At 41.8% G+C, this 71,196-nt stretch overlaps 3 protein-coding genes across 8 annotated transcripts in view; 1 reads left to right on the top strand and 2 right to left on the bottom strand.

Moving 5' to 3' along the window:
* CAPN9 (calpain 9) overlaps positions 1 to 10,167 on the bottom strand; it is a 25,736-nt gene extending 15,569 nt beyond the window's left edge. For all 4 annotated transcript variants that reach the window (XR_010358951.1, XM_064413886.1, XM_064413887.1 and 1 more), the window contains exons 1-8: positions 9,763 to 10,167; positions 4,521 to 4,590; positions 3,986 to 4,104; positions 3,265 to 3,398; positions 2,743 to 2,911; positions 2,165 to 2,248; positions 1,847 to 1,932; positions 4 to 81 (exon numbers count right to left, since the gene is read on the bottom strand). Coding sequence is in view for 3 of the 4 variants with exons in the window: in XM_064413886.1 (XP_064269956.1) it covers positions 4 to 81; positions 1,847 to 1,932; positions 2,165 to 2,248; positions 2,743 to 2,911; positions 3,265 to 3,398; positions 3,986 to 4,104; positions 4,521 to 4,590; positions 9,763 to 9,975 (953 nt within the window). In the remaining variant the exon portion in view is untranslated. The remainder of the gene's footprint in view (positions 1 to 3; positions 82 to 1,846; positions 1,933 to 2,164; positions 2,249 to 2,742; positions 2,912 to 3,264; positions 3,399 to 3,985; positions 4,105 to 4,520; positions 4,591 to 9,762) is intronic.
* Positions 10,168 to 21,275: 11,108 nt separating this feature from the next.
* On the top strand, positions 21,276 to 31,878 carry AGT (angiotensinogen). Of its 2 annotated transcripts, none has more exons than XM_064413884.1 (5): positions 21,276 to 21,375; positions 26,912 to 27,725; positions 29,953 to 30,199; positions 30,624 to 30,768; positions 31,232 to 31,878. In XM_064413884.1, exons 2-5 carry the CDS (start codon positions 26,939 to 26,941, stop codon positions 31,421 to 31,423), a joined length of 1,371 nt encoding a protein of 456 aa, XP_064269954.1. In that variant the 5' UTR covers positions 21,276 to 21,375; positions 26,912 to 26,938; the 3' UTR covers positions 31,424 to 31,878. The 2 variants fall into 2 exon arrangements, with proteins under 2 accessions (XP_064269954.1, XP_064269955.1); XM_064413885.1 differs by having other exon boundaries at positions 21,317 to 21,375; positions 26,915 to 27,725.
* A 5,023-nt stretch (positions 31,879 to 36,901) lies between these two features.
* COG2 (component of oligomeric golgi complex 2) lies at positions 36,902 to 64,012 on the bottom strand. 2 transcript variants are annotated; one of them, XM_064413881.1, is made up of 18 exons: positions 63,881 to 64,012; positions 63,180 to 63,341; positions 62,407 to 62,472; positions 61,392 to 61,472; positions 60,676 to 60,779; positions 59,341 to 59,449; positions 57,442 to 57,621; positions 56,317 to 56,441; positions 54,897 to 55,023; positions 50,940 to 51,079; positions 47,907 to 47,968; positions 46,513 to 46,664; positions 44,997 to 45,197; positions 44,123 to 44,195; positions 42,869 to 43,011; positions 42,217 to 42,356; positions 38,945 to 39,125; positions 36,902 to 37,333 (listed from the first exon to the last, which is right to left on the bottom strand). In XM_064413881.1, the coding sequence occupies exons 1-18, from the start codon at positions 63,947 to 63,949 to the stop codon at positions 37,232 to 37,234; spliced, it is 2,217 nt and encodes a 738-aa protein (XP_064269951.1). In that variant the 5' UTR covers positions 63,950 to 64,012; the 3' UTR covers positions 36,902 to 37,231. The 2 variants fall into 2 exon arrangements, with proteins under 2 accessions (XP_064269951.1, XP_064269953.1); XM_064413883.1 differs by lacking the exons at positions 36,902 to 37,333; positions 38,945 to 39,125 and having other exon boundaries at positions 42,217 to 42,321.
* Positions 64,013 to 71,196: the final 7,184 nt, after the last annotated feature.

Genomic DNA, 71,196 nt, shown 5'->3' with positions numbered 1-71,196 from the left:
TACCAGAACTCTCCATCATCCCGTGCTGCCTGAGACAGGCGTCTCTGCTCCGATGGGCTGACTGAGCGCCACTCTGCAGAGCTGCAGGAGAACAAACCCAAGCTTTACTACAGGCATGTGGCAATCAATTTTCCCTGGCTCAGAATGACTGGCAGGACATAACAGCAGGCTGTTCTTCTCTCACATGTGTTTTATTTGTGCAGCTTACACAAAACCAGTTGCATTTAAGAGGCTTCCTGATCCCACTGGCACTTACTTATGGTCACAGAGACCCAATCAATGCAGTCATAAGCAGCACCAGGCCAAAAATCCCAAAGCTGCTCCAGAGTGGTGAGTTATTGACATTGGGACTGCTCTCAGGTATTTGTGTTACAGATAATAGGGTTATTGGTAAACCTCAAGGCGTTGGTAAGTAAACACTCTCCTTAAATCTGTATTCCATGTGTAGCACCATGATCTTTTTCACTCTTGTTGCTAATTTAGGACCAGATGTTTGTTTTAAAATTGAGTAATGGGAACTGAATAGGTTCCTTCCCCTGCACAGAGAGATTCAGTGAAGTAACTGGGGCCCCAGATTACATCTTTGCTTCTTTTTCATGCACCCCTTTGACTCCAGCTGTGGCATATCAAAACCAAACAAAACAAAAATGTGATAAAGCTTTCCAGGAAACTGGAAGTGCACTACTTTTCCAATTTGACATAATAAACTTAGGGAGTAGAAGGCACCTTGTGTTGTGGTTTTTAATTCCAGCAACCACTGCAAAATGTTAATGTAAGCTCCTGTACTGACCTGCAAGCCCCCTTCATCCTTAGTTCCAGAAAGCTTCCCAAGTGCAGAGTCAGAGTTCTGCTTTGCAGAAACAGCCCTTTTGATGAACAGCATAAATTGCCAGATGCCTGTCCTGATCATAACCTCTCCATGTTTTTCAGATTTAGGAACTCATTATTCACATCAATTATCCATGTTTTTCGTCAAGATAAAGGATTTGAGCTGATGTGGACATATTTAATTTACTTGTGAGCCATAATAAGGACAGGGAAATTTGAAGTAGTCCTACAAATGGTTACATGTCTCAGCAATATTAAAGGGCCAGGCAGATTATGTTTCCTCTCCTCTATGTCTATGTGAATTAGAAAAAAAACCTCAGTAGAAGAAGTGAAACAAAAATGAAACAATGCATTATGTGCAAAATATACTGAAAAGTGTGTGTTGGAGAAGAATGTAGTATTGATTTTTTACCCTGTATTTTTTTTATTTTGTATTGTTTGCACTTTGTTTTAGTGTTAGTAGTAAAACCTGACTGGTTCTCAGGCTAATGCTGTTGTGGTTTGGGGTCCTTCCACAAGTTGGCATGGAGAGGGTCTCATTTAATGGCCATTTATTTTTATTAAGGTATTACTCCTGATGTGTTTAAGAAAACCCAAACAATAAACAGAGAGATGCAAGCTATTCAGAGGGGGTAATACATTATCAATTTCAGCTTATCTGTAGTAGGACAAAGTATGGATGTTGTGTCACAAGTACTACAGCAACAGGCTTGTATATATTTAACCAAAAATATCACTCCAAATGTGTAACTTTTACAATTGGGAGTGTATTAATATTAACTTATCTCATTTGTATTCATGCATGATTTCTGCTGATGCTAGGTTTTGGGGGCTAAACAACTTTGACAGTGTCCCTGGATTGCGCTGCTTTGAATATGCTGAGGGGGAGATGCTGTAGGACAGAAATGCTATTAGGCACATGCAAACTCTTGGTTTAACTTCTCGTGGAGCAGTTGGGGCTGCAGGAAGCCAGCTATGGAGCAGAAACTGGGATTTGTGTAAGGGATGATGCACTCACTTGTCACTCCAAGGGCCGTTCCACTCCACCTGTCCCCATGGGTTCCTTATCCTTATGAGCTGCACTTGCTGGCCCCTATAGCTCACCTGGGGAAGAAGAAAACACAGCAAATATCAAGTGCCAGGATACAGGGAGCAAGGCTTCTCCAGTGTGCAGAGGCAGGTGTTAACGGCTGAGCAAAAGGTGCAGAGTGCCACCGGAGATGTGGGAGGGAAAATTGGATTGGAATTTGGATAACTTCCCCCATCACCTGAGGCTGAGAGAATACACCCTTATCTTTTCCCCAGGTGTCTCCTTGCCCTCTGCTGCTGGACATACCTCCTCAATGCCAGTCACAGAGTACGCATGGCCTTTCACGAGGCCAAACGGGGTTCGGGCTTCTGACTCGGCAGCACTGCTGGTCTGGAATAGGGGAAGAAAAATGGGAATTAACCTCTCTCTTCAGAGTGAGATCACAAGTGGTGCCACCTGGTCCCTTCCAAGCACCAGGCTAACCAGTGGCTAACCCATACTACAAACAGGGAACTCGGCTTTCTGCTCAACCATGGTGCAGTGGTCCCCTTTGGGGAAAAAATATGGAAGATTTTAAACATTGTTTAAAATGAGGTGGTTCCAGGGTGGAATTCCTCCTCTGCCCCTTTGATTGTGTTTCAGTACCATCTACATTTTCTGACTGACATCAGGTGTTCACATGGTCTCATTTCTTGTAAAAAGGCTTTGATGGAAAGTGATGGTGGTGAAGGGTCCCATCAGCCAGCTAAGCATCACACTACCTAGTTCAATAAAATTTTAACTAGTCTTTGCAAGCAAACTTCGTCAGCAGGAAAAGTGAAACTCAAACCAGAAAACACTGAACCCCAAAGTTGTAGGCACCAAGAAATTGATTTCTAACTTACATCAATAGAACAGCCCACCATTGAGCATCTTTTCAGGGCTTTTCCTAGGATTTCATAGAAATTGTCAGGAGCCTCCTTAACATCATACGTTTCTCCTATACCCCCAGTGAAATCTTCCATGGCCTCTATTGTACTGCCACCCTTCAGAGACTCGTAGCTGCCATTCAACCTGGAAAACACACACTGACTGTGAGAGCTGCTTTCACAATATCCATGTTTGAGAGCTTTCTTTCACATCTGTAGAACTGCAGCAATAGCACTGAAATCAAAACAAGTACCCCACAGTGTACCCAAGCAGTAGTATTGGGGTCATTCTGCTTCCCTTTTTAGTTGCATTCTTAATTCATCCATTTCTCCGTTCCTTTAAAGACCAAGGGTGCTCTTTCTTTAGTGCCAGTTGTCAGGCTGGCAAGGGCAGCAGCAAATGCTAGAAGCTGCTCACTAGAATTGTGAATACCATATGAACAAACTGTGAACAATGTATGTACAAGTAGCAAATTATGTACGTGCAGTGGGACTTACTTGGCATAGGCTTTCTCTAGTAAGGCACTCCAAAATTCATTCAGTTCAGCTGAGTGCAGGAAAACCAGCCGGCCCTTGAAGGTGGGCAATCGGTCATCAATCACGACATCCAGCCACTCGTTGTGCTGCCAAAACTGAAAGGATGGTGGATGAGTTTGCTGACAGCACAGCATTTCCTGAGAGCAGGATTCTGGTGACACAGCATTTCTAATTGTAAGGCTTGATTAGAAGACATGTAAATAATCTGCTCCTGCTCTGCCCTGCAAGGCTGCTCTCTAGGAAGGGTGGTCTGTCTTAAGAAAAGACCAACACAAAATGTGTAGATCTGCAATGTAGCTCCTTGCCTGGATTATGTCAATCACATAGCTACACCAGTGTTCACCACATAATTCAAAACTCCTTTAGGACACACTGTGTGTTACAGATACCAGTTCAACTACTTTAAGGATTTATATCCTAAGTGAGGTGTGTGTGCCCAGGAAAATGTGAAATTATTTCTAAAGCCATGTATCTGTTCACATAACAGGAGTGGCTGTGTTTGTGCCTATATGAGGCTGACGTAGCCCTCTAGTTTGTTTCTCAAACCATGTACAACACTGTAAACTCAGAAACCCTACTTTTTTCAGTGTCTCCTCTGCAGTACCTGCCAGCCTCATTGCAAAATAGACCATGAAATGTAATGACAGAGATGGGTTCATTCTGTGACAGATGTTCACCTTACCTGGAAGTGAAATATTCCAGCATAATCTGGCCCAAAATTTTGATCCAGTGGCACCACTCGTGCTAGTGTTTTTTCATTCAGTGTGAGAGAAGCTATGGCTGCTAAAAGCCAGCAGTCACCTGTGGATTGAGAAGGGGGAAAGAGGAGGAAAAAGGGGCCAGAGGAGATGTCATGACAGTTAGCTGCAACTTGCCCTGCAAACCAAAAGACACCCTGCATGTCGCCAGAGAGGATGTCTCTGCCTGGCCAGGGCAACTTCAGTCTGGAGAAGCTGGTAGATAAAAGACTCCCTTGGGCCCACAGTACCCCGAGTGAAGATCCTTCCCTGATCCTGAATCCCACTGCACCAAGATGGCTCCTGGCATGGATGGGCAGGAGCTGTCCAAGAAGCAGCTGTGGGCCAGGCTAGCCTAGGCAGGACCTCCAGCTCCACTGCTCCCACCAGGAGGGACAACATCACCCCCCTGTGAGGACACTGCTGCTGCTCCTCATGGTGCGTACACACAAAGACACCCACCCAGGGGGAGTCACTCACCAAGATCCCCTTGACAAATGTCAGTTCTGGTGGCTCCTCCAAGGATAAACTTGGGGTCCTTGACAATGTCCTGCAACAGTGACACATAAATCACTTAGAATTTCTAAGGAAAAATAGGAGAATATCACCATCACTCTGAACCAGACTTGCAGCGGTGCTAACGAACCCTGTGTGCCACACAAGCTGTATAATCCTGCAGCAGTGTTGCCACCACAAAGAACAAGATGGGGAATCCTTGCTAATTAATTACAGTGTAGAGCAATTAAAGAATCAACTATCCCCATTTTTTCATAATTAGTTGGCTGCTAATGAAAGGCTGGCATTCTTTATTCATCTGTAGGCAATTGTTAAAATATCATAGCACAAACTCATCCAGAAGATTGATGTCAGGCTGCAGCCCTGGTTAACAAGGCTTTTTGTTAGCTTGCTTTCCTCCAATGGTTGGAAAAAATAAAATTGGCAATTTACTTTTAACTGAACTAGTAAGCCTTCTATTTACTTGCATGTAATACCTGGAACATACAGTGTCTGACAACCATGAGACAATTTACTTCTCAAAAAAGCAAACAACAAAGCTTCAGTCCTGCTAATTTTTAGGAGGAGCTAACACTACCCACCCTGTGTGGTCAGAGGTCAGAGGAATGGTGCTCATGGTGGCATTACAGCAGTTCTCAATCATTCATTAGACTGGTTTAATTCAATTGCTAGTACCATGGCTGGATAGAAAAATTATAGTGATGAACCAATAAATGTGGCAGGAATTCTTCTTCCTCCATTTTCCCATGAACTATATACTAAATGTGATTGATTGAACTGAATGGAAAGGGGAGAGGAGAATATCTAATATATTACTGGAGGAATAGGCCTGTAGTTAATCAGCTTGCCCTAATATATTATTGCAGACCCTGTGGCATGAAGCAGATCCTTCTGCCTAAGTGGCAAATGAAACAAATTAATGGGGAGGGCGGAGGAAATAGAAGAGCACATTCAGTCATTTAATCCCTGCATTTGGCTGATTGAATTGAGTTGCTTTGCGTTCATATCACTGCATTTTCTCAGACCATAGGACAGAATATTGATAGTTTTGTTCAGCTTCCTGCACTTTTTGCTGAAGCACCCGCTGCTGGAGCCAGGGCACTCCCCTCAGTGAACCAGCACTGCTGCGGAGCTCCCCCTGCAGAGGCAGGATCCGGGAGGAAGCTGGTTTGCATATTTTTTGTTTGCCTTTGCTGGGGAGGAGGTGGTGGCCGGTTGTGCCTCAGGCACAGGTGCCCCGGGAGGAGGTACCACAGAACACCACATCCCTAGAGCGTGGAGCAAAGGGAAGCAAACAGCAGCTCCTCCTCACCTGGCCCGCCTGCTTGTTAAATACACTCAGTCTCGTTGGGACTGGCCATGAACAATAAAACCACAGCTCATTGCCTTGAGACATTGGTATAGCAATGGCTGATAAACTAGCTGATGTTCAACAACACACTTTGTTTTAGCTCTCAGGAGAAGTAATTCTCATTGCAACTAATGCATTTAGCTGTTACCAAGAAGCCCTGTATGTTAGCAAGGGACAAGATAAAAAACCTTTCCACTGACATGGGTTTGGTTCATGACTCATTGTTTATTACACATCTCTGTAACTCATACATGGGAAAATGTTTTCAACCTCCTACATCTAAAGCAATCAAAAATATTTTTTTTAAAAATCAATTAAAATGAATTGAAAGGGTGTTGACTGGAGTTGTGACACATTTTCTGCTGAACAAAAAAAACATGCTCTACAGTTTTTGAGTGGATGTTGCAAAAATAATATTAATTTTTAGATGGTAGAAAAATGTATCAGGACTTTCAGCATGTTAAAGGACAAAACCCAGCATTCACACACAGCATCCAGTAATTTAAGGATTCACCTGCACAAAGATATTGCCTGGAAGTAGGAACATACAGTCTTCAGAGAGATAAAACATAGTAACCCATGACTGTCCTGATGCTGCATTAAAACTGTGTTTCTTTAAACCCAAAAGAAAACAAATTGCATCCCAGTGCCTGTCTTGCAGTGTAGAGGGGGTGCATAGAGACCTAAAACACAGTGGGAGTGAGATTGTTTGTGATTTCTGTGATTACATTTCTCTGCCTGGTCCCAACCTGTCATACTGGCTGTATGACCGTGGCTGTTCATACTAGGAATATTTATTTCTTACTTCCTCCTGTAGACCACAGACTCATTTGAAATTGGTAAAACCTGTTTGTCTTTCCTTTTTTGGGTTGGGTTCGGTTCTTTTCATTCTTCAATTTATGTGTCTACCTTTCCCAGACACTGAGCTGTTGAATTACGGAAAGGAAATATAATTAGAAAAGAGTCCTATGTTCTTCAGATTGCTCTAAATTTTTGATAAAGGACAGTTTGAATTTGTAATTAAAAATTATTTAAAAGCATTGCTAAACAAAATCACTAAATGTCTGAATCTTGGAGCACTTCACTTATGTAGAAAGTCAGATATTCATCTGATGCAGATCCAGGTAGCTCACTGATTGCAGTGGGAGATTGACAGATTAGTGCTAGTTGAAGGTCTTGCTCATGCTACTACAAATATGCATATATGCAGATATATGCATGTCAAAGTAGTGAGAAAGCCTTCTCTATTCTCATTACTAAAGATTAAACTCTAACAGATTGTAAATCAGAAGATTTAGATTACTTGTCCCTGCAATTACCCTCATGTACTGTGCCACACTTCAACCAAGCTACTGTAAAATACTGGTGGGAGAGGCAGTAAAAACCAGCCACCATGAAAAGAAGTTGGAATATAGATACCCTGCACAGAGGCCATGCTTTTGTGCTCAGCCTCTCCAGCTGTGGCAACTCACCTGGCACATGCTCCAGGCCAATGTTCCCTTTGCAAAGCAAAATGTGTTAAATTGAAATTGTTACACCAGCTCTATTTTGCTGCTGCTCCTGGTGGATAATAGAGATGAAAACGACTTAGCTTAAATGCCGAGGAGCCAGAGCAGAGCATAACTAATACCCTGTCCTTACACATCCTCTCAGCCTCCCTGAGTTTTATTTCCCGCTGTGCAGCTCACAAAAGTGCGTGGGGGGAATTGGAGTGTAAAGGCAGATGCCATTTGAGGTAACTTACTCATCCTGGTGTAATAAATAGGTGTGATTCGTGCTGATAAAATTGAAACAGTAATCAATATTGATACAGTAATTAATATTTGGAAATAATAAAACAGTTAAAGGTGTAATGCCAAGAAAGAAAGGGAGAGGAGGGGCTTCCTCCCCCCACTTTCTCCTGCAGATGTTCAGAACAGGAAGAAGCAAGAGATAACTATTACTAAATTTAGTTGGAAGAGAGGAAAATTTGGTTGGACATCCAGGAAAATGCTAATTATACGAGATTTATTGCTTTGATGCTAGAACATAATATTGGCTTATAGTGTATTAGCTTTGGCTTACATTATACCAGCTTGGTGCGCATGTGTAATCCAAAAGGTGAACTAAAGGACACCGAGGAAGAGGAGAGGCCTTCATCAGAGACAACCCCCCAAGAGTGGTGTGACCACCTAAAAAATGGTGGAGCATGCGTGGTAAAGGTGATGATGAGGGTGGAGATACAAAGTGTGATAAATTGAAAATGGGAGGAGATGACATACAGCATAAAAAGGGGAATTTTGGGCTTGGCAGTTTGTATGTGAGGTGACAGGGTCAAGCCCTGCCCTCCATACCCCGCGTGGTTATTTTTGCTTATGCACGATTATCAGAACCAAAATTATCCCTTATTTTAACCAAATTATATTGTCAATATTTTGAGTGTATTTAATTTTAGATATTTTCAGCTATTTAATTAAAATTGCTGCTACATTTAATTTTGTTTGTTTGTTTTTATGATGGGATAATTGGGCAAATATAACACTGGAAATGTTTTCAGTTCAGCATACAAAGATCCTGAAGAAAACAGATGATTCTCCACTGCCCCTGTGTACCATACACAAGGGCACACAACCTCTCAACCAGTCCTGGTCACATTTTACACCAAATTTTAAATATTCCAAGCCCAAAAAAGACAAACTAGCTCTTTAAGATTTAGTGTCACAGCCATGTGCATTTTTGGTGCCTCTCAGCACTCTAGAGTGATCATACCCAAAGCATCTGAGCCTCACAGCCTCTCCTGTGCTGGGAGGGCAGCCCCACAGGCCACCTGGCTTTCTGGAGCACAGAGAGGCAGCAGTGACTGTGGGGGCTGCACTTAGCATGTGCTGGGATCTCCAATTTCTTTTCACAACTGAAACTTGTCCAGGAGTAACAGCTTTAATTCTGCTCTGTATCAGTACTATGTTAACTACCAGATGCTGAGGCACTGAATGCTTATCACTGGGATTTAAGATAATTCAAACCCTTCTTTAAGCTTACTTGGTTTTTCTCTCCCTTGGTATCACTATCACCAACAAAAGGTTTTTTATAAAGGAAGAAGCTTCCAGACTATGAAGAAAACCCAGGATAAACATCAGTCCTTAGCAAAGAAATGAAAGGTTCCCACATTTTTTTCAGTGGTTAGTAGTTCCAGAGTGAAGTGGGAAGAAGGAACCTGGAGTAATGCTGGGTTTGTGATCTGAGAGCATGTGACTGGTGCAGCTTCGGGCTCCCCGTGTGTTATTAATGACTGTTATGCAAGATGCATTAAGAGATACTCACTGAGCCCTTGGCTACTGCTGAATGGCTCAGTAACCACAGCATGCAATTGTAAGCTCTCAGTGTTCCCTGATGGAAGTGAGCAGGTAAGTGTAAGACTCTAGTACTCTAAAAGTTAAAAGGTCTGAATTTTTGAAGTTGATCTTAATTATGAATTTCCTAATTAACAACACTCAATTTTACACAGTTAGAACATTATCATAATGTATTTTACCTTTAATTCCTTGTGTGCCCTCTTATTTTCATCTTTTGTCTGGCAATAACATAAGAGAGAAGCTGATTATGAGTTCTTTATGCCTGCACATAAATACATGTGCATAAGTGTCTGCACAACGAGCTACACCTGAAACATGGGGTGAAGCCTTCCAGCCCTTTCATCCTGCAGCTTGAGCTCTTTGCGGGGAGCATCCCAGTCCGGAGCCACTATTCCTGAGGTGGGAAGGGTTTCCCCGCACACTTCATCTCCACATCTCCCTGAACGTGTACTTGGTGCAACCCGCAAGCACAGCTGCCGGACTTTGGGCAGGACGGGAGGCACGAACACAACGGCGTACTCACCCCAGGCCGCTTCCAGACGAAGGGAATGGGTGGGTTCTCACTGAAGAAGAGAGACGAATTGCAGGCGGGGAAGTCGGGGTCCTCAAAGAGGACGCCCGTGCGCAGGCACTCCTGCCTCAGCTGCTCGTAGCCCTTTCCCGAGCTGTGCGTGCCGCGGGCGGCCCCGGGATGCGCAGCCGGCCGCGGCTTCGAGCCCTGGAGCAGGCACGGCATGTCTGCCGCCACCGGCCCGGAGAGCCGGCGAGGCAAGGCTTGGCTGGTGGTGGGGACAGAACGGGTGGGGAAGGAGAAGGGAGCAAGGATACGGAGTGCCTCACGTGCCTTGTGAAGGACAAGGGGGTGCAAAGGACTCGGTGGTGGGGGAGCCGGCAGTGTGCTCCAGCCTTCCTCCGTGTCACCTCCCTGAGCTGCTGCTGAGTGAGTCTGACCTCCCGGCTGCTCTGCGCAGCACCCGAGAAGAACACCCTGAAAGCAAACAGGGAGGGAAGGCGGCCGGTCCCGGCCAGCCTGGGAGCGGCCCGGGGCTGTCCTGTCCTTCCCTGCAGGGCTGCGCACCGCTCCCCGCCGGCCCGGCCCGGCCTGGCTTCCAGCTATGGGCCACGGAGCTGAGCCTTGGCAAGGAAACCAGAGCCCAGGGCGGCTGCGGCCCCTCTGCGAGCTTGCCTGGCTCTCCCAGATGGGAGAGCAGCCTGGCCGGCCTGCGGCAGGGCTGCCTTGGCGGGCAGGGGTTGTCCCGGTTGGACATCATGCAGGAGGGACAGCAGGGCCGAGAGATGCCGTGGCCATGGCCGCTCTGCTGGCCGGGGCCTGGTGTGCACACGACGGGTGTGCAAAGCTAGTGGGGAGGACTTGGAGCAGGATACATCCTGGGCAAACACAGAAAGAGCATTAGAAAATGTTATCCTGGGGATGGTTTCTGATGGGTCACACACTGAAGGAGTTCTGCGTGCACTGTGTCATGTGATTTTAAAAACATATTCCTATTGTCACTGATTTCCAGGATTCATGACCTTGTTGGTCCGACCACTGGGAAGGGTTTGGAGTACAAGTGTTAGGAGGAGCAGCTGAGGCAGCTGGGTTTGCTTAGCCTGGACAAGAGGAAGCTGGGGGTGGGGGGTGTGTTATTGCTCTCTACAAGCACCTGAAAGGAGGGTGTAGCCACGTCAGGAGCTGGGCTCCTCTCCCAGTTAACAAGCAGTAGAGCAAAAGGAAATGGCCTCAAGCTGCACCAGGGGTGGTTCATATTATATAATTTGTACTGAGTAAAAATTTCTTCATGGAAAGCGTTGTCAAGCATTGAAACAGGCTGCCCATGGAAGTGGTGGTGTCACCATCCTCTGGGATATTTAAAAGATGTGCAGATGTGTGCTCAGGGATGTTATTTAGTGATGGACTTGGCAGTGCTTGGTTGGTGTTTGGACTCAATGATCTTATTTCAAACCTAAATGATTCTGTGATTTTTATGCTTACCAGCATTCACCTGCACCATTGTATCTTACATTGGGTAGTAAAACACTGGCTGGAGAGAATGCCAGACAATGCACCATGGATGCACTGAAGGAATAACACTTAGAGCCAGACATGGCTATTCTTCTCTGCTTGGAAAGGGAGGAGATGCCATCCTCTTGGAACAAATTACAGTTCCTGTAGTATAAAACACACCCCTGAGTACAAACAGCACTCAGCCTCCCTTTGCTTTAATTGGCCCTTTGGTGGACCAGTTTAGCCTGCTGCCAAGAGATGATTTATGGAGAGCAATTAGGCGAAACAGAATTAGTTCCTCTCTGTTCTGCTGTTTTTCACAGCAGTGCAGGGAGGAAAGCTTTCTTTTTCAGAGCATATATTCCCATGTTTATTCCCCATAATTACATCTATTGTTGATGTCTGCAGGCTCCCTGCTGAGACCAAGTTCCCATTGTGCAAATATATGGATACTGTCCAAATTTGTGAGAAGAGGCAGGCCTGGTGCTCCAAACGTGACTGTCATTTGACCAAACTTTAGGTTTGCAGAATGGAGTCCAAGTTACTCTTGTCAGCTTTTTCCACAGCCATTGAGAAGACCAAAACCTCCAGAAGGTGACTCACTGTGTACTCATCCTTAAGATGGCTGTGTCCTTCCTTTGCCTCCAGACAGACCCTCATGGACTAGCTTAGGGCAGATGCCCAGATTACACCCATGGAGTCAAGTGAGAGGAATACCAGACAAGGGGTTAAGGCAGGTAAAAGGCATTTTAGTGCCAACACAAGCCCAGGGATGTGAAATACCCAAAATCTCATATTCTACCATCAGCAAAACCAGGAACTTTATCCACAACACCTCTGTGTAGGCCAAGGCACATTCTCACACACCAGACTAACATGTTGACTGTGGAAGGAGACCTTCAGTGCCCTAGACATACAGACTGCACACCTCCTGTGTCCCAAGGAAAGTGACCATGTATCACTTCAGGAAATTTCTTCTTTTCAGAGTTCAGTTGCAGATGAAAATGTGTGGGCTGAGCTCTAGGGGTGCTTGTCCTGCTGGAGGGAAATGGATGCAGATTGTCTCCTGGGTGAACATTCTGGTGTGCAATAAGAAATTTTTTCATGCTGTAGTCTTTCTCCCAGAGAGCAGGGACAGCCTTTCCCTCTCCTCACCCTGCTGCTTCATGTCGTGGCACTGCAGGAAAATTCATGTCTCTGAGATTTCAGCCTTGGTGTCAAGGCACTGAAAGTGCACAGGAGAGATGGTGTCGGGGGAGTGCGGGTGGAAAAAAGAGGAACTAGCAGAAAACACTTCTAAAATGTCTCAAGTTTTTGAAAATACAATACCTTGCCTGACATAGGTTAAGAATCACGGGCTCATCTCTTGAAGGGAAGAAACACACAAATCTATGTATCACCTACATGCGTACCCCACTCCAGAGTTTTCCAAGAACTGAGCAGTTTTCTCTTTTACCCTTTGAAAGCAGTGAAAGAGCATTTTCCCCCATCTAAGGTTGTTATTCCTGCCACTTGATGCTCTCTACAGATATTCAGGGTGGGAAGAAAATGCAACATGTCCTGTGACAGTCTCTTATGGACAGACCCCAGCAACACAGTCCTACTTGCTCAGGAGAGTGGCAAGCAGGATTTGAGCCACTGACCTAGAACACCTTTTCTCCTTGGGTGTCCTGGCTCAGTGAGTAAAAGCAGGCTGCATTTTAACACTCCCTGGAACAGCAGGTGAGCACAGACGATGAGAGGCTGTGACACCAGCCTGTGTACATTTCCATTTGGCACGCTGTCGCAGCAGACATAATGTGACATTTAAGCAATACAAGACAGTACTAATATGAAAGTCTTGTCACACTGAGTAATAAAGTCCTTCCTCCAGGATTCCACTGCCTCAGGAACTGTGGGTCTGCAGCCCACCGGGCTCTCCCAGCAAGGGGGACAGAGCAGGTCTGTCCTTGGGCTGTGCAGGCAGTGAGTGAGTGCCTGCCAGCATGTGAAAGTGCTGCTGGCAGAGAGGGAGCTGTCAGATCAAATGCAATTAATTCCTAGTGGGACTGCTCTGGACACCATTAGGCTCCTGCAGACTGCAGAGATCTCTCTACAAGCCACATGACCAGGCAAGATTTCAAGGTAACAGCATGACAGCATCAGTGATGCACAGGCTGTCAACATATGTTAAAGCTGAACACCATTTTCTTCCAGGTACCATCATTAAATGCCTGTCCCAGTACCTTCAGCCGTGGGAGCAAAGCACTCAGGGAGTGTGAACACCAGTGCAATTGCAGCTGCCCACAGGCACTGCCCTCCTGCTAAGACACACTGCTCATCCCTTGACACCAAGAGAGGGGGCCAGATGGGCATTGTGCAGAAGAAGCAGTGGCTCTGGCACAGGGTCAGAATCCTCTGCCAAGAGCAGAGGCTCAGGCACACTTGCTGCTAACAGGAACAGAGTAATTTTTTTTTTCTAGAGCAATTTTTAACTTTAGAAGGGACCCTGATTCATTTTCCAGCATAATTAATGGGATAAAAGGTGACAAAAAGGCTTGATGTAGGAAACTGTGTTTTCCATTTCTTGGCCTCCTTGCTACAGCTACATGCTACAGCTCTGGATTTCATCCTCTGCTGTCCAACATTTGGCATGTGCTTTTTCTGAGTCACACTTATGTAATTCCTTCCCCATTAACATCAGGTAGTCTCTGGTCATTCAGGATATAAAGTTTGTTATTCAAATAACAGCTGCTTGACTAAGTCCTTCATAACCCTGTTGTCATTACACCTCCTGCCCTGTCAACAGGTTGACATTGGAGGGTTTATCCACAGCTTTTGGCCTGACTGACCCCATGTTCTCCAGTGCTTGTTGCCTGCTGGCTAAGCCTCTTCAGTGTCTTCTGACCTTCTCTAAGGGACTGGTTTAGGCTAGAAAATTTCATTTATGTACTCTTTCTCCAGGTGTTTGAGAGACATGACTGGTTTTGTCTAGGTCTCTTTATCGTTTTCCTTATATTTGCAAAGATTTAAGGGGAGATATATGGACTGAGGTACCACCTGTGAAACTCAGCAGCTCTCTGTCATTTCTCCTCCAGATCTGTATGAAGTTACATAAAACAGCTTTGTCCTGTCTCTGAGATTAGTCTCATTTTGTACTGCTTGGCACCCTCTGATCCTGGCCTTGATTTGAATCCAAATGCCACAGTCACAGTCACATGAAACCATGCTGTTTCTGATACTTTCCATTACTTTGGCTCAGTGTAGTGCATGGACTTTTGCCCAGTGGCTTACAGCCTGGCAGGCTTCGCACATGCCCTGCACACATCTTTGCTAACTGGGGACATCTTTTATTGCTCCAACAACAGCAGAGACCAGATAAAATTAAGCCCAGCTTGAGGCTGTTTTTTAAAGGAATTTTGTGTTGTCTTCTGGTAGTAGAGTAATACTTTCTCTGAAGAAGACATAATCAGAAGACATACAGAGGGGCTGGAGTATCTTCCTCTCCCTCATTTCCCGGCAGAAGTGAAGCAGAGGGAAGGAAGGTGAGAAAGGACAGCTTTACGGGTTCTGCAAGACAGCCTGAGGACTGGACAGCCCTACAAAATGTTGTCACTAGCCTAGTGAAACAGGCTAGAGACCAATGATAAAAAGAATACAGAAAATCAAAGGGATGGCTTTTAAGAAGTGCCCTTTAAAAATCTTGCCAATTAAGGAGAAACCTTAACCCAAACCTTGGAGGAATTGTAGGATATAAAAATCTCATTCAAGAGAGGATCCTAAAATAACAGTGAATGTAAGAAGTCTGGTTGCTTTCACTGTGCTGTGCAAAAGCAATAGGTTCTTCTCCTAAAGAGGCATCAGTCTCAGACGTGCTCTTAGGATTCATGTGTGCTCACACCAGCTGCAGCTTTGCCACTGTGCTGTGAAAAGCTGGTGTGGCCCAGCCACGCTGCCGGGCTGAGGGCAGGGGGTGCTGAGCTGTCACCAAGGGGTGGCTGCCCCACCACAGCCCACCTTGCCCAGCTTACCGTGATGCTGACAGCACTGCAGTGCCAGGAGGCAGCTTTGCTCTGCCTGTCCCCTTTTTGCTCGGCCTCTCTGAGGGGTTCCACCCCTTTTACACACCCAGAAATGTGAAACATCATTTTGTATGCTTGGGTAAGTAAGGACAACATTATCTGTGCTGGCTGCTGAAATATCATCATTAGACAGGCATCTAAGGGCTTTACCCAGCCAAACAGCACAGATTTCTGAGCTGCTGTTCCAGGCTTTTGTCAGAGCTAAGCACACAATGCTGCATTAATTCATCACTTCGGGGGAGTGGCAGCTTTACAAACAAAAGAGGGCTTTTAAGATTATTTTTATTCTTTTTCTTAAGACTGTGAAACACCAAGTGGCAGTATAGGAAAGGAAGCAAGTTGCAGTATGTCTTCAGCTCCCTGAGTCAGAGGCAGTCCCTAAGGGGGCTCAGCTTTTCCTAGGACTAACAGAATGGCTGCAAGAGCATTCACTTTTTTTTTTTTTTTTTTTTTTTTTTTTTTTTTTTTTTAATGACAGGAGTTATGGTTTTCAAAGGCTTTTACAAGGGTATGTTGCCAGAAGGCAATCTTAATCCTTTTTTCATCATGAATATTCTGGGCTCAATAATACTGTTCCTCTGATTTATCCCTCAAGCAGTAAGCTAAATTGTTATTTCATGGTTTTACAGTTAAAACAGAAAAGGTAGAAAAAGAAAGAAAAGTAAAAATAAAAATGAACCCAAAACTGCAGCATTTAAGCCTTTGCTTAAAAAACATCCAGCAAAAGCAAAAGAGCAGGAAGTTCTGATCTGCCTGGAGATTGACTTTTGCTGCTGTATTGAAACCCCAGAAACTTTAAGTTATGAGCTCTTTATTTCCTGCAGCAAAAAAAACCAAAACCAAAACAACAACAACAACAAAAACAAAAACCAAAAACCAAAACCTAAACAAAAAAACCAACCAAACAAAACAAAAAACCCACAAAAAACCAAAACCAACAACAAAAAACCAAACAAAAACCAACCAAACAAACACCAAACAAACAAAAAAACAACAACAAAACAACAACAAAAAAAAGGAAATAAATTTAACTTTCCCCTCCTTAAAGGGCAGTAACGTAATAACATCATGACATTGCCAAATGTTCCTGCGGCGCCGGGAGCAGCGATGCGGCGGAGCCTCCGCACGGCGGCAGCTTCGGCTAAGGAGACGAAGGGAAGGGAAGGGAAGGGAAGGGAAGGGAAGGGAAGGGAAGGGAAGGGAAGGGAAGGGAAGGGAAGGGAAGGGAAGGGAAGGGAAGGGAAGGGAAGGGAAGGGAAGGGAAGGGAAGGGAAGGGAAGGGAAGGGAAGGGAAGGGAAGGGAAGGGAAGGGAAGGGAAGGGAAGGGAAGGGAAGGGAAGGGAAGGGAAGGGAAGGGAAGGGAAGGGAAGGGAAGGGAAGGGAAGGGAAGGGAAGGGAAGGGAAGGGAAGGGAAGGGAAGGGAAGGGAAGGGAAGGGAAGGGAAGGGAAGGGAAGGGAAGGGAAGGGAAGGGAAGGGAAGGGAAGGGAAGGGAAGGGAAGGGAAGGGAAGGGAAGGGAAGGATGTGCCGCGAGATCCCCGCCGGGATCAGCGGCGGGATGCACACCGCTCTCCCTTCCCGGCAGACTCAGACCTGCCAGCACTTCCACACCGGAGAAGCTGGCTCCCACTTGTGCGTGGCAGGTCTGGAGCTGGTGCAGAAGGAGAGGGCGGGTGGGTTTAGCACCCCGAGATCCCGCAAACTGGGCAGCCCCACTGCTGCCCGGCTCGGTCTCTGCTTTCTAGCAGGATCCGAGGGCAGCAGGGAGTCCGGCGTAGCCAAACACTCGTTAATTGCCCACCCCTCAAATAAAGGCAAATCTGAGAGCCCCGCTATCATCTCAGGTCGCCAAAGGGTCTGTAGATTGTATTTGGAGCACGGGAAATTGCTGTCCCAAGAGAGCTGCAGTTTGCCCCTGTAGCTGGCTGAGTGGGAGCTGCTGCGGCTCCAGAAGACAGAAGAGTCCTGTAATGCCTGCAGGGAGGAAGGAGCCAGTCTATTTCTCACTAATGAACTACATGTCATTAAAAACACTCCTCGAGCGAGGCTGAAGACCACCACAGACAGTCTGCTCAGGGGAACACCACACAGTGCCCAAAACAGCGGAGTCCTGCTGGTCGCAGCCATTTGCCCATCCAGACACGGGAGCAGGAGGAGGGCTGGAGGTGTCTTGGGAAGGGCTTGGCAAAAGATAAAGGGGATCCCGAGTTTGTGCAGGCAGCACGGATATCCCATGTTCTAAAGGTCTTTCGGTGGCTGTGCTTTGAATTTCCAGGCTAGGAGACAACAACAATTGTGCATAGTGCCCTGTGGACAATTTGGCTGGGGTACAAAAATGACAGCCAGAGTTTCAAAACCTCAGTAGTGGCAGAAAAGATCAGCTAGCAGAGATATCACTTAGGAGATCCCCAGGGAGTAAATCACTGAGCTTATTGAAGCATCCTTGCAATACTGAGGGCAGCCAGATGTTTGGTGGTGGAAGCTTTTGGAGCTGAATATTGTGGCATTACCCAGACAGTGGTCACCTGGCTGCTTTCCTTGCTCAACCTGGGAAACAGCTTGAAGACTTCAGTGGCTGACCCACCTGGCAAATATTGGCACAATGCAAAATCTCTCAATGCCAACACAAAGGCATCTGCCAGAGTTCTGATAGCAAAGCCGTCACCAGCTCTTTCAGGCAGGCATTTTGCTGTGCTGGTGCTGCCATCCCTGCTGCTCTGCCTTATCCACAGGACTGTGTGAAGATAGAGTGAGATCAAAAAGGTAAACACACTGGGCTGGGAGTAGAGAAACCTGGCTGTTCGTCCTTGAGATGGTGCCAACCTGTTGCATGACTGAAGGTGATTCATGTCACCTCTTTGTGTCCACTTTCAGGACAGGCTGCTCTGTCCTGACTGCTTCGGTCTGGGATTGTCTCTTGCTCCTCACAGGCATAGCCTATGCCACAGGAAAGGACCCAAAATCAATTATATGCTGCTGATGTAACTGTTAGACTGCAAAGTATTTTGAGATCCTCAGGGAAGGAGGTTTCCTCTGCCCATGCCCACAATGGGCCCACAGTCATGCCTCTGTGTGCATGTGCAGGCTGTGCACACACCATTCTTAAAATGCTCTTAAAAACTGCATCTTCCACTGGGACAGATAAAAAATAGGGCTACGAAAATTCAAAGCCATCTTTACTCTCAGGACCTGCAAACACAAGCTGTGACAAACCAAATGTAATTGTAGGCTGATTGTACTTAGTGTTAATACAGGCTTCCCTGGGAAAATGAGAGATGGCAAGATGGTGATGCTCCCTCCTCCAAAAGGGAGGATTTGTGGCACTGCCAGGGCGAGGCCAGGCCAGGCACTGGCTCAGCTAGGGCACCTCTCCTGTGAAGAGGGAGCACCGTGCCACACCAGCCCTTCCACCCGAGTCAGCCCTCAGGCTGCCCACTCATCATGTGCATTTTGGTATCATCCAGGCAGACACTCTGTTTCCCTCCACCCCAGCACAGGAACGGCACACGTGATCCTTGGGGTTTATGCGAGCCAAGTTACCAAGTTTTCCATTGCTCCTTGCTGTGAGAACCCATGGCAGAAGCAAGATAATCCCTCTCTTTCATCATCTGTACTTTGAATGTTATTATTTAAAAGCATTTTTGCAATCCTCTTTACACAAAAAATTGGGCAAGCTGAGTACATCCCTCACGCTCACCAGAAGTTTTCACAGAAAAGTGGTTCTAGCCAGCATGGACACAGGTCAGGCATACAGAGAAAACACAGAAAAAAATCACATGCAAACTTATTCCTGTTTTATTAAAACACCTAAAAAATATTACTTTGCAATGCCTTTCCCCACTAGAGACAGCAAAAGTAAACAAATAAAATCAGGCCCATGGCAGCTTGCCACAATTCTCACAGAATGGGAGGAAAATCAGTTTACTAAAGTATAGAAATTTGCCAGAGTGGTACTCCTTTCCTTATTTATTCACTCTGGAAAAAGTCACCAAATACTCCGTATGCAGCTGAAGTTAGAACAGAGCCCATAGGTCTGGCAGGAGACAGAGACATGTTCTAGATCCCAATGCAGTAACTCTGCCACAGTTTGTGCACATATCCTGATTAAAAGATAAAAAACCTCAAACATGGTTAATTAATATGAAGAGCCTACCCACAGTTTTTGAAAATTGTTCATATTTTCCAGGGTTTATGTTGATTTTGAAGAGGTAGCAGCATGTTCCTAAATGCTCTGTGCACAGGAACAATGGGGAGGCTGAGGGTCGGGTTTGCTGGGTGCACTGTTTCTTTACTGAAAGAGCATTCTCAGTCTGTGCTGCAAAATGAGCTGTCATAAGCTGGTCTCAGCTCAGACATCTCTATTTCCACAGCAAGTTGAAGACAATCCCTTGGAGAGAAGCATGAGAGATGCTGGAACAAGCAAAATTCATGACAGCTGTCTGTCTGGGGATTTCCTGAGTTAGCAATCACACCTGGACCATCATGTTCTGCAGAAGCCAATGGCCACACCCTCTGATATTTCATTTAATTGCTTTTTGTACCAAGACCTTTGGTCTCTGCAGCATCCTGTGGCAATGTCTCCTGCAGTTCAAGCATGCAAAAGGGTTCTTCCTTTATACTTGTTGACTGATAATTTTACTGGGAATGCACTGATTCTTGCAATATTACAAAAGAGTGATTCAAGACTTTCTGTTCACCTTCAGCATTTTATGTTTATACTTCCCATACCAGTGGATTCTCTTTCAAATTGAAATGTCTTGGTCTCTGTAGGCGCTCTACTGCTCCACAGAGTTTTTCTCCTGGTGTCTCACAATCAATCATTCTTCCATTCCATCCCTATGACCGACTGCCACACCTGGGGTGACCACTGCAGCAGCTGATGAAGCAATAGTACTCAGTCTTCCTTTTGTCAGATCCTCCTACACAGGCATTCTCTTTTGCCTTTCCTCCCTGTCCTTTCCCCAGTGCCTGTTTGCTCTCTCCATTTGGAGCCTTGTTAAGACTCCAGGCTGTGTTCCCTTACCAAAATAGATAAAAGAGGGAGCGTTGTGAATGTTGATGGGATGTAGAGGTTCACGATTATCAATGTCAACTCCCAGGCTGTATAAACAAACTGTTTGTGGTCTGTTTCTCACTCAAGAAACTTTTAGGCTTAATAAGAGAAACCCTCAAATGTAGTAATGAAATATATACCATGTACATGCTATTACGTCTAAATTAGCTGTATATTAATTCATAATCTGTGTATGTGAGACCTGCCAACTCAGGTTAGGAAGATGCCATGTGAAGGTCTGTGGTCTGAGCTTGTGAGCAGAGTAATTTGTTATCCCTCCTCCAGCTCTGCCGCCTCACAGGAGACGAGCATCAATGCAGGAGTACATCTGGCCCTTTTGAGTTCAGGTCTCAGAGCAAAATTTGGGAAAACTGGAAAAGAAATTGAACAAAACAGAATAAAATATTTACTATTGTCTCCACACAGAGTGCTGAATTTTATACAGCTTTTCCCAGAACAATTCAGATCAATGAAAACACTTTTTGACAAAGTGGAGACGCAATGTTCTTTGGCAAAAGAATAGCTGCCTGGTCGATCAGTCAAAACTCTAGCTTGGACAAAAACATTTTCCCATTCAAGGCTGAATTATATGCTGCTGTCTGTAGGGTTAGTGTTCCTCTGCAATGTAAAAGCTTCGGAAGCCTTTTTGGCTGTATTTGCGTGAAGAAGTGCTGGAGCACCGTCACTGAGAATTTTTTCATGGGGCAGGGGAGCGCTTCCACATTAGCACTTCACAACAGTGAGGCTGACCAGGAGATCTGATCCCTGGGATGGCTGCAAGGAAACCCACAACCACAGCACCAGTGTTTTTCCACCCCTCTTTGCTCCCTCTCTGCAGCTACCATGAATAACAAGCAGGAAAAACAGAGGCAGGTTTTGAAGAGAAATGAGGGCAACAGTGGGGGGGAGGGGGGCGGGCCCGGCTTATGCAAGAGTGGGTATAAAAGGGGGAGCTGAATACCCCTCCAAAATCGGAGAGTGGGGCAGAAGGAGAGCGCACCTCACCGCTGAAGAACAGGTTTGAGAGCTCTGTGTTTCTTTGTACCTTTACTGTGGCTGTTGCAGGGAGAGGTTCATTAGAAAACGTGTGTGGGCCACAGGCTTGTTTTGGAGAGGGGATGCTTGTAGAACAGCCTTGCTTTCACCTTTTTGGGTTCCTTGTTGCCAGAAAGATTTTTGCCCAAATTTGGCCCAGTGCAAGTTCTCTGGCACAGCCCTCTTTAAGGGGCAAAATCCTTGGACACCAGAACTGAAGGGCAGGATAGAGACTCCACTTTTTAAAACTGAAGCTCTATCTTTAAGCACCCTGTCATTCCTAAAACCATGGCAACCCAACAAAAAAAGCCTGACAACAGAGTCCACATATAGTAACTGGAATAATGCTCAGGCACTCCTGCTTAAAAATGTCTCAGAAGTAAAATTAAAGACTCACTGTAGTTAAGTACTACTAGGGTAAAACATGTTGCAGGTGTGGCAGGGTGTGTTCTTCATAATCTGAAACCTTCTCCTTTAGAAGAAAGTGTTAAAAGATAAAAGACAAAGATCTAAGAAGTGCGCTGGTGTGTGATGCATCTTAATAGGGGAATATTAATTGAGTGAGCAGAAGTGACTAGCAAATGAGAGGGGATCTGTGTCTGAGGTTTGTAATAGTGCATGAACATAAGGAGAAATCAAAGGTTCTTCCTCATTATGGAGGCCAGCTAAATTCCCAGTGCTCCGAAGCAAGAGGGGGACTGTGGTGAAAACAGGACATTGAACATTACCTGGTTAAACTTCTTTTTCTGGAGAAAGCTAGGTATTTAAATCTGATTACTTTATTGATGTCAGGGCAAGGGTGGGGGCAAAAGATAGACTTCTGTGTTCCTCAAAGACATTGACCATTTTTTTTATTGACAGAAAACAATAGAACTGAGTGCACAAGCACCAAAAGACACCCAAGGATCAACTTAGCTGAAAACCCTGAGAATACTCAACTCTATGTGGCAGGGCCCCCAGACCTGCATGCTAGATTTGTTGTTCAGGTGACTCCTGCTCCTTCTCTTCTTCAGGGCAGCATCCCCTGCAGCCAGGGCTGTCTGTTTAGGGCAGGTACTTACAGCAAAAGGAGACCAACAGCTGCAACACAGCTTGGTCATGACCTTCAGGGGAGCTGGAAGCAGGAGACAGCCAAACAACAGCATTGTCTGGATGCTACAGAACAAAGGCATAATGATCTAAGGGAAACAAGTACAGTGGGTGAGGGGTTTGTGTTTTCCCTTTTCAGTGTTTATTGTCCACAGTAAGTCTGACAGCTGTACTGCATGTTGTTAGCATCACTTGTAGCTTATTAGCCAAAGCCAGTAATTATTTTTAATAAGGATACTTTTCAGAGTTTTACAGAAAAGAAGGTGCCCTTCCATGAAACAACTTTCATTTGTGTATCCTAGATACAGAGAGTACTGGGATGGGTTTTCTTTTTACCTGTGTTCAAGCTTCATCTAGGGGGATGTGGCAGACAGCTCTGTCTCACAGGCTTGGTGGGGTCTGGCCATCTGTGTGCACTGCTGATGCCTGCCTAGTGCCTCAGGTGGACCCACATGGTCCTACAGCAGGAGATACAGATTTGGCTCACCTCCCACTGCAGCTCCACTGGCCTCTAAGGGACCAGCTGGCTCCCCTGGTCTGCCTGTGGGAAGGAGTCTCCAGGGTAGAGGGAAAGAAGGGGGCCTTGAAACCTAACTTGATCTCTTAGCATTTGGCTGAGCAATATGCATTTTTCATTTCTCATCCTTCTCCCTTTGCCTGTATTCTTTACTCATCTTGAAGCATTTTAAAGCTGTCTGGAGGTGGTACAAATGCTCAGGGATTGTTCTGTGGGCAGATGCTTCCTCAACTGAGATGCTAAGGCAGCAAGAGCACAAAATACCTTGAATGTTTCAAGCTGTTTGTTTAAGCCTTCAGTGCATGACAGCATGTTACACAAGCCTGGGCTCAGAACCACTTTTGGACTTCATTATAGTGAAGGTAATCGGATTGTTTAAATGAAAAGCAGGACTGCAGAGACAGAAATTTCTCATCTCTTTGGCATTAGGCACCTGGCACACAGCCCTTGGGCTGGCAGGACTCAGCTGTCCCCGTTTCCACCTTCATCTCCACCAGCTCCAGAGCTCCAGCTGCCCAGGCACACTGAAAACATCCCTCTCACTCAGCTCTCTCCTTGAACCCAACACGTAGCTGGGCACTGCAGTACAAATCATGCCTGACTGGCCCTCTAAAATCAAAGCACAAATGATAAATCAGCCCTACTCCTGTTAGAGCCATGGGATTTTGATTACTAAGAATAAAGGGCACTGAACAAGATCCAGTCAAACCAATTGCATTTATCCCTAGTTTGATTCACTGTTTAAGTGCTTAAATAGGAAGAAGGAGCATGCCAAAATTGAAAGATTGTTTCAAAAGCAGCACAAAGATCTGTAAATCCCAACCTTTTTTCCCCGAACAAGACTTGAGAGGCTGACACTGGGAGGGATGAAGTCTTTGTGATCCAGCTCTGGCAATCTCCCCTGTCTGGCTTTAATCTTCTCCATTTGAACACATCTTATTCAAGAGGAGAAAGAATAAAGCCTTGACATTCTGAACAGTTTGAGGGGGAAAGAAGAGGTAAAAATTGAGAGCTTAATCACTTTATTCTGCAGTAGCGTACACATCTTACACTCTGGTGGGTCACCAGGCTGCAAGGTAGAGATTAAAGGCAATTTATCTGTTAAGTCAAAAATCTTACCCAACTGTACAACAAGTATAAGTACAAAGAAATCTGCATTCCTTTCAGTGTGGCACAAAATAAGGTCTTTCCTATAATCAATAGTAAAACCGCCAGTGGTAAATGTGGTAAAACCACCTTGGTAAATGTGTAACTGCAGGCTACCCAGCTGTGCGGGGTCTGGCTAAAGGTTGTGTATCCATCCCTGGACCTTTCTATGCGGCCGGCGTTAAGGCGGGCTCAGGATCACTGGCCTGAGGTAACTTCTCTGGGCCCCCAGGCTGTGATGTAAAGCTGCTTTGCGCAATGCCTCAGCCGTGTAGAAAGGGCAGAATTCCACCCACAGTCCCAGCACCGGGGGGGACAGGTGTCGTGAGGAGCTCGCCTGAGGGACAACAGCGCCGGAGGGGCAACAAAGGGGCAGCACCCTCGGGACAGAGGCGAGTACGGCTCTTACTGGGTTTCTTTGAATTCTGCTTTTTCAACTCAGGTGTTCTTGCTTTTCCAAAGGGCTTGGGGCTCTCTTCTTTGGCAAAATAAACCATGCTGACTTTCCACAGATGCGGCTTAGGGTAAGCGCTTGGCAGTGAGAACTGCTCCTCTTGCTTCTGCTCATGGAACAAAAGCTGAACAGAGCTGGGGGCTCTGGCAAGCCCGAGAGAAGTGACCACTGGGTGCCAACGGTGCCTAATGGCACAGCCTGCCTGTCACCCTCCCTGCTGTGCAGGAAAGATTAAGTAATGCCTCAAAAGAATCCTCTGATGGAGAGAACAGTGTGGGAAGGGCATTCCTTCTAATTTGTGGCTTTTTGGTTTGTTTTCCTGAGCATGCCAATGTGAAAAATGCATTGAAGAGTCTAGAAATCCACTAGCAGAGTAGCTAGGATAACTGTGAAAGTGAAGCTGGGAAGGCGCCTCCCCAGATAATTTTTTAACCAGTCACAAGCAATGAATGTGCTCTGTCATGCATGTCACATGCTACCAGCGGGGTCAGGGAGGTGAACAGGGGCTGGGAGCAGAGGGGACAGCAGCACAACTGTGCTGCCCGTACAGTAATTTAGAGGATGAAGTGGGAGTTAATGGGAAAGAACAATTCTTGGGTGAAGGCACAGGGACAGATCCTACAGCAGATCCTCCCCTGCATGTCTCTGGGAAGCAAACAGCTTCAGGCTTGACCCACAGGCATTCAGTAGGAAGACAATCAGACATCCTGAGTGACCATCACAGCACCATAAATTCCATTTGCAAACCCAGCTGTTAGATAGGAGCCTACAGCCTGGGGATGCAGATATCCATGTTAGCAGATACACATAGTTATCAGGGTATGTCTAGTTACCAAGCATCTGCACATTTCAGTTTTTGTATGTGCAATAGAGTGGTGGTACTGCAAACCAGGATATTATTAGGCATGCAATACTTGGGGACCCCTCAGGGGAAAGAATATGGTTATACACTGTAAAAAAGGCTGGGAATGGGCCAGGTCTTGAATAGCTGGATTTAAATAGAAGTGCTTCCACCCTGTGTAAAGTGTTGGTGAGACAGACATTCTGTGTCCTCTCAAAAGGCACAGGCTGTCAGAATTACAATACCTGACAGACTGGTGTGACTGAAAAAGCCTTGGAGGAAGAAAGCAGAGAGCAGGGCTTGGGTACTGGCAAGGCTGGTAGCATTTTGCCCATCCAATGAGCTCTGCAGAACTTGAAATGGGCGAAAGAGGGTGAACAAAGCTACAATAAACAAGGAATTACTAGTAGAATAAAAATACAGCTCTGAATAACAGCATTTTGGCTAATGATATGTGTTACAGATGCATAATTTTCAACACATTTCAATTTAGATTTCAAATACACAGATAAAAAGTCATAGACTAGAAATCCAAGAAAGATATAGCAGAGCTACTAGTTATCAAAAAGTTTGATATAAGAAAAGAGAAAATTCTAAAAATATAAAATTTGTCTATGGGTATAATTTGTCTCTGTGTGTGTCTATGACATTCTCACTCCCAATATGCATTACATCCTATGTGCTAAAAAACCAGTGACATCCACAGTAAAATTCTCTGCTTCTTGTCAGGAAAAACAAGAGCAGCAAGTGGTCTTTTACCTCAGGAGATGACTGCTTGCACAGCTGAGTAAAACTCAGCCTACCCCTTCTAACTCTGTATTCAGACATAGAAGGTGCAATGAAAAATTATTTCAGTGTGAGCACATTTGTATAAGGGAGCCTGGAGTGTGTTTGCCTAGAAGCTAGAATGAATGTTTGCACTGGGCTATGAAAACATAACGTGCTCTGCTAGTGCCAAGTATTTTGCTGACTAGACATAAAAAGCAGGACCGTACTGTGCTGGGACTTAAGAGAACTGGTTTCCAAACCCACTTCCTGCATAACAGCAGGCACATTGCTTAGCCTGTCTGTGTGCCAGCAAGGCTCCGTGCAGCAGTTTGCAGAGATGGCTCTGAGCAGGTCCCAGGAACAAATGTTGTTGCATTTGTTGCAAAACAAGATTTTGCAGAAGTAGCATGATCTAGTTTGCAGGCATAACCAGCATCCACAACCATTCCCATGAAAAATCCTTAGCGTACTGCAGTGGGTAATGGAGGCACATCTGTGCTTACCATTTCCCACCTGCTGCCATTGAAACTGGTGTCTGTCTCACCCGGGGCTTTTTGGGGGCAGAGTCAGACCAAACACCACTAAATACTGAAATTCCCACCTTTGTAACTCCAACACAGCACTGGCATCTCACCCTCTGATTAAGAGAAACTGTACTTGAAACAGACTGACCAGTCTCCTTTCATCCTAATTTTTTCTTTCAGCAGACACAGTGGAGGCAATTTTCCAACATGAATGTGGTAGCAGATTTTCTCTGCTTGCTGGCTTGCCTTACCGTGGTGACTTGTGACCGGGTCTACGTCCACCCTTTCAATTTGTTTTCTTTCAATGAGAGTGACTGTGACAAGCTGGAAAAATTGGTTCAGGAGGGAAAGACTATTGTCCCTGTCTCCATTGAGTCCCAAACCACTCCTGAATATGAAGATGGCATGAATGACAACAAGTTGGAAGTTGCAAACCTCAGCACCTGGGGGAAGGAGGAACGGAGCTACCTGAGCGACTTGGTAGTCGTCCTGGGCATGCGGTTTTACAGCGCACTGCAGAAAGCACAGAGGGGCCAAAACGTGCTCCTGTCCCCTACCAGCCTCTACAGCTCCTTGTTGTCCTTCTACCTGGGGGCCTCAAACCAGACAGCAGTTGATTTGCAGGCTTTGCTGGGATTTAATCCCCCCTCTGGAAACCCTGACTGCATTTCCATGGCAGTGGGAAGCAATTTCCTTTCCAGCCTGAGGACGATCGAAAGGCTTGTGAAGAGCGGGGACGAGGAGCTGCTCTTTTCCAAGACACTGAGCCTGTTCTCTGCCCCTGGCATAGCCCTATTCCAGCTGTTCATGGAGCACTTGCTCCCCAGTGCTGATGCATTCTACGCCCGAGCTGTTGATTTTGCAAATCCAGGCAAGGCAGCAAAACAAATAAATGACTTTGTGGAGGCCAAAAGCGAGGGCCGGAGCAAGGGCTTTCTGGCAGACATGGATCCATCCGCCGAGCTGCTGTTTGTGGTGGACGTCCGCTTGGCAAGTATGAGGCAGCACTGCTCCTTTTGGGAACAGCCTTGGGGAAGGACGGGCAACAACCCTGCTCCTGGGAAGGAAGGGAGGTCACACCCGGCCAGTGGGGAAAGGGAAGGGCTCAGATAAAAGGCTGGACCTCTGCTCCCCACCCCTGTGCCAGGGATCCTGCCTGTACTCTGCCATGAGCCAGCAAGGACAAGGGGGAGTGAGGAGGAGGCAGATGGCCTCCAAGAAATTTTCCTTGTCCAGGAAAGGTGTGGAAAAGTGCATGAGAAAGACTTGTGCAGCATTTCTGGCTGCAAAGGAGCTAAAAGTCGTGAGGGGCCTCCGACAAGACTGATCAGGTGTGGCTTTAAAGGCAAAGGAGCTGGGGGTAGCAGGGCAGAGGTACAGATACAAAAAAGGCTCAAAAATACAATGGACATGACTCCTCTAGTGGCTATTAAACACAGAATTCTGGAGGCAACATCTGGCTCAGAAAGCAACTGAACATCATCAGTTAGGGAAACAGGGCAACTTATACAAACCTAGAATAAGGCAATCCCTTCATTGCTTAGGGTCATTCCATGCTGCTGTCCCAGAAATCCCCCTGCACTATGACTGAGCCTTCTCTTCTGAGGGTAGCTGCTTTCCTAGATCCTCGTGACTGAATGCAATATCAAAGACTGCACACTTCAAACAGCTTGCCTACTTGAGAATGTATTTCAGAACACTTGATATGAGCCCCAAGTTCCTGAGTGGGCCTCTACTGCTAAAGGTGGAGTTGTGGTGCCCAGGAAACCTTTTTATGCCTCCATCTTCCCACCTCAAAATTAGACGTCAGGTTTTCTTTGCCTCTCATGGGTGCTGTCATTCTCTCATCCTTCTCTTCATTGTAAGATCTACCATAGATATGATACTACAAAAGTAATTGTGTTACAACCTGGGCATGGTCACAAAAGCAGTTTTTCTTTAGAAGAACCATTTTTTCCTCTTTTTCTGTATTGGAAACTTGTAATTTGTATAAGCTTAGAAACATATGTCCAAGGGTCTGCTTCACTGGGTCAGGTCCACTGCCTTCTCTCTCAGAAGGTGCATTTTAAATGTTACAGTCCCCACACATGGGATGGACAAAATTGGCTCAAGAACAAATGAATTCCACAAGCAATAAACACAGAAGATGACTTTTAGCATTTGGTTTGCCATTTGGTTGTGAAGGGGCATCCACAACAGCTGATGCTATCATGCTCCATGTCTGTCCCTATAGCTGCAGAAAGGAATAAGTACTTTTTTTTCTCTGAAACACGTAAGCTCTGAGATGCTATTAACAGCCATAGCATTGATAAAATGACAGAAATCTGTAGAAAACTACAGCAAAATGTTGCAGTGGTCTCAAGCATTGTTCACTTGCACACAGTTTTCTTCCCATTTGTAGACTTGCTGCCAAGCAGAGCCTGCCATTTAAAATTCAGTGCAGAACACCAGGTGCAAGTTTCACTGAGGGCAGTAGTTTCTTTAATGCTGAACAGGATTCTCTGCCCAGCTGGGCAGCAGCATTGATCTGTGTCAGTGAGAAGATAACATGGTGAAATGCAAAACTGCACAGAAGTAGTGCAAGGTGAGAGCAAGGCCTCTCATAGTTGTGAATTGGGAAAGAAATTGATTTTAAGGTCTAGTAAGTGTTTGAGTATGTCCTTTTAAACCTCTTTGGCTCAACCAACACTTGCAGTGTTGTGCTTACAACCTTCCCCATCGCTTTGGTTTGTAAGATGGTGAAGGGTGAGACCTCAGGCAGAGCTTGTGCTGCCTTCCCTCTCCTGAGCCCTCCTGGCTGCCTGAGATTGATCCTGCAGCAAGGGCTGGCGCTGATGGATGTGCTTCCAAACATCACTGTACTCGAGGGACAGAGAGGAAACCCAGCAGACCCTCTGCACAGGCCTGTGAGCCCCTGGGGACCATGTGGCAGCCTGGGAGGAAGCAGGCAACCAAGCAAGCAGAGACTTTCCTATCCCCAGGAAAGGCCACAAAGCCAACAAAAACACAGCAGCTTTAGTCACGGTCCTCATGCTGTGAGCTCAATGCCACCAGAAGGCAGATTAAAAGGGGAGACATATGATTACAGTAGCTAAATGTGATTTTATACAAGCAGTCCTTCTCTAAGGCACAGTGTGTTCTTAAAACAACCAGCTAAGGGGCAGAGGGGAGGAGGGAAGGAAGAGAAGAATCAATTTCTCCTTTCTTGATCTGTTTTTCAGTGAATGTTAAGCAAGCCTTCCCACTCAAAGAGCCTCAGGAGTTCTGGGTGGATTCAAACACAAAGGTCTTGGTCCCTATGTTGTCTATCATGGGGACATTCAAGTACAAGACTGATGCCAGTGGCACTTTTTCTGTGGTGGAAGTCCCCCTCAGCCAGACAGCGCTGCTGGTGCTGCTGCAGCCCTCCAACGGCAGCGACCTGGAGCGCCTGGAGTCCTCAGCCTGGCTCCAGCGGCTGTCCCCAAGGTAGGGAAGGGGCATGTGCACCCTCCCATAGAAGGGCGGGATGGGATGGGTTGAGCCACACGGGCCTGCCCTCACCTGGGATCAGATTCTGCCAGAGAGGCTTTACTGCCCTGCACGAAGAGAAACCCCTGCACAGCCAGGGGGCTCACCTCAAAGGAGCTCCACTTTGGTGGGGTCAGCTTTGTATTCAAGAAAACGAGCATTCCACCCATGAAGTGGGATGATCGGGGGTTTAGCAGTAGACCCTCCATGAAGTCTGGGTGAGTTCACACTTGGAAACAGGAACAGGCAGCCACTGTATTTGTGCCCACACCAAGCACTTGTTGCAGTTGTTTTCACATGCCCATTCCCCAGGACTGCCCAACCACGATGCTTTCACAGTGAACATGCACTCACTTGCCTCTCTCTCTCCCTCTCTCTGCAGAGAAATTAAATTAACACTGCCAACATTAACACTAGAAGACAGCTGTGATCTACAGGAGCTTCTTGCAGATATGGAACTGCCTCCACTGCTGGGGAAGGGGGCAGACTTCAGTAAGATAAGCAATGCCAGTCTAACAGTTGGAAAGGTACAGTACATATCATTGGCATTAAAAAAAAAAAAAGTTTCCTGCACAATTTCAGCCTCCTAAACAGAATAAATTTACCTAGAACTAAGAAGTCAGAGCCATGTAGGGGACATGCTTATTAGGGGACTGAGTATTACACACAGTGTATGTTTTGGATTTAGTCAGAGAATAATGTTGATAACACAGTTTTAGTTGTTGGCAAGCCATGGGAGGAATAAGCAAGCAGCTGTGTGGTACCTAGCTGCTGGCTGGGGTTAAACCATGACACAAGGGTAACAGGATTACAGACTAGCCCGGTGTAAAAGCAGTTATACAGCTTTTGCACGTTATGGACAAGTACTCCAACATCTTTTTTAAATATCTATGGAGAACAATGTACTTCATCATTTACTCAGACTCTCATTTGTCCCATCACAACTGTGTTCTGATGATTCCAGAGTTACTCATATGTTTTTCCTTACAGGTAATAAATAAAGCCTTTTTCAAACTGGCCAGTGATGGAACAGATCAGCCAGAAGATCCTGCAGCACAGAAGGAAGATGGGGTGTACCTGGATGTAACACTGAATAAGCCATTCCTTTTTGCTGTTTTTGAAAAGCAGTCAAGGGCAATGCTTTTTCTTGGCAGAGTAGTAAACCCTCTGCATGAGGATTAAATGCAAACACAGAGGATAAGAAAGGAGTGGAATGATGCACATTTCCCATCACCTTTTTCTTATTAATCAGATATTTTTGTGATGTCATTGAGTGCTCTACTTAGCTTTGAGATAAAGCAGTTAGTGTTCAAAATACAGCTTTTTGAAACTAACACCTTGCAACATTTCATCCTCGTCCATCTTTTTCACGTGACTCCCATCCTCCCTCCAGTTTCCATTTTATTCTTTGTCTCTCTTTTACTCCTAGTTCCCTTTTTGGATGCAGTGGGGCAGGGCAGTGTTTTGACACAAAGCATCCACTTGAAAAAATAGATAAGCAGCTTCTGTTATAGTATTTTTATTTACTATAGAAAAGGACCTCTTCATTCTTTAAAAAGCTTTTTTAATTGTATGGTCAGTTTTGCAAGAGAGACTCTTTTATTTTACAGTGAAGATTTTACAACTATCCACAGAGACTTCTAGCTTCATCAGCAACATTTCCCTCTAAAATGCTGCCAACAGCACAGGCAGGCTCCACTTGTCCCACTGAGACAAGATTTTTCTGCTTTGGAAGCAAAAACATGCTTAGAGGAAGTTTCTTCTTTCTGCAGCCCAGATGGATATGTTCACTTCTTAACTCTATGGAAATGCTAAAAATAGGGTTTGGTAGTATTAATGAACTGTGATGGATAAATTCTCAGAGCCTGACAGAATTATCTCTGAATTTTTTAGGAAAAAGATCCCACAAGGTCTACTCTTGCAGCACAATTCCATTTCTTGGATTACTTTATTACCTGTGAGGCATTTCTTACAGCCTTATAGCAAAGAAGGACATTACTGGTTAGAGTCCAATTCTGTAAACGTTAAACCATATGTTCTTTAAAAATAGCATTAATGGCAATAATTTATATTAGTATAAATAGTGGATGTGGTGCTACTACTTGTGAATAAAATTATTACTGTCCAGTCCAACCCTTAACAGAGTCATAAAAACTTGAAACATTAAAGTGGAACAACAGATTATTAGATTACTCTTTGAAGTGAGGAATTGGGAGACAAATCTTGGTACTAAGAAAAGCTTGGAACAAGGATTTCCACCTCTCATCTCTAGATTTATTGTTAGCACTGATGGCACTTAAAAATAACTGCAAACCTCTTTGGCAGATCATGCAAGACGTATCCTACAGTGCACAGCAGCTCATTAGCATCCACAGTGGCCCAAATGTGTATCTAATCTAAATGCACTAATGCCAGCAGCTTGATATCACTGATGTGGATGTGTGACACATCCCTGTAGCTTCATGGAAAATGCTGTAACATCAGAAATAAAATAACCCTCAAGAATATGAGGATACAGGATCCATGTACTTATCCATTTACACTGTAAGATAAGATGCTCTAACATCTAAATACTGTACTTGTATTATGTACAGGAGTAATTCAGTATGAACATGCAGAGCTAGAAAGATGCAAATAAACTCACTTCCAAGTTTCTTTGCCACAGTTCAGTCGGGCTTTTGTCCATAAATGAGTTCTGACTTATTTTGTCCATAAATAAGTTCTGGGTACACAGACAAAGTTTAGAGAAAGATGCCTTTATTCACAGGGGGGGCCACATGGAACTCCATATTCCTCTTCAGTGGTTACAGGCAAAAAAACAAAACAAACCCATCAAACACATTTTTCAGAAAAGAAATTTTGTGGTGGAGAGCACCTCTCCACTAACCCCCTGGAGACAAAAGGAAGAAGGAAAGGGCAGAGACAGTTAACTAAAAGTAAACTGACCAGAATAAGGACTGCACAGAGAGAAGTGCGGGAGCAAATGCTACAATACCAACAAGATAAGCTGTCTGTACAGATATCCATTCTCCTACATACTCAAATGGTAAAAAACAACACAAAAACCCCACCCACACCCAATTCCCAACTAAGTCTCTGCTTCCTCAACAATGTCTCAACAAGTCCTGAGACTTGTTTCTGACGTCAATTTTACATGTAAAAATTTTATGGCATTCTTTACTCTTCACTCTCCTCCAATTTTACCAAATTCCTGTCAGGCACACCATGATGCACATTCCAAGCATCCTAGACACCACCCACATACCGAGATCTCAAATGCAATCTACAGCCTAATAATCTAGTGAATGAAGCACCTAAACTCAGGCTCTAAAATATGGGAGATTGGGAGAAAGAGAACAAAGGCATGGATGAGCTCTTTAGGTTTCATCAAACAGCACAGTTTATCCCTGAGCATAGCAGATAATTTATTGACAGCTTAAAAAACACAACAACTTTTAAGAAATCTATGCAGTTTGCTTCCTCATCCCTCCAGTTTGACCTTGAAAATACAATGTTTGATGGAAAAAAAGAGAGCAAATATTCCTGGAGTGGACCAGCCAAATACACATAGTGCTAGTTATCTTTAGACAATGAGATTAGAACAGTCTGGTCCACTTCTGGTATAACCTACCAAGTTGAGAACCCAGTTACCATTTCAGAGGAGACATGCCACGGCTCTTTCTCTCCTCAATATTGTAAAAACCTTTTCCAGCTAAATTCCTTCCAAGATTAGAAAGGTATAGCAAGTTTTCTAAAGGTTCTAAAATGGAAGAAGAAAAAGGGCACAAAATCAAAACTGCATTAAGGAATAGAAAAATAGGATTAGTAGAAGACATCTCCCATTTGGAACACTTACATGGTAGATCATCTCCTCAACGATCCACAGTGTTTGAAAATGCTAAATTCAGTTTACCAAAGTTAATTCATACCTTTCTTTCAATGGGCATATCACACAAATTCTTAACTGATGTATTATTCCACTGAAAGAAAATTCAACCCTATTCAAGTGAACAAAAATAAAAGATGGGGAACTGACATAGAACCAGTGATACAGACATTTAAAGCAATCATAGGACCATTCAGTAATTTTGATTTGCTACACATTGTTATTGCCCTGAAATTAAAGCCTGGTCTTCAGTGGAAAAGAACAGAATTCAGCATAAATCCTCAGAAAGTTGTTGAAGACAAGTAGGAAGCGTTGTTATCGCAGGAAGATGTGGAAAATCACTTGCAACTCAAGTGCAATCTCTCCGTGCCTTTTTGGCTTGGTACACAGACTACATCCTTTTCCTCAGTTTTGGAGGATACAAACAAAGCTATTCTATTTTCAACCACTAGTCTGCACAGATCTCAGAATCTGCTGCTTTGGTGACAGCAGTTGCAGAAATTTAATTGTATAGAGATGCAGACCTGCTGAACTGAGCAGTTGCACAGTGCATTTAAAATCCTACAATCTCAGTCTCAGGCTACAACTTACACATCCATTTTATAATAAAAAAACACTGCTGAAAACAACAGTAGCTAGAACTAGGAAGATGTTTCTACTCCTGACTCTTAAAAAAATTAAGAGGTGTGGGGAGAACAAGCTTTCTGTGTTAATCTATTAGAAGCCTGGAAAAATGTAACATGTACACAAACTTCTTGTTCATAAGCAGTAAGAGTTACATCCACTAAGTAGTGCGGGCCTAAGGCTGAGGATTTTGTTTCCTGAAGGAAACAAAACAGATCTGTCGTCTGACAAGTTGGTTCACTTTGCTGTTTCCTTTTTCAGCAACTTGGATGCTCCCTCAATTGTGTACGTGCCACGAACGGAGAGATGCTAAGCAAATTAGAAAAGCCCAATCCTGCTCTCCACTACTCAAGACTGAATGCAAGCACCACCACATGATTTCAAGCAGCAGGGCTTTGCTCACTGCCTCCCTGCAAAAAATTAGTATTAGAAAAGTCATAACAGCCACCTTTCCTAATTGCTTCAAAAGCACCATGATCACATGGTTGTGTCTTCTCAACTAAAATATGATCAGTTTCCAACAGTGAGGAATGAAAGCCCTCAAGCTGAGAAAGGCTTGCTCACTACAGCTTTACTTCACACTACAGCCATGTGCTACAAACCTCGTATCTCTAAGTACTTGGAAAATCTGCATAATCTGGGCATTAAGCCCCAAGCTCTCTAAACAGTTTAGGCAGAAATAGGTATTTTTAATTAATAATCGGGAACTAGAATTCCAGTGTTAAATTTTCACAAGGTAAAAAAAAAAAAGGTTAAAAAATAAAAAACCAAAACACAAAACCAGGGCATTTTTTACTTTAATGCCTTAAATTCAACTCCTATTGAACATCAGACTATGTTGCCTGTCCTTCACATGTGAAAGAGAACCATCAATAGGCAGAGAATCAGAAATGCACCAGCCTTGAATAAATTCTAGCTTAGTGAATTAAATTTTAATTTGAATGAAAACAGGTAGTCTGCATGTAATAACCTTTAAGTTAGACATTTCTATTAGAAATTATTTTAAAAATTTAAAGTACTTTATAAGCTTTTGTCATGCATCCCTTCACACCAATATGTCTGTGAAAAAAAACACGAGTTAAATGCAAACACCCAAAACTCAAACAAGAGCTAACCATATCCATGATGAAGGAGGGCTGGTAAGTGCAAAGCAGTAATGAGAAATAGCACAATCCTGCTCCTGAGAGTACTTTATCCCAAGAGAGCTGGAATAATATTTGGAAGTTTCTGACACCCTGTAAAGAGTTAAAGCAGACAGCTGCCTGTCTCAAACGCTGTCAAGGCCACAGACAGAACATGCCATAAGATAAGCCACCACAGCAGGAACCCGAGATAAGCACAGAAGGGAGGAATTTGTGACAGGAAGGTGCTGATTCCAGACCTGTCAGTGGTGAGATCTGGTTAGTGCATCCAGACAAAACTTCTCTGGCAAACTGTGGGAGAGAAAGCAAGTGCTCATGCTCATATCTCTGCTCAAGATCCCCCTAAGTTATGGGACAGATGGAGTCTGTGATCACCACCAACCCCGATGTGCCCCAGACTCATTTCTGGGGCCTCCCACCAGAGGAGTGCACATGATTCACAGTGTTAACATCCCCTAGACAGAGTAGAACTCCCCTCCAGGGGACATACCAGGGCATTCCCACCTGAACCAAAACATGTATGAACACTCTTTATTTCGTGGGCTTCCCCCACCCCTGATGGATCATGATTGTGACCATCACTTTGACCAACAAACATCTAAAATGGCAACAATCAAGTCTTGTTGGATCTGTGGATGGCACTATCTTTCATCTCTGCTATGTACTCATATATTTTCTCTTTCTTTTCCCTACATATTTTCTTAAGTGATATCTTTAGACATATAGTTCTATTTCTACAGACAATAACCAAAACAGATACATACCTTTCTTCCAATGCAACCAAGCTGTAAAATAAACCTGAGCTAGATAGATAGACAGACAGACAGACAGATAGAGCTCTCTCTATATATTTATGTATATAGATACATAAACTCTGGTCACACTGTGTCCTTTCACTCTAATCAAGGGTTCTGTTAACAACAACCTCAGTTACTTTGCCTCTGAAGTGGGTTGCAACACAGCCATCAATCAATACATTTAATTCAAAAACATATAAGACATCAAAAGTTAGGAAGACAATTTATTACATATTTTCAACATAGAACTTTGTTCTTGTACATTTCAAGTTGTACAACAAAAATAAGAAAAACATTTTCTTCTACTTTTATTCTACAGTAGAAAGTTTAGAACTCTGATTGCTTTCCATATAATGGATAACTGATAAAGTCTCAGTCTTTTGGTGAAGCAAGTTCATTGAGGCAGAAGATACACTGATTTGCTGCTTGAGATACTTTAGGAAGCACTTCATTGCTATTTATTTGGTAAAACAAAGCAGAGTTGAATTCTCTTTGTTTTAGGGACAATTGTTTATCTTCAATCACATGCTTTCAAAAATACCTATGATGGTTCCATTGTAGCCTGATCCTTGGCAGTTAGAACCAGCTCTGCAAGGGCTGAAAAGCTTTTTATGCTGCTTGTTTCCAGTCCCATCTTTTGTATCTAAAAAGATACAGAAAACCCATTAATTTTCTTTAAAACATTAAAAACCCATTAATTATTCTACTTAAAGACATTTAGTGAAGGCCTATGTTTTGTCCTGCACTGACATGTGGCAAAAATCACAACTGCAACTATTGCAAATGATAAAAATTTGCATCCAACTTTGCTCAGTTAAGTCTCTCCAGTTACAGAAGTGTCTTGCAGAGAAATATTTCTAGGCAACTTGTAACTAAAGCCAGCTGGAAGTTTCCCAGTGGCACAATCAGAAAGAGAAGGCTGTAGTTTGTTTTAATGCATTGATTTCAACTGATTCTTTTTTTTCCAACTTCAAATGAAGTTTCTGGGCAATACTCTAAAGATCAATGTGAATACAACCAAGAATAGCCAACAGCATGACGGTGAAAGCATTTCAATAGGCTGCAAGAGCCTATGGCTCTAGCCTTGAACTTCCTGGGAGACAAAAACAACTCTACTATTACAGAGGTTGCTGCAAGTAATTTCTTAGCCAGGACATCTCTTGCTCTGACAATAAGAAAAATATGGCCATGAAAAAACTAAGAGTGCAGTGAAGCAGAAAAATCTGGATCTAAGTAAAACCATAATGAAGTGATTCTGAAAAGGTGTTTGCTGCTGGACCTCTTTGTAGTAGTCACATGTACCAAAACATCTCCCAAATGATTATGAATAATCTGTCCCAGTTCAGCTTAAATTCACATTGCAGTGATGCAGAAGAACAACAAAAGCTCAACCCCAGGCAAAAGCTGACAAATAATAGTTTTCGTTAGTAAGATTTCCACAGTTCCACCCAATTGTGATTAGTCTCATATCTGAGAAAAGCATCTGCTCACACACAAGCAGACTTAATCTACCTGTTAGAATGCATCAACAGCAGTTGCTCATAAACAAGATCAGACAATTCCTTGGCAAATAATGATATAGACTCTTAATTGGAATAGCTATGATTGAATATCATAGTTTGGATAGATATGATTTGACTCTTAGTTGGAATAGATATGATTCTTAGAAATAAAGGAATACAAAACAGTATGTTTATACAATTTTATGTAACTACTGTGTACATTTTCTGGAATATTTTCTTTTATGCTTTGCTATTTAAAATTTTGTATTTGGCCCTGAAAAGCACTTACAGTTATGCAGCACAATAAATCAGGCTGACATCCTCACAGCTCTTGGGAACAGACCCTGACCATGCAGAAAGTCAAGGCTGGAAACACCCCGACAGAAGACAAACAAAAGAAGGGCCATAAAGAAGTTTCTATCAGACCTAAGTCAGGTCCCTGCCCTCCCATCTGCAAAGACAGTGCTTCTTCTTAATGCTTCCAAGCACTGAGCAGTACTTGAATTTTGAGTAGTAAGAAATACAAGCTTTGCATTTGTATAAGAAAGGACAGGAAAGTATATATTGCTGAAGTGGTATCTATAATCACCAAGGTCTGAAATCATCTCCTTCATACAAATGTGAAAACACAAAACAAAAACCCCCACCAACAAAGCTTTCAAGATCAAAATCAGAGTCAAGCTTCCCTTTCCTCTTCCATCTCCCTTCTAAAACTATTAATAATAATAAAAACCTCATTTGTAATAACTTACTTGTTCTCCAAAATACTCAACGTCTAAGGCCAGCTGCAGTCGGATTTTGTTATCATCACTCATGCCCCCATTTGTACCAACAGGGTTTGAAGTTGCACTTCTTCTGGCTTGTTTCAACCTTTTTAGACTCTCTTCCATTTTCTTAACAGAACTGAGCACATCAGATACAGTTTCATAATACCTGAATTAAGGAAGGTGAATGAGAAAGAAAAAAATCCACTTTACAGAAGAGCCTACTTCATACATAGAAGTACATCACTGGCCCTGCTGAACAATGCCAGAAGGAATGGCTTCCCTTGCAAAGAAGCTATTTACTAGCATTATCAATTAACCAGTATTTCCATTATTAGTTCCAGAGGTTAATCTGAAGATTACTATTCAGTCTTGAAGACTCGTCATCACAACATTTTTGACTTGTTCAAGACATCTGTACTCAATAGTGACCAAGGAATGCAATTGAACAACTTTAAACAGTCAAAATCAGCCCCTCTTTACAATCAATAGATTATTGAGTAATTTTACAAACAGGACAGGAATAACAGCCTGACAGACTAAAACCCACATATTTTTAGGCAAGTTATAAAAGTGTGTATGAGAGCACACATGTGCACACCAGTCAGAAATGTCTATTTCTAAAATTAAGAAAGTGATTTAAATAGGAGTCTCAGGAAGCTGGCATGAAAAAACAGAGGAACCCTAACCCTAATTTAGAAATAGTAGAGATAAAATAAAACACCACTGCCCACGGAGAAAGAATCCACATTAAAGAAACCAAACATCAACAACTAACAGAAGTTCAAAAAGCCTTATGGACTGAAATCCCACATGTAAATGGGGGATTTACATGTGGAAGAGCATATAATACAAATTAACAGATGCCCAGGACAGTGAGTTAACAATAAGAAGAGAAAATGGAGCAACAATGGGAAATTAAAAGATCCATGAGAGAAATTACCAGATTAAGCTATGTTCTGTAATTTGCTAAAATGCCTAACTTTCAAAGAGCCTCTCAATGAAAAATATTACTCTAAGAATTAAGAGTTGAAACAATCTTCCTGATGATTACTTTTAAACAAGGAGGCAACAGAAAGCAGACAAGCTTTTTAAAAGGGTAATTAGATAGGGATAGCTAAAGAAAAAGTGCTTGCCAGTGCCGTGGAAATTTGTTTCACGATAGCATTCTATGAAAAGCAAAAGCATTCCAGTAAAAGTCAGTCACATCCTCTTTTCATATCTTGGTATTTCCTAGTCCTACTCACTTGTGATTAATTCCTACTCCTAAATCCTTCTGACATTTAATCAAATTTAGCCCCCAGTGATTTTTAACTAGTTTATGCTCTTTTCTGTTTTTTTCATTAGGATGCAAGAATGTACTATCACAGCAAGAAATTAATTATTTGCATCTGTATTCTCAATAAAGAAACTGCAATACTCCTCCGTGTAAAAAATTCAGTTTCTTTGACTTGTCGTTTGTCAGTGAGGGTAAGATATTTTGAAACAAAATGATGAAAATAATAGCAACAAACCATGAAAACAGAATTGGACAGAAAAGTCTAAGGAATTAAGAAATGAACCTGCCAGTCCTACTGGTTTAACCACTGTCACTATGTTTAACCTAAGTTAGAACTGCTTTTTGGGAGGCAAAAAAGCTCTGGTTGGGTCCAAGGTACTACAGAACAGCTACTTTGCATGGTGTCACCAGATTTACTGAAGCTTTAAAAGCAAGACTAACCAGGCACACAGATGTAGAGAGACAGACAAGAATTCACCCTAAGATATTTTAGCTCAATAACCTTGAGTGGCTCGAGATTCCAGGAATCTTTGCAGTTTTTCAGCAATATTACTTAATAAATAACAATAAGCTTCTCTCTATGGACTAAAAATTGGTAAAGAGACAACGAGCTTGAAAAAAGAGGTTTTGTGCTAAATGAAAACAACCCGTGCAGTCAAGATCAACCTAAGCTTAGCCCTGTCCAAAATACTTAAGAAAAATTTTCAGAATGGTTGGTGAAGGTGTAAAATTGTCTTAAAATTTTAAGTCTATTCTGAAAGGTACCAGAAGGGGAAGAGTAGGGAGGCATAAGGAGGCAAAGGACAAGAAAAAACTCGTGTTCTGACTATGGTTGAAAACCTCAGTATTACTATGTGGTTAAATCTCAGGAGAAAAAAAAAAATCAATCTATGCTCAGCCACAGCCAAGAGAAAATATAATAGGTAAAGAATTATTGGGAAAAACCATGTAAGAACAGACAGAACGCACAAATTATATTTTAACCTGCATGGATTCTTCTGATATTATCATCTATGGTCAGAAAGGTCAAAGAAAACTAACAAAGCAAAACTATAAAGATGGGAAAAGAAAAAAAACCAAAACCACCCAAATAGGCTAAGGCGACTCTTTAGTTTTAGGCAAGGTTAGAGATAAGAAAAAAAATATAGCTAACACGAAGAGTAAATTGTCCACAACACAAAAAGCAGGGGGTATCCTATGAAATTTTCTGGCAGAACTTTCAAACAAAACCAAGTATTGCTCTCTCACATTACATGCTTTAACTGGCTGAACTCACAAAACGCAACATCCCTGCCCAGAAAGAATTTAAAATACAGCAGTAAGAATTTAAAATACAGCTAGACAAATGGAAAAAAAAATCCATTAAGGAACCTAATGCATATGATTACTCACGTTCAAAAGCTGTCAAGATGCTAAATAGGAAACAGAAGATCTGCTAAAGAAAGTATTGCTTTATGACTGCCTTATTAAAACTGTGAACAATTAGCTCTTCAGCCATTTAAAAGGCCCAAAGCCTTTTTTTTAAACCACTAAAAAATTGGATAATCGTTACATACATTAAAGAAGTCTAAGGACAGTAGAACTCTTGAAAATTCAGCCACTGTTCGTTGAAAGTAACAAGGTTAGTAACTTTCCCTGAAAGCAATGAGATTAAGGTCTTACATCAATTCTGATACAAAATGCACATCTTCAGTTCACTGCTGCATTCCCAGAACTAACCAATTTTTCAAATGCCCTATCCACCCTGTCATGGTTTGCACAGACCTGAGCAGGAGCCAGGTCTTTGGATTCCCTGCCCAGCTCTTCATCTGCCGAACATGCAACACAAGAGTAAATCTAAGGAAATATATCCCACCTAAAGAGTGCTGCATTTTGGTTTTCCTTACAGTTGTGTTAATTTATAGCATTTTGGTTTTTTTCTGTGCCTGTTCAACAGACAATAGAGTTTTAAACTAAGGAAAATAATGTTCTGTTCTCTTACTTCTGTGTGCTTTCAGAGAGAGCACCTTCCAACCACTGATGAATCATGGGCTGCTTCAAGGCATCTCTGTAGTCATTCTGCAGTCGGTAGAAGGGCTTAAGAGCACTGTCAACATAAGGTGAAGCTTTAGTTGGCACCTCCTGGCAGATGACAGGGAAGCAGGGGAAGAAGGAACCAGTCATTTACTTACTGAAAGCATCAACACCCAATTCTAACACATGTAAAAAATGCTAATCTTGTACCTAAGCAAAGAGATATACATAAAGCCACTTAGGACAAGTCAATGAAGATATCATTACACACAGGAAAGACACCATCACAAAATCATTCAGTAGCACTATATAGTGTGATATGATACAGAACAAGGTTCAAAATGCCCAAAGCTTCTTCAGAGATGCATGTGCCAGCATTCCTATTCCTATGAATGCTCTTTCTGCTCATGCTGATTCCAGACAAAGCTGAGCCAGACTCAGTGTCCAAAACAGACTAGTGCACCTTTGTTAAAATACCCACAGCTTTGTACTATACTTCACTAGGTTGAAGACATTGTCATGGGCTCTGTCAAGCAGATATGGAGAGGTTTGAAGAACTCTCAATAGTCTCAGCACAGACCCTTCCGAGATTGATTTTTTCATTTGTGAGCAGCACTGACCTTGTTGGTTCTCCTATATAATCTTGGAACTTCCAGTGCACTCTTCAGGTACGCAAAGGAGGACTCACTGAGATCCTGGATAATCCTATTATTCAAGGTAGGCACACAGGCTGATAAAGAAGTCTTTGAATCTTCCAAGGCTCCTATTAAAGTAAAAATGCTGAAATTTAAACTGAGCTACCCTGCCCAAAAACAACACAATTATGTGAATCCCCTCAGCCTCCTAATCCCACTCATGACCTGGTGTCAAGTACAGGATATGCTTACCAGATAAATACACACCAGCCACTTACAAAACACTGCCAGTAACACCAACCATTCCTCAGCCAGAAACACAGACAGAGGCAAGGAGAGACAAATGGAGTAAAGGAGCATTCTTCAGGTTCAAAGTTTTTCTAGCATTACCGATGAAGCAAGGGCTTGAATAAAAAAGCTCTGACCTTCCAAAGAAAATAAATTCCCTATGGAATGACTGGAATATGTTCATCTCAAAGCTGTGATTGGCAACAGACCATCCACTGAGCAGGGGATGTGCACAAGCTCCTACATCTCTAATAGACTTGGGACATCTACCAGTAGTTCTGATTTGGCGGTTTCAGTGGAATTCATGATGCAGAACTCCTGGCTATGCTTGCAGACAGGGACTAGTTCACTCATGCAGCTACATGCCTAGCTTTAATTATTAAATTAAAATCAAACTTCACACTTCACATAAAGAATGATCAGATGAAAAAACACAATCAAATTAACCAAAGAGACAAATCTAAAACCCAAACCAACCCAAAACAAAAACCCAGGAAGAAAAAAGGAGGCTAAAATACTGAACTGCTTCTACCTTTTCAAGTTAAGGTACTTAACCATGATACTTTGATAACCCTCTGCCTCAAATGACTCATCAGGCCTGAGTGAGAACAGCCATTTTAGAAAAACACTTTAGTTTCCACTGGATAATAGAAAGCCTCTCCTTATGTCTTCTTCCCCAGTTCTTTCAAAAGTTTAATGATATGAATCTTCTAGGATAAAGTCCTCACTTTCTGGAAAAAGTCCTAAAAGCACTTTTGACTCATTCAATTTTAATTGTTAAACATTTTCCAGACTCAACAGGTCTGTTCAAGATTGTTTCTATTTAACAATTTAAACAGAAGGCAAGTTTCATTAAGTATTTTCATCGTAAATAATGAAACTGTAAAAGTTGATTTCATTTTTTTGGCAGAGGGGATTTGGGAGAAAGGGGAAGTAGCCTCTCAGCTTTACCTGCAATGCAAGATATATTCTTGAAGCCAATCATTTCAAGCTTTGGTTTAATCATGTCTAAGATGTCAGGAATCTGAAAAAAAACAAACAAAAACAACTCAAAACTGAGAGATATAGTAATGTTATAAAAAATTTAATTACTTTCCTACATCCTGTAAGTTTGCAGTGCATCACAAAACACCCTCGATTTCTATCGTTTTACTGTATCTCTGTGCAATCTATACTAGAAGTTTACAATATGCATAGGAATTTAGGCTTACACACTCAATCCTCTACCTTACTATTGTACTCAGAGGAAATAATTTAGAATTAACAAAACTCTTGCAATTTGCAACTTCATAAATAACAGAAAATTCAGCCTTACTGAAAATAAATACACAGGAATCATCTCTACTGGGAGACAATAACAACACACATCTCTCCTCAAGATTCTGGATCATTAATCAAGTATAATCATGATGATAAAATCTTTTCCAACCTCCAAGACTAAAACCAGCAAACACCTTAAAGAGAAGATAACATTAAAGCTGAATGTTGCACCACACTCCAAGCTGCAACAGAGACTTCACTAGAAAAGGTAAGATTGGCAGAGTGACACTTCACACCAAAAAACGGTGGAAAGATCTTATTTTAGAAGTTAAGTCCAGCAGCTACTGATAAAAATAATTTAAATACCTGAAGTGGTTTGCCCATAATCTGCCATTCCAAATAAGCACAGAGTGGGCCATGTATTTCAGGTATCAGACACCCCAAGTTTTAACATTTAAGATTTTTAAAAAAAATTATAGTACATTATTTTAAACAATTTAATGCCCTTACAAGATGCTAAAAACATCAGTGAAGATTCTTTCTAAGTAAAATCAAAAGCACAAACCCGATCCTGCAGTTTGTCCACATCTGCAGCAATATATATCAGCTGAGTACTAGATATAGAAGACAATGGCAGACTTTCTGGAGAAGATCCACTCCCTTGGTCCTCACTGGGGTTGAGGCTTAAAGAAGATTCCTTTCTACCAACTGGCACAGGTTTTTTGCTTTCCTTTGTACTCTCACTGGATATGGGCCTTACATAAACCTGAAACATCAAATTGAAGTGTGAACCCTAGCAATTGTGAAGGTAGTAAAAGGTGGACAAGCTGAAACAGTATGTAAAGGACTCGTAAGACTTCAGCATTAGAGTGCCACACTCTCAAGATTTATTACTAAATACCATTACTAAAACATGTTAAAAGGAAATGTTAAAAAAAAATGAGTGCAATACAAAGTTGGACAATTTAGAACAAATTTGTCTAACCAAGATTAATAGAGGGCAGTCCAGTCCTGCTGTCAAACAACTCCTTTCTCCCACCTCCTCAAACTCTCTGCTGTCAGGCAAGTGCTTCTCCTGATTTAGCTGAGAAAACTAAGGCACTGAATCAGAAAAGAAATTAGAAAGGTAGATCTTACTGCTGTCTTCAACTACCGAAGGGGCATGCACAGAGAAGAGAGAATCAGATTTTTCCCTGAGATACAGTGACAGAGTAATAGGCAATGGATATGTACTGTAGCAAGAGAAATTCTGATCAAACAGAAGGAAAAAGCAATCAGTCATTGCAGCAGGGTTCCCAGGTAAGAGTGCAATCACCGTCTTTGGATATACTCAAAATTGAACTTAAGAGGCTCTCACAACCTCATATAAGCTGGTCCTATTTTGAGCAGGAATTGGGACCAAATGACTACCAGAGAAATCTCTTCAAATCCCAATTATTCTATTATACTGTCTCTCTATGGCACAAGAAACAGGGGCTCACTTTTATTGCCTGCTCCCAGCCATACAAGAGCAAAGCAGTTTCTCTGCTCGGAAGCAGTGATCATTGATGCTGAGTCAGCTGCCCAGGAAACTGGTCTTGTATTCTCAATACTAAACAACTGATCCTCCCAGCCATACAAGAGCAAAGCAGTTTCTCTGCTCGGAAGCAGTGATCATTGATGCTGAGTCAGCTGCCCAGGAAACTGGTCTTGTATTCTCAATACTAAACAACTGATCCAGATTGTATCACTCCTTCTTATTTGCAGGGTTATTTTTTCCTGGCTCTGTTTCACAACTTCATTCACTCAATCAACAACACAAAAACAGAAGAAAACTAAGATTTTAGCTTCTTGTTTCGGTGGCAGAGGCAGAATAAAGCAGCATGAAGTACAGCTTTGGCAACCACCAGACAGCAGCACTGCAACAGTACTGATATTTGTGACTGATCACGTGTTTTGCAATGATACTTTTTATAAGCCAAACTCAAAAACCATTAACTTCACAAAAGAACTCTTAAAAAGGGGTCACATATTTTGCTTCAGAGTCTCTTTCTGATGGACATACCCCATCACCAACCCCTTAAATCAGGCTGCTCTCTCACCTCGCTGATGAACACGGAGTAGCGTGCCAAGATCTGCAGGCTGAGCTTCCACAGGCGGTGCGCTAAGAGCGGCAGAAACATCTGATCTGACCAGCACTTCACTAGACTCGTCCAGACCATGTGAGTGGCCAAGAGACAGAACGAGCTCCCAGCTACAAACAATTAGGCAACAAAGGTCAAGTTCTAAGCATGTTTTAAAAAGATGCAACATCATTGCATTACCCAAGATTTACCCAAGATCTTTCCTAAAATATACAATAATCAGATAGTATTTTAAGAGTTTGTTTCAGGCAATGCTTTACACATTTCTATCTCCTCAATGCTTTAGATTTCAAATTCCACTCAAGTCTTGCTGTAGCTGTGGAGGCAAAAGCAAGAAATGAGAATTTGTTTGCAGTAAAGGCAGAACAGCTTGGCCAAGTAGTCCACTTCAGGAAATAACATTTCCAAAATAATTTTTGGCAGTCTTTTAAAGAAGTTACATTAGATATTCCTGCCAGCCATAATATAATACTCCCTTAGCACTAAACTATTGATCCTCACCCAGTTATATGAGATATTTTCTATAAATATTTATTTAAAACACTGTACAAATATCCATATTTAAACAAAATACTTTAAAAGCAGTTTACACAGTTTTAACATTTTAGAGAATACAATTAGAAAGATAAGGAATGTGTCCCCAAGTTCCAGACCTACACCTTGAAGTGGTAAGATTTATATATTTTTGTCTCCATTAGGATTTTTTTCTCCTGGTTTGCTTCAGAGGGAATGTGTGGATACATACATACAGGAATGTGTGGACACATACATACAGACATTTAGGTAGCCCACAGATACCTTTTTCATAAGTATTCACTCTGTTAGCTGAAATTAGTTCTTCTGATTACAATATGCTTCTAATGCATGTATCAGGTTAGACCCTTCCACGCTTGTTCTTCCTGGGCATACCTCCTCATCTCCTCATAAATTAATGTATATTTCTGGAGCAGACACCAACTCTATGAATGACAGCAAGCCTAAATGCTGCCATCAGACAGCCATTTTCACCTCTACACAGTGCTACCACATTAAGAAAAATATGCCCCAATAACACAGCATAGCCTTTTGGTTGACACTTAGAAGATGTCAAATGCTAACAACTCCTTCTTGCACTGAGGGGATGATTCCATAAGTATGTCAGTGACAGCTGCTAAAGAGGGAGTTTTTAGTAACCAAAGTCACATTGCTATCCCTGTAACAATGTTTTATACTGTTTGAACAGTTAATCAGAAATAAAAAAGCTCATATGAACCACGGCATGTATGCTACTGAATACTCAAGAGACAGAGTGATCACTGCTATTTATACAACTGATTCCTTTACAAGAAATATTTTTTGCAATAAAAGCTTACCTGGTGCTTCCTCTAGTGTATCTGAAAGTGCTTCTTCTAAGGCCCCTGCTATTTCTCTGAATCTGAAAGAAAAATTTTGAATATCACAATTCAACAGTTGCTTATATTGATGCCTAAACATTTTTCAATGTTTACTTTAGTATTACTTCAATGTGCTATCAATGGACATAAACAGGTTTTAAACCTGGCGTTATTTTTGCCCAACTTAACACCAGCATTCAAACATTTGAAGGAGAACCTTTGACATTTTGCAGGCACATACAAAGCTTATGCTTTGGGATACTGTTAAAGTCATAGTTGCAAACATTATCAAAATGATTGCACACAGAGTGACAAGTCCTCAGCTTTTTGAGGAGGGAAGTTTTGTGTTTTGTTATTGTTTTTTAACTAAAAGCAAACAAATTGACACATACTTTCTTTAACCTTCAGATGTGTCACGTGATACTGGAGCTCCAGCTTTCTACATGTGTGTTAATAAGCAGTAGTATAAGGTTCTGCAAACAATTCTGTACCTAATAAAAAACAATAATTCAATTTTTTTAGGTATAACAGCTAACAGCTGAAGTTATTAAAACCTCTGATACTTTTCCACACTTGCATCACTTTAAGCTCCCCTGCAAAAAGTTCTGTTGTCACTGGTTTCCTTTTTTGCTTTTATGTGCAACATAGTAACTCTGTAAGTCTTTCCAGCAAACTTACTAATTACAAACCTGTAGGGATTCTCTTAAAAGTGGTAACTATCATTTCCAGATCAGGACAGGAGCCCACCTAGCTCATTTTGCTCAAATTCCTAATGGACTACGATGGATGTTTAGCAACTAAACATGTTTGTGAAATGGTTTCAAAACCTCAGTTTTGCCTACGCACTGCTTTCATCAACAGAGCAGTGTCTTCAAGTCTTTTGGTGAAAAGGATTAGAGAACAGAGTAAGGTTTTTAACGGTGATGTAATTTTTGCTGAGTATGTCTTAACAGGAAATCACTTCCCCAGTGATTTCAATAGGTCAGCACAATTGTATTGACCTAACCGAAAGAATGAAACACGGGAAAGAGTTACTGGTGCTGTTTGTGCCAGCACTGCTACCGAAGAAATGCCTGAACATCCATCTGTTCCTCAAAGGATCATTTCTAAAGGCTTTAGTAATGGCTGATTTTGCTGGGGAATTTCTGAAATTGAAAAAAGAAAACACCAAACAATCTTCACTATAAATGCCGAAGCATGAGATAATAGTTCAACCAAAATCTTGTATGACTTAAAGGATATTAACACACATTAAGAGAAAGCTTCGCTAATATATATAATTAATATGTTGTATTATTTTCACAATTACGCACTGAAGAATTCATGGGCATTTCCAAAGTGAATTATTCCAGTATAAAGGAATACTATCATTAAAGATGAATAAGCTGCTGTTATCCAAACATTTCTTAAAACAGTACACTATTTAGACTTACAGTAATCTTGGATTAAAGGAAAATTATTTTTTAAAGTGTTGTAATCAATCAGAGCTCAAATCACCTAATGGGAAACATTTCTGAAGAGAAATATGCTGAAGCTACATTTCAATTTTATGATGATCAAAGTTTGATCAATTGGTCTCCTACTAGAAAACTTGGACTTGAAACAAAAAGGGCAATTAATGATACATATCTGTTCAAAGCTTCATAATGGCTGCAGTTCCACAGACACTTTTAGTCTGTGCACCACTATGTAGTGAATACTCCTGCCCTTCCCTTGGGACAGCATGAATATTTGTACAGTTAAGTGGTTTGGGGAAATTGACTGGTGTTGAAAATCAGTCTTTTTTTTTTGCCTTAAGTAACAGGTCCTTATCAGTCCACTACACAACTGCAGGAACAGATGTGCAAGCAAAAACCAAACTAGGGTATCAGATGTTGTGACTACATCAAGTTTTACAAAATACCATGAACCACCACAACATGAATACCCAGCTCCCAGCCCCATGTTCTTGTCACTTGAATTTAACTCTACCACTCATAAGATTCCTGAATGGAATTTTTCAGCATAAGAGTAGATTCACCCTGGATTGAAGAAACTATATAAATGTGACTGTGGTATTGTTATTGCAAATTACAGAATTGTGCAATAAGAAAGGCCACTAAAGTGATACAGGTTAAAAATAAACATCATTTTTTCTTCCCCCTCTTTTGGAAATTTCACTTTTTGTTTGTTTGGGGTTTTTTAAGAGGCTCTCAGAAGGCTTTGGAACAAGAGAGCTTACACATGGCACAGCTGGGTCATAGCAGACTTCATCAATGGTTCTGTTCCTTGCTTGGAGGGTTGCTCTCCAGCCCTACAATGAGACATGTAGACTACCCTTTCTAAAAATACAGTTTTATATTCTATTTTGTTCATTAAAATTCTAACATTACTAGAATTTAAAAACGGCTTTATTGGGTCTCTCTGTTCTTTTCTAGGTGCAAAGTCTGTAAAAGAAAATATTGCAGATATATCAGACCTGCTACTAAAATATCCTAGAAGTTACTACTTAGCTCCTCAGGAACAGGGAATAGGACAATCTTTGGGAATACTGCAACTTAAGGAGTACATCCTATGAGACAAAAAGAATGTCAGAAACCCAGCTAGGTCTGGAAAAGCTGAAAGTTCTTGAGTCCTTTAGTTCTATACCTCTAAGAAAAAAGATTTCTTCCCTCACAGTAAGCATTCCTCTGGATTTGCATAAGTAGCATTTAACATACAGCTTACTTTCAGGGACACCGGAAAAAATAATATGAAACAAGAATTCAAGACTTATTTAGATTTGGTCCTGAAACTCTTACGAGTAGCTTATCAAATCTGGTGTACATACTGAAGAGTAGTTATGTGATTTTTTGCTAAATTCTTGAAAGATATATAGAAGTTACCTGATGTAATTAAATTTTTAGTTTGATTTCCATACAATTTGTTGATAATTGAGACTCTGAACGACGAGGAGGTGTGACCTTAAGCCAGATCATCTTGCCGTGACTAAACTCTACTTTTGAAAGAGTGAACAAAAAAAGACATTCTAACCTTATTTGAAAATATACAGGCAAATTCCATTTGTTGTTAAAGCTGTGGTAAGAGGGATGAGCTCTTAACCTCTTCACGCTGGCCTGGGAGCCACACTGCCGTTCAAATTTCCGTACGAAATCCATACTGGTGGTGTATTTCTGCAGGAAGAGAAGGAGCATTCTGGTCACACACAGGCTCCCAGCAAACAAGGAAGGCCACCACCCATTCTGCAGAACCCTTGGATCATGCTACAACTAAGCTCGAGGTTCAGGATGGGCTGGCACTGCCCCTCATCACCAAATCATACAAGGCTAGAAGCCTGGACTGCAGAGAAAGCAAAACCAAATTAACTTGAAAGTGTTACTCTATGGTAAGGACACTTCTAAAAAGCATAAAACACTCCAAGCATGCTGATCAAGTAAAACTGATCAGAGATTCCTGACTATTTCTGAGCTCAATCACTGGGGTGGTACTGCACAGTACTAACACAGTCAGGTGCAGCAGATAAAACTACAAAACAAGGAGAAATAATGAGGAATGAAACTCAGAAGTACACATAGCCAACTGCACACAAGAATGGAAGCACAATGTTTTTGTCTGTTACACAGGACCTGTATTGTAAGAATTTCTAGATCTGTTTCCCTAAAAATGTTTTGTAAATATCAAATATATGCAGAAGAACTTCAAACAATTTCAGATAAACTAACTTCATCCAGTGTATACTTTAATAAGATGTTTATGAACAGGATAAAGCTGGTTGCAAGCAAAAATAAAAATTACATTAATCCCTAAACATACTGTGGATTTGGTCTCAAAAGTATAAGAACACTGAAAAAAATGAAATAATAAATTAAATCATGCACAAAGCAGAAAGCCAAACACTTGATGAAAACTAGAAGTGAAACAGTACCAAAAAAGTTATTTCATACAAAATAGACCTTGCTAACAGACTACAAAATTTATGTAAATAAATTTAAAATTGAAACACAACTGCAGTTAAAATTACTTACTTCTGTGAACTGAAAACTAGTTTGGTGTCTGTGCAAGTTTATTCAATTAAAAAAAAATAAATTAGGAAACAGCCATAAAACCTATCATGTATTCTCATAAATCCACTACTGAATTAATGAAATAAGCCTGACAATCTCTCGGTGCTTCTGACTTCACTGCAGGGTTAGGGTTCAATCCACAAGCCAGAGCACCGTGGGAGCAATGTGATTTTGCCTCTTGTGAAGCAGTAAAACATTATCAGGAGCAGCCCCTGTGCTGCTGCTTAGAGGGCCCGCTCTCAAAAACTCTCCTGTGAACAAAGGACACAAACTGCCATAGGGATGTTTTTGTATTGTGTATCTCAGTAAGTTCATAACTTTCTGCCAAAGGTATAATTACGGAATACCTTTATTGTGACGTGGTAGTTTCAGTGTCAAGACAGTATTCTGAAAAATGCATACAGAAGCTTTTAAGTAACCACTTTTCTCCTAACCTGGTTGTATTTATAGCACAATGGATCCATAAAAGGTATGGGAGTTAGACCCAGACTGAATGACAGATTAGTTCTCTTTCAGGCCTCCTTTCTCAGATAATAAACCCAGTACTGCAGAAAGGCAAACAAGCTGTTAATGCTCTGCTACCCTAAGTGTAAGTCAAAGATATAAACCAAACACACTGTAAAGACCTATCACTTTCAAAATAGAAGGTACCTCAAGAGACATTTATCTCAATATTAAGAACATCATATCCAGGAGAGGGAATTAACTGCAAGACTGGTTCCTATCTCAGCTTCCAGGATTGGATTGTTGACTGCACAGTTATTTAAGAGAAGTAAAATCAGGAATCAAAATGGAGCGATTTTCAAACAGAGAAATCGAAACTTAATCTTAAATAAATGTTTAGGAACAAAAGAAGTATTCTTTTCAAATACCCATAAATCTACACATCTAACTCAAATAAAGGCACATCAACCTGAAACTATTTAAAAAAGCCACCTCGCACAAACAAATGCTTATTTTAACATACTTAACATTGCCAGTCTGATTTTTAAAGGATTTAAAACAAATCTTTCAATCCCCCTCTCTCCTCTACACCTTAAAACCCTTACCAGAAAACACTGCATATTTAAACTTTTCAGTGTTAAACCTATACATAAGTACATATGCAAATAAACATGGAGAAAAAAACTATTCTGCATTTCTATCAAGAAAATGGAGACAAAAGATTACTGTCTAAAATTTGTGTAGCATTACTTTGCTCATCATCAGTGCAAAACAAGTTTAAAGGGTTTCTCCCTCCCTCTCAATTCAGAACTATTAGTCTTTAGATAAAGTGTAATAGCATTTTTACACTTGGCATTTCAACTTTGTATTGATTTTAAAGTAAAATATTTTAATGATTTTAATGACTATGAGTCACTTAAGTAGTCAAAAGCAGTCTGAAAAGTACTTTGGATTTACTACATGATTTACCTGGAAGTCATGGGTGAGTGCTGGGATTTTATGGGGTTTTTTTGGATTGCTGGGTGTTTTTAAAATAAACGCAATGCCTTTGCTGGCCAGTAGCAGTGTAACATAAGACAGGCCTTTTAAGCAAACCCAGCTTTTCTGAAGACACAATATACTCCTGCACATCATGCAGCACAGTGCAGCAAAGGCCCAACAAGGCTCACAATCTGCAGTACGTAGGGCATATGGTGAAAGCTTGAAGAGAGACTGAAACTTCATGGTAAAATAAGAATTCTTATGAGGGAGGACACATTACAGTGTCACTTGCATGACACTACCACAGCTTTCTTCAACATCCATGTAATTTGCTTCTTATTCAGAGACAGCACTGCAAACACGCTCAGTCATGCCCACCTGCTTTCACTTATTTAATCTATCTGTACAAAAGAGATCTTAAACTCCAAGGAAAAATTATTAAAGTGTTTAGTAAAAGCAGTTTTGCAGGAACACATGAAGAATCACACGCCTTATAAGCCTCCACTGGCAAGCCAGGATTTCCTTAAGTCGTGTGTCCTGATACACCAACAAGGCCTTCTTTCAGACAATTTATCCCTGCCTCCCATCTCTATCTTGAAAATAAAATGTTTCACACTAATCACAAGTCAAACTGCCAGGGGAAAGAAATTCCATTTTTCAGTAATCATGGTTAAAGACAAGCAGACAGGACATGAGGAAAAGCACAGTTCATATTTTCTACTCGTGACATACTGTAAAGCACTGCCAGAGCCAATCTTCATACTAGACCAAGAAATCTATTTCACCATTAGTAAAAGATGATGCTTTAGACACAGAGCAGCACTACCAATGAAGAAAATACAAGAGTGACAAGTACTTTAAATTCATTATTTAATGTAAGCTTGTGATACCAGAGAACTACTATCTCTGCTTTCTAAACCTGATGGCACTGCCAAATATTTTCAGGTTTTAGTTGCCTTGTATTTATAATCGCAACATAATCAGCAGTACTTCAAGAGAGCAAAAGCTAAAACAAGCAAGTGAAACAACGAATTTTTAAAATCTTCCCATAGTAAAAAATAAGTTGCAACCGAGGTATTTAATTAATATTAAATTAATATTAATTTAACTGAATTAAATTTAACTGAATTAAATTAATATTAATTTAAAATTATTTAATTTAATTAAATCCTGCTATATAGAAGTTCTAGACTTGCGTGAACACTGGAGTCATCTACTCCCACCTTCAATAACACTGCAATTCAACTCCCAAAATAAACACTAATTCATCTGACTAAATGGTATCAAATAACTTCTGTATGAGCTCTCCTAACAAACCTGAGGGGAGAATTAATTCCTATGAAAACTGAACGAAGTGGTTTGAGATAACCTCCTCTTCCAAGCCATGCAACAACATGAATTTAGACAAAAGCAGCAGGGGGGAAGAAGCTAGAGAACATGACTCTTTCAATTCTTGTGTCTGTCACAGAAATTAGAAATGGAAAAAATGAAATTTAATTACCTCATGAAACACATCTGGGTTACCAGGGTTAAAAAGTGATGGCAATTTCTCTTCCAAACCGCGTACTATTTCTGGCCACACCGAATTCACTAAGAAATCATATCCAGGAACAATATCTGCTTTTTCACTGAAAAAAATTGCAATTATTCCATGGTTAGATTTTACCACCAGGCTTCTATTTGGAGGCAAGAATCACTAAAAAATAAATGCAATGCACTAGACAAAATGCAATGAAATTTTTTTACATGTTTATACTGATTCCCTAAACTGTTCTTCCTTTGAAGATTCCTTATCTGATTCCACAGTCTCATCAAATCCAAGGTGTTTTTTTGTAACTCTCAAAGTGTTTTAAAAATTTATCAGATAGATATTTTGCAAGTGTGCACTGGAAAATTAGTACATTTCAGCTGAGAAATCCTAGATCTAATTCAAGTTTTAATAGCTCCAAACTTCCAAGACCTACCAAGTAGGAATAATGTGACTAATGTAATGAAAAAGAGAACCTTTTCCTAATTGTTCCAAACTGTATTTATACATATTGTGTTTGATCAAAAGATTAAAAAATACCTTGATTTTGAAAACTTAAAAATTCAGAGCAGAAGAGATAAAAGCATTCCATTTCAATTTAGTACACTGCACTACAAAGTAGAAACATTCCATTATTAAGAAGAATGATTAAAACTTGCTGAGGGATTAAAAGAATTAAAATATTAGTAAAACTTAGGAGTCATAAAAAGCTCAGCAATGGATGACTAATTAGAAAAGTAATTCTGCAGTCCCTAGGGGCTACATCCATAGTTCTGTTAATTACAGCAGCCTCCTATATTAACCATCCTGCAAACTGATGAATAAATGGATACAATTCAGGAGACTTGAATTATTTAAGTTTGAAAAACAGGCAATTTAACTGCAAAAGGAATTAAGCACTTTTTGAGAACACAGTGGAAGCACAAATAAATTAAACCTGTAGTTTTGGTACATGCAATAAATCAGTCAAACCTCTGAGGACCATCCCCATTTTTCTGATGTGCACTAACAACTCAATAACTTCTGAACTTATATTTTAATAGCTTTATTATGCTATTCTCCTTGGATGAAGTGTACAATCATATTTAATGGGTTCAAAAAAGCAAGTTATCTGACACTTTGTATTATGCACCAGATGCACAGGACTCACTTCTACTACTGAAATACAGGATTGTCTTTGCTTCCTCTGAAGGTCTAGGCTGCAACACCAGGAAAGTCTGTGCACTGTTTTGTTTTGAAAAACAGAGGCATGAGATACAAATCAAATTTGACTATGAATCCTCAGGAAACGCCAGGTAAGTCATTAGAGCACGAAAGCTGATAATGCACAGGATTTCTAAGCATGTGATACCTGTTGTAACTTCAGTGCAGCTGAGAAGCCCAAGATATTTACCTGGAAATTGCTCCCCCTGTTACTTCCCGCAGGAGACGGCAATGATGAGGAACAAACTCCAACAGCCTATTGTACATAGCCTGGAGGCCATTGGGGTGGGATTGCACATACTGCTCCACCATCACCTGCCAGGAACAGCTCAGTGTTAAATGCCAAAAAAGTGAATATAAAATATGCTGTTAGGCAAGACTCACAAAACTCTTAACACTATAACCTCAAATACTGGGATAGTCAGTATATTACTTTTTTTTCATTATATTTTCCAAGTAAAACTTGCTAGCTTGAATTATTACTTCCTTTAAAGCAGCACTCTTAACTGCCAAGACTGGCCCCAAAAATGGGAAGGAGATCCCTTCTTTTAAATGTGAGCCCCTGTGTCTGGCTCCCAAACCACTGCCACATCACTGTCATCTGAAGCAGTCTGCCAAGTTAAATAGGCAACTGGTAAAAGCTAATTCAACTCAGAACAAAGTGAAAATTCCTTCTAAAAGTTGAGTGCTTGGTCCAATCCAAAATACAGGCAAGCCAAAGCAAAGCATCTTCTGTGACACTGCTAAACCTTTAAAGCAGCTAGCAAATCAGTTTGTCTGGACAGTGCCTCATACTCAGTGAAAAGGGATAATCTCTGCCATAAAGAGAAGGAAGACAGTAGAAAAATAACAGCAGCTTCTTTCTTGGTATTCTTCCACAAGTCTGAACACATTTGCCTTTTGCTACATAAACAACTGGAATGGTGCAGAAATGGTGAAAGAATAGACCCTGAGAAAACTGAGGAGAAAGTGACATGTCCCACACTGTAGCAGCTGTTACAGCACTCAGCAGCCACCCAATGGAAACCTGTCCTAAACGGGAGAGGTTTGGTTTTTTGATTCTTTAGCCCAAGAAAAATGGAGGTAAGAAAAAGAATCCACACTGGATATAACCTGAAATTGGTGACAGGCAGGTAAGAGAATTCCTCCATCCTTTTTTCTTAAAGAGCAACAACAACCAAATTGACATTTTACTGCAGCTCAGCTCTCCTGTTCTCTCCACAAAGATATTTTGAAGCTGCTAACAAAAGCTGCAGGTTCACAGGAAAGATAAGCAGGTTTGGAAAACAAATGGAATTTTTTTATGTTATCTTACCTCATCTACATAAGGTTTTACAAGCACTTGGCCAACTAATGCCTCTGCATCTCGTGTTTTGTCAATTGTTGCATAAGTGCGTAGACAGTGGCGGATTATGTCAACATTTGACGTTTGAAGGCCTTCCAAGAGCAGCCCTTCCAGAGACTGCTGCAACATGGCTGTTATTCCAGCTATACGCTACAAAGAGAAAGAAAATATAGTCATAAAAAGCCAAAATCAAAGCCTGTCATCATTGTTGAAGTAAATTCATCCAGATGTGCCTAACTCGGCTTTCTATCCTTACTTGAAAAGTACAACAGTTTGATAACTGCCAGTGTTGAACGCCCATTAACACAAACTTAATGGGCTACTGATGCTATATAACACAGGATTTATTATAATAAAGCTAAAGGCAATTATTATTTTCTATATGTTGTAAGTTATATAATAAGTTATATCAGGTCTGCATTATCCTGAGGAAATAAGTCAATAATTGCTCCTTGTTCAACTGAACCAGTATGTGACAATAAACAAAAGATTTACAATAAGTGACCAGGGATAACAATTGTAGCATTTATCCCTCACTGTCAGAGACTAAACAAACAGCATGTACCCAGCACTACTTGTCAAATTACCACAAACCAATGACACTGAGTTACACTAGCAAACACCAAAGAAATTAGATTCCTTCTGGCTTCTGCCAAACAGCTTCTTCAGTCTACATAATATTCTCCCTTTTGCAAACCATTTTTCCTGATCTCCCATGACATCTTTTCTACTAGATCTGACTACTGTAGCAATGAGTCCATTGCTACACTACCTACAGATATACTCCTGGCCCTATAACTCTGCATTTGAAGGAAGTTCAGCAACACACGTTAAGGTAGTCAGAGCTGAACTAGGAATATAGCCAGGAAAATTTCTTCTCTCCCTTTTTACATGCTGTATTGTGTCCAATCATCCTAAAATGATTAATAGAATTTGTAAGGAACATGCAAAGTCAGGAACCCAATTGGTGACTAGTCATGAAAGCAACGTTCTGATGAGCCTTAGGAACAACAGGTACAGGACCAAAGACCTGGCAAACACCATTAAGGAAGCCACATGACAATGTTCTCCCACTCCATACACTACTCTGCTGCTCATGCTCACTGCTGCTAATATCCAAGTTTGATATCCAACTCAGTGGCCAGAGGAGTCTTGTAAACTGTCCATGTAACAACATGATCCCATGGATATCTGGAGCTGAAACAAGTTTGTATTGCCAACAGGCAGAGGCACAAAATGGAACTCTGAACTACCCAATAGCCTGAAAGCCATTAAGAATGACTCCCTCATGAGAATCAGCTTAAAGCATTACCCCATCTCTATATTCACAGCTTTCTTTTAGCACAAGTTTTCATTTATTCCCTCTCCCCACTGAATGAACAGAAGAAAAAAAGTCCCACCAAAATATCAATTAATCTTTTACAGTAGGTAGAAGAGTATACTGGGAGATTAGTAATGGCCAGCATAATTTCATGAGAAGAAAAACTTGAATATATTCAAGCCAGCCCCTATGTATGCACATTCCATTTATATTCTGGTCTGTACACTACAGCTAACAAAGCCAACATAAATCTCTAGAACGAGGCCTCAGTATCAGTAAGCAGACAAACTGCAAGATACATTAGGCTAACAAAAATGTCTGTTGTATTTCCTACTCTTATTCTCCGTAATTTATCCTAAAGAAGCAAGCAAACAGGGCATGCATCCTCAGAAAAAGCAATAGTTCTAGTCAACTGATAAAAATGACCTCATAAAACCCATTTTTCTCCATAAATTATTTCAATAAAACTCTGTGGAAACAGGCATTTGTCTTCCAATTATACTGGTTTTGCTTGACTCTGCAAGTGTTAAGTGTCACACAATACTTACTGGTCTCACTTTGTCTAAAAGGGGCATTCCTTTGCTTTGTACTGCGTGAAATTGTAGTTGATTAAATTCTGTGGCAATTCTCTCTAAAACTTGTCCAGTTAGAAGTGGACTAGAAGAGAGATGATACAAAATGAGAATACACAGTTAGATCCTTTCAAACCAACTCACTCTCATCTGTAACAGATAGACAGAGCTCTCCCTCAATTTTTCGTAGTTTAAATATTTTGAATTCTGACAGGTACTACTATAATTATTGCAATCAAGCAATAATGATCTGGAACACGCTACATGATTAGTGCTGCTTTGCAGCTCTAACATGAAGTGGGTGAAGCAGAAGCTGAGAGGAACATAAGCTCTTGCCTCAGCAGCATGAAGCACTTTCTTCCAGATGGCAGTTTTATCATCACATAAAAGGTCAGTCTTAAGAGAGCTCAGAAACTGCACCAGGTGACCTTCACCATCCAGATTTGTTTCTTTCTTACTCTGTCATATAGTAAAACTAATGACAGTTATCTCTGGAGAAACAGTCCTGCACTTTTCAAGTCCACACAATCCCAATAGAGCCAAATTTTCAGTTGTTCAAGTATGATCTCAACTGCAAACATAATTCTGCAAAGTGCCCCACCTGACTGAAAACATCTGCTTTTGTCCCTCTAGGTATCAACCTACTTTCTGGTACACCTACCCCCCACTACCATGTGATCCAGCACACTGAGCTGAAGAGACAGTCTCACACTGCGTCTTCCCTCCAGCTTAAATTGTACTTGCATCCCAGTCAAGACTTCCAGGTGCGTGACTGGTACATCAGTTCCAAAACTGGCTGAATGACATCCTGCAATCCTCAGAAAAGGCAGAGGAAGAGGTTTGACTGGAATTTGTCACAAACCTTCCTTGTACTAGGTTTGCCTTGCCTGCCTTCAGCTATTCTTGCAGCAGCCCTTTCACTTACACATAAGCAGGGAAAACAAGAAAAACTATTTTGTTTCACTTACAAATGAAATTGGAATAAACTACAGAGAGTATTTCAGACATGAGAGGATTAGTGACTTCTAATAAAATAATGTAAAATAAAACAACTGCAGACTAACTTCACAAAGCTTGCTTACTGAAAGCACCACAAGCAACTTGGAACTTTGGAGTCTGAGTTACACATTCTGTGAATGACTGGCTTGCAGAAGACTAAAACCAAGAAAATACTAAAATTATAGTAATTTATTCCATCAGAGTTACATTTCTAAAGATACAATCACTGCTTGTAAATTCACCTTCAATAACACCATGAAATTAAGTTAGTCCCATCAACAACAAACAAAACCAAACATTACAATTTCTTACCTGTTTCCCTCTAAGGACGACAATTCTTTAGTGCCTTGGGAATGTAGAATCTTCTCAATTTTCTCAACAGACTGAATAACATGAATAAGTCTCAGGACACACATCTGTAATTAAAGAAATTAATTGTTTGTGTCTAACCCCAATCCTAACTGATATCACCTAAAGAAAATATTTTAGATGGTTTCTTAGCTCTTTGGGTTTTTTCTGTTTTAAGTTTTCTCCCTTTATCTTAACACTTGAGTCATTTCTCAGTTGAAGTATTGCTCACATTTGTCCATAAACCACAAATAAATGTTTGTCACAGATGTAGGACAGCTGTTCCTATCCCTGATGTTTTTTAAAGTCAAGCACAAAGACAAATGTTAGTGTGTCCCCTGCCCATAAAAATCAAACTGCTGTACCTCAATTCCATTCATAATAAGTAAGTTTATATGCTACTGCAGTCAGAAACAAGAGCAACTATAACAAAAAAAAATTCCAACTAAATCAAACATATGTTTTGGGCACTACAGTAAAACAAAGATTTATGATCAACTAGACAGTGTAAAATATGAAGTCTGTCAACCAAAATGTCAATTCATTTTACAAGTACAAAATCCTGCACAGTGTGCATCTAGACAGCATAGAACTTTCTTAATTTCATTTTCTCTGGGTTAAATGCAAATCAAAGTCATCCTAAGGATGATCTTATAAAGGTAGTAATTTATCTGCTGTACCTTTTTTCTTCTAATGTCTTCTTGTTTAGTCATTCGGTCATCTACTGCTTGAATTCCTTCACTGACACAAGACTTAAGACTCTATGAGAGAAAAAATCAGTATGTAAAGCTTGCTTCCCATTTAAGGGTTGAAAAAAAACTTAAAAAAATCTAATTTATTAGATTAATAAAATTATGGGACTAATAAAAGCTACAGTACATCAAGTGAAAAAGCCATAAATACAACTAAATAACTGAAAGTAGAATCTTCTCCTTAGGTATTCCCACTGCAAATATAATTATTTCCACCATAACCCTTCTTTTATTACCTTAAAGAGAACAAATGACCTTTGCCTAAAAACAGGCTATCAACCCACTACGTTTTTATGTCCTGCAACTGAAGTTATAAATCAGTTTTAAATAATATTTTTCATGTAACAAGGACTTCTCTATACTAGCTGACTCTGTTTTCTGTTAGACAAGAAGGTGTGACATTTTGAAGGCACTTTTATGAAGCAAGCATCCCTTTGAACTGGCTGCCAAGATGATCAAAAATTGCCCCTTCCTATAAATACCAAGTCAGTATGGAGGAGCCAGAATAAGATCCACCTCCAAGAGCGTGAGGTTTTATGGTTAAACCACACACTGAGCAAAATAAATCCATAAAGGGACTGTGTCCCATCTGAATTTTTCTACCATCTTTAAGTTATTAAAATATTTAAACAGCTCCAAGGTATCTCCATAGACTTGTCTTGCAAGAGTCTATTCACTTGTCAAATTTTAGAAACTCTTTATCGCTTGGTTCAAATGCACTATAAGAAACATAAATGTACTGCAATACAAGTGTCTGAAAACACAATGCTTCTCCTACTAGCAATCTAAGTCATCAATTTTCAAAGAGTTTTTTTTTTTAATTAAGAATTTTTACAATTTTTTTTATTGTAATAAATATTATTTTGTGTAGAAGACATTCTGTACATCATATGAGAGCGAGCTGAATTTACCAAGCTGTTGACAGTGATTGTTTTGGACTTACCATAACTTCTTCCCTTAACTGTCCCAAGGGTACTGAAAGCTGATTGAGAGCCTTGTCCATGCCAACCTAAAGAAATTACCACAAACACATTTATTACTTTTTTTTATAAGATCATATGTGAAATACTGACAAAACCTATCATTTTACAGATACTGAAAGAGAACTGAGAAAATATAACTTCCTTTATAATTTCCAGTTTTTAATTTAATACAAAAATATCTCAAACACAAGCATAAAGATGTAAGACTGCTTTCACATAAAGCCAAAAGATAAACAAAATTTCCTCCTATGGAAAGTTTTCCTCTCAGAATAATGTTAAGTCTCAGTCTTTGTATAATTGGAACAATTATAATTTTCAGACACAAAGTTGGGGATTTTTTAAAATACAAATAGTTTAAAGATTACTAAAAGAATCCTTCAGAATAGCCTTACTTTTATCATTGCTATTCTATTTTAATAATTTATTTCCTTCAATTTTAAAAGTGCTGACAATTTGAAAAAAGTTTGCCCTGAGTCTAACTCCCTAACAAATCAACTTTTCAAGACAACATACGTACATCTAAAACATTTACTACAGGCCAACAGCAATTCTGTACAGCAATTCTGTAAATTCTATAGGAATGGTGTCTCAGTGCAAGGATTACAGACCTCAGTACAAGATGCATTAAATCATAAAATGCCAAAATAAAAGACATATACTTTTCATATGAAAAATAAAAATCCTACTGAACTACACTAAGCGTGAACTACACAGTACAACCAGTAACACTTACTAGATTTGTTGACAGATTAACAAAATCTGCATAGTCCTTATTTATGAGTTCTACCATGGCAGTTTTAAGGAGTTTGTAATAGAGCTCCAGATCCTCTCTGAGCTCTTCCAGCTGCACACGTTTCCTGCAGTCTGACACAAAGTGATCAACATCAAAATCCGCCTGAAACAGGAAAGAGAGAAGGATGTAAGTAAACAGTTCACACAAGGAACACACCCAAAATAAAGTACTCCATATGCCTGTGAGTTGATTAAACTAAAGCCCTAGGGGGCAGAAGGCTTCTTAACGCTGTAGTTAAACTCTCGGGTTTTAGGCTGAAAAGCACACAGCGTCGTGGGGCTGAATATCCAAAGACCAACTCGCCAAAATACAGGAGACTTACACAAACAAACAAACCACGAAACAACTGCCAAGAGTCGAAATGAGTACTGAGAACTACTCTGCTCTCTCCAAGCAGCCAGGCCTCTCGCTCCGGTCAGTCTGAGCGCGGCCCCACCCGGGCACGGCCGCCTCCCGGGTCCCCCGTCACCGGCACGGCGCCTCTCCCAGCCCCGGCCGGGGGAAGGAAGGGCCGTGGCTGAGCCGTAAAATCCCGACCAAGGCTCCGGGCCGCTCTCTCTCCCGCAGGGAACCCGCCACCCCCACCCTCAGGAAGCCGCTCTTCCCTCCGCAACCCTGCGGCCCCGGCGGTCCCCGCGCACCTTCATGAACTCGTCCTTGTCGAAGCAGAGGTTCTCGGGGCCCCGCGGCAGGTTCATCTTGGCCTCCATGGCAGGCCCGGCGCCCGCCCCGCCCCTCGGCCAGCGCGGCACCGCCGAGCGCGGCCGCCGCCGCAGCGCCCCCTGCAGGGCTCCGGGCGGCGCCGCGGGCGGGGCCCGGCGGGCGGCGTGTGGGGCGCGGCCTGCGGAGCCGGCGTGCCCAGGGTCTGCCGGGACCCCCGGGAGCCACGGGGGCGGATGGGTTGGAAAACGCCTCCGGGAGCATCGGGCCCAACCTGTGACTGAACGCCGCCATGGCACTTACGTCCTGGCATTGAGTGCCACGTCCAGTCTTTTCTTAAACGCCTCCAGAGATAGTGACTCCACCACTTCCCTAGGCAGCCCAATCCAATGTCCATGCACCCTTCCTTGAAAATCCTTCTAATGTCCAATCTAAACTTTCCCTGGCGCAGATCGAGGCCATTTCCTCTCATCCTGTCACTGGCTGCCTGGAAGAACAGGCTGAGCCCCACCTGGCTCCAGCCTCCTTTCAGGCAGTTGTAGAGAGGAGCAGTGGGGCTCCCCTGAGACTCCTCCAGGCTAAATAAACACTGCCAGCTCCCTCAGCTGCCCCTCCCAGGACTTACGCTCCAGACCCTTCACCAGCTCCATCCCCCTTCTCTGGACACGTTCCAGCACCTCAATGTCCTTCGTGAACAGAGAAGCTTGGAACTGGTCACTGAAGCCAAGGTTCGGCCTCACCAGTGCCAAGTACAGAGGTGCAGTCACTGCCCCAGTCCTGCTGAACACGCTATTAGTGATACAGGCAGGATGCCATCGGCCTTTTTGGCCACCTGGGCACGCACTGGCTCGTGTTCTGCTGCTGTCCAGGTCCAGCACCACCAGGTCCCCCTCCACAGGGCCTCTTTCCATCCACCTTTCCCCCAGCCTGTAGCACTGCATGGGGTTGTTGTGGCCAAAGTGCAGAACCCAGCACTCAACACTCGCACCCAACTTTGTGTCCTGTGGATTTACAAAGGGTAAACTGAACCCCCTCATCCAGACCATCCACTAGCACTACCACTGTAAGCCCTAAACCACTTAACCATGTCACCCAGAGCCACATCCCGATGCCTCCTGATTCCACCACTTTCCCAGGCAACCTATTCCAATGCCTGACCACCCTACCAGTAAAAGTTTTTTCTAATATCTAACCTGGATCTCTCCTGTCTCAGTTTAAGGCCATTTCCCCATGTCCTGTCAGTGCAGGCATAGGAGAAGAGACCAGTCCCCACCTCATTACAACCTCTTTTCAGGCAGAAAGCAATGAGGTATCCTCTGGGCCACCTCTTCTCTAGACTAAATAAACCCAGCCCCTTCAGCCATTCCTCATAAGACATGTTTCTAGACCCTTTGCAAGCCTTGCTGCCCTTCTCTGGACATGCTCCAGCACTGCAACATCCTGGAATTATTTAGGTTGGAAAGGATAATGTCCTTGGATGGGTTAGGTTGGAAGGCACCTTAAAGATCATATAGCATTAACACTCATGCCATAGGCAGAGACATCTTCCACTAGACCAAGTTGCTCAGAGCCCCATCCAAGACAGCCGTGAACACTTCCAGGGTTGGGACATCCACATCCATCCATTGTTTGGACAATCTGTTCCAGTGCTTCACCACCCTGACAGGGTAGCTGAGCCGTGCTGCTGGTGTGGCTGCCTGGTGTGTGCCCCGCAGTGGGCACTGAGCACACCAAGCTGACCCAGTCATGTCAAGCTGCAGGGCCCAGCCATCAGGGCCCACGACACAAGCCATGGAGTCGCAGGGCTGCACAGGAGGAAAGGGGCTCCAGGGGATGAAAGGTGAGCAGGGTCACCCAGACCTGGTAGCCCACAGTGACGTCTCCTCAGGTTTTATGTGTTACCAGGGGTGGAGGATACCCAGCCTCTATAGGCAAGAAATGCCAGGGGCTGACCATTCTTTAAAGCAAAATAAGCTTTTTCTCATGTTTAAATTTATTGTAGTTTGTGCCCATGTGATCCTGAGTAACAGGAACTGAGTCAGAGCACAATTTACTTCCCCCATCCTTTTCAGCAAAATCTCTTCTTACGCTCTTGTTTCCTTCAAAATCTTTTGTTCAAGGTCGCTGATGACTTTAGTGAAGACAAATTTAGCTCTAGAAAGCCTCCCTGCTGTCACTTACATTTCTGTTTGCGCCTCAGGATGGAAGACAGCAAATGATCTCGTTCCTCACATGAGCATTTTATGGATTTAATTTTGTCTCAGTGAGCTCAAATGAGGAGCTATCCCAGTGCCTTGTCAGAGAGTTGTAAAGGTGAGTCCTGTTTCTCTGCCAGTTGCTGTGTGGCTAATGACAGAGAAGACTCCTCAGGCCTGACGAACGTGGGCTCAGTGGTACACTGGGCTGGAAACCCTCAGACCTCTTGGGCAGCCAGCATTTTGACAGCACCAACACATATCTCCTGTCCTAACTTCCTCAGCACCGCCACAGAGCCTGGCTGGTCTGTAACCAGCAAAGATTCATGCCAGTGATTCATGGCTGGCACTGAGTTTTTCAGGACTTCCCTGAGTTACTGGGAGGGCCAGGTGGGTCAGTGGTGAGCATGGTGGACATGTGCACCTGCTGCCTTGTGTGCTCATAGTCCCTGCTTGCTTTCACCCTTTCCCTTTGGAAAGCTTTTCAAGACTGACATGTTTCAGAGTGTCCATCCCTCTCAGAGTTTGGCAGGCATGATTTGTAGCTGTCATGTGTTGTCAGATGGAGAGCAGAAAACAATACACCCACCTCACAATTCTACACTGGCACTTTTTTGCAATAGCTATGACTGTGCTGTCAGGTTTCTTACACTGTGATATTAAAATGTCCGCATTCTGGTACAGGAAAAAAGACACATTATTGCTTAGCCATATTTTAATTTAATGAGCTTGATGCTTGAAATTAAATTTTTAACCAGCATTTAATGTTAACTTCCTAACAAGTAGTTACACCTACTTCTTCTAAGTATACTAGCTATGACAAATCTTGCTCTAAAAATAATTGCTGGTGCCATTTATGGTTTTGTTTACAAAGCTCTAATTCTGAAGTGCTTTGAGGAAATAAAAAGTATGCTTCTAACTTGGATTTGTTTATTGATGAGCTCTTACACTTTTCATATTTATTGATGTAATTGTAAATTCAAATATGAAGTTTGTGGAACTTAACAATTTACCAGCGCAGACTGCAATATGGCACTTTAGTAAGTTAATGCTAAAACCAGAATTAGGAGTTGTAGGTAATTTCCACATGCCCTGTGTCTATGTCCAGCCATTTTCACCTGGGGCAGTGGTGCACAAAGTGAAGTTTCTCCAAGATGGCAGAGACAGGCAAAGCAGCTAGGGAGCTAGCCATTCCAAAGAGTCCTGCAAAGCTCCCTATACTTCCATTACTCTTGTTTATTTAGTCCATTTGTACTACAAGCCCTTTCATCCTTTTCCTTTCCTGGTTCTTGTTACTGTCATCCCAATACCTCCTGGCTTAGAAAACGCAGTTTTAAACACTTTTTCCCAACAACAAAGACATGGCACCTAAGAATTTCTTGAAAACTTTAAATCACCATTTAATCTGCAGCCTTGAATAACATATCATTAATGGACCCATTAGATGAATGAAGAGAGAGCGCCTGAAAGTCTGTCTCAGTATTATTGTTATTATCTGAATAAGGATAATGTAGGTGCTTGAGAGTAGAAGAGTTACTTTTAGCTGTTGTGTAGGCGCTGAATTTTAAAGATTCCAGGATCTTTTCTTATTCTTAAATAAAGAACATTTCAAGGGAGGAATAATGATACAACAAATTATGTTTAGGATAATTGTATGATCATTTTACTGGAGGCTGCCAGTGACCAATCCACTGTCTTGGAAATACTGGTGAATATCAGTTAAATTGGGAAGGAAAGAAGTTCATTTAACCTTTCACCACATTCTTTAAAGTGGCTTTGAAGTGATTTTAAATAATAAAACCAGTCTCTAGTTTTATTATTTAAAAGAGTTGAAGACATCACTTACAGTTTATGATAAATGGGAAAAGTGTGACTGTGTACAACATGTAGGGACAGATATACTACAGTTACTACGTGCTACAACACTCCAGGTACTGAGAAGCTTCAAAAATTTAGGTAGTATTAGGCAAACTGAGGTGTCAGTGTTAATGTATTATTTAGAGTACTTTGCCTTCCTAAGGTGACACTTCTATCAATGTATCTTCTGGCCCTCCAGCAAAATTGTGTAAGAAATAGTCTATGTTAGCTGCTTTCAGTAGATGTTAAAAACAAAGAGCATTAGTTAATAAATAGAAGTTCAGAAGGGAGAAAAAGGAATTTTTCTGAATATTGACATCTTACTGAGTGCCTTTATTTTGTTTTCTTTTGGAAAATGAATTAAATACATGAAAAAGTGTAGAAGAGTTTATATACCTGACTCCAGTCCTGAATACTGAAGTCAGTGAGTGAATGCTGCTGACTTCTGTGGTTAACTGTCAGTAACCCAGCTCCAGAGGTGTTAATAAGCCTACTGAGCTGGTGAGGGTCTAGTCATGCTTAATGTCAGTAAGTAGATTAAAAAAGACTTGGTCCTAAATAATCCAAAGAAGTTTGGAAATTTCTCAGGTGGTGGGTCTTGGAAGACAACTATAACATTGCAGTAATGACATTGGTATGTGGATATATCAAAATATGAATTATATGTATGATATAAACATGCATCTTGACATAAAATGACATTTTTTAAACAACCATTCACCTGAGCAACCTCCCTAGGGATATGGAGAAGTTCCCATGGCTGCATCACTGGAGGTTTTCAAGATGCAGTTGGACAGGGTGCTAAATAATTTCACCTAGGCTCCCCTTCCAATGAAAGGGTGGGCAGATAATGTCTGGAGGTTTTTTCCAAACTGGGCTATTCTATACTTCTGTGGCACATACTACAAGACCTGTAGTGAATGTGTGTAAAATGTAGAACTGCAGTATGAAAGTATGGCAGCTTAAAACCAGTTTTGAACAACATCTTAAAGTGTTTTAGAATTGTCCCTTTGCCCTGATGGGGTAAATACAGACTGATATTTTACATCAAAGGTATGTTGAGTTCAGTGACATGAGAAAGGAAGGGGAGAGAAGTGAAGGAGGTTTCAGCTCTCTAATGCTTGAGTTGCCACACTCAGACAAGGCATAGTGTAAAGGAGCTGCCTAACTAAAGACATCCTGCCTCAGGGCTCCACACAGCTGAAAAAAAGGCTGTGGTTTTCCACCTTCAGCTCCTAATGACATGCTCACAATGACCGTTAGGAAAGCTCTCAAAATGGAATTTAATTATTTTGAGTTAACCTGAAAATTTCTCCTCAGTTGTTGAATTAGCTGGCTAATTGGAGTTCAGTAATATCCCAGGCTTTACAGAAGTAGCAAGACTGGAGCAGAGATAACTGCAGATACCTGATTCAGTGGACTATTACCCAAAAGTCAGGAATTATCAATTTATTTCCATCAGGAGAGGAAACAAATGGCAGAGTTGTTTATTACTTTGATAATGTGTTTACTACAAGAAATTACAATTTAAGACAGAACATTCAAACAACTGCACCATGTCGTGTTGGTTTATAGAGCCAGATTCCCTTTAGTTAATGGTTTGCCCAAAAATATTTGTTAAACTTTTGATCAAGGTTACATTATTCACAAGCAGGGCCATGAAAATCATCATAGGGCTTGGACACCTCTCTTTTGAAGAAAGGCCGAAAGAATTGAGGATTTTCAGTCTGAAGAAGAGGGCTTATAAGAAGGATAAAGACTTTTTACCAAAGCCTGTAGTGTCAGGATACGGAATAATGATTTTAAACTGAAAGAAGGTTGATTTATATTGGATATAAGGAAGGAAATGTTTTTACAATGATAGTGGTGAAGTACAGGAATAGGTAGTCCAGATAAGCTGTGGATACCCCAGCACTGGAAGTGTTCAAGATCAGGCTGGATGGGGCTTTGAGCAACCTGGGCTAGTGAAAGATGTCCTGGCCTATGGTGGGGAAGTTGAACTAGATTATCTTTAAAGGTCCTTTCTAAGCCAAATCATTCTTTAGTTCTGTAGTTCTGCAATGCTGTGACTGTCCAGAAGATCATTGCTGTTCCTTTTCTTTCATTCCATATTGTTTCTTCAGCATGTCTCATTCTGCCACACACATCCCTGCCTGGAACACTACCCAGTCAAACCCTTACCTTTATTTGGTTTATATTTCTTAGCATTTTCACATTTGTTTGTTGGTTTTGCATTGTGATATGTATCTGTGTTTTGATTGAAAGTGGCATGGTTTCAGCCATTTGATTTCTTAAGGAGCTCAATGGTTCCTTGGGGGACCTCTATAGTTTCTTATAATTATCACAAAGGAAAGACAACAGTTGAATGTTGCAAGTTCAGTGGGATTTAATCAAATCCACAATGTTTTTTGGAAGAGCCGGAGAACAGAATTTTTCACCACTCTCCTTTTTCTAATAGGTAAGTCTTAGATAAAGGGATGGAAATTTAGGTGTCCCTTGACAATAGGAATTATGAATTTTTAGCATTTTAGCCACTGGATGTCACTAATGATTCACAGAAAAATAGAAATCTGTGCACTTTTTCCAAAGGGTAAAAAATTATTTAAAGAGCACAAGATTTGGAGGAGAAGCATTTCCATCTGAAATGGAAGCAAATTTTATTAGCATGCAGTAAGCAGAGATCTGGTTGGGCTTGCCAAGTTTTGTTTAACTTGATGATTTTTAAGGTGGCAATCAGATACTCTGTTATAAGATCCTGAGGAACAAAGCCAGCAAAGTTTTTGAACATTGCATTTAAGAGGTTTGAGCTAACCAAGCTGGAAGAGAAACTCTGCATGGGAAAATGTATGTGTGAGTTGTGGTGCATATATCATGGGTACTGCATGTAATCTTGTACTTACACATGTGAAGCCCACCTAGCAACACCACAACAGAGGAAATAATGAAAAAGGCTCAGATGGGCCATTATTGTATCAACCAATTAAGAGGAAAAATACACATCTGAGGATTTTAATAAATGTGCTTTAGGATGGCAAAGCATCTTCTGGCCAACATCCCCATATAAGTGCCACCACTGCTGTGCCTTTTGCACTGCAAGTCTCAAGAATACCAAATGACTTAATGCTGTCATGAATTTTGCATTAAATTAGCAACCCCTACAATACCTGTTACAGATGTGTGTAGGACTTCTAGACTTCTCTTCAAGAAATCCTAGAGAGCGATTTCTGTTTATGCAGCGCACATGC

This window comes from Passer domesticus, chromosome 3, assembly GCF_036417665.1.
Source record: "Passer domesticus isolate bPasDom1 chromosome 3, bPasDom1.hap1, whole genome shotgun sequence".
NCBI classification, from domain to species: Eukaryota; Metazoa; Chordata; class Aves; order Passeriformes; family Passeridae; genus Passer; species Passer domesticus.
Note: the sequence above shows the minus strand (reverse complement) of the source record. Positions and strands in the feature narration are given on the sequence as shown.

What these genes read in the sequence shown, in the direction of transcription:
- AGT (XM_064413884.1), top strand. Translation starts at nt 26,939, where the DNA reads ATGAATGTGGTAGCAGATTTTCTCTGCTTGCTGGCTTGCCTTACCGTG. An exon ending in GGTGGACGTCCGCTTGGCAA is followed by an intron (nt 27,726 to 29,952) that starts GTATGAGGCAGC and finishes TCTGTTTTTCAG; the next exon opens with TGAATGTTAAGCAAGCCTTC. An exon ending in CCAGTCTAACAGTTGGAAAG is followed by an intron (nt 30,769 to 31,231) that starts GTACAGTACATA and finishes TTTTCCTTACAG; the next exon opens with GTAATAAATAAAGCCTTTTT.
- COG2 (XM_064413881.1), bottom strand. Translation starts at nt 63,949, where the DNA reads ATGGAGGCCAAGATGAACCTGCCGCGGGGCCCCGAGAACCTCTGCTTC. An exon ending in TGGACAAACTGCAGGATCGG is followed by an intron (nt 44,196 to 44,996) that starts GTTTGTGCTTTT and finishes GTTTTTTTTCAG; the next exon opens with ATTCCTGACATCTTAGACAT. An exon ending in GAATATATCTTGCATTGCAG is followed by an intron (nt 43,012 to 44,122) that starts GTAAAGCTGAGA and finishes TTACTTTAATAG; the next exon opens with GAGCCTTGGAAGATTCAAAG.